Source organism: Arachis hypogaea, chromosome 1 (genome assembly GCF_003086295.3).
Source record: "Arachis hypogaea cultivar Tifrunner chromosome 1, arahy.Tifrunner.gnm2.J5K5, whole genome shotgun sequence".
In the NCBI taxonomy this organism is placed as follows: domain Eukaryota; kingdom Viridiplantae; phylum Streptophyta; class Magnoliopsida; order Fabales; family Fabaceae; genus Arachis; species Arachis hypogaea.
In genome coordinates this window covers 54,787,746-54,859,834 of record NC_092036.1, presented here as the reverse complement: position 1 = coordinate 54,859,834, position 72,089 = coordinate 54,787,746, and the positions used below count along the sequence as shown (strand labels likewise).

The 72,089-nt window shown below is 35.9% G+C and overlaps 3 protein-coding genes across 20 annotated transcripts; 1 reads left to right on the top strand and 2 right to left on the bottom strand.

Moving 5' to 3' along the window:
- Positions 1–3,778: 3,778 nt before the first annotated feature.
- LOC112804447 (uncharacterized) lies at positions 3,779–7,985 on the bottom strand. Of its 6 annotated transcripts, none has more exons than XM_025847552.3 (10): positions 7,705–7,985; positions 7,415–7,443; positions 7,126–7,210; positions 6,804–7,013; positions 5,505–5,627; positions 5,362–5,419; positions 5,154–5,227; positions 4,694–4,782; positions 4,532–4,611; positions 3,779–4,289 (listed from the first exon to the last, which is right to left on the bottom strand). In XM_025847552.3, exons 1-9 carry the CDS (start codon positions 7,807–7,809, stop codon positions 4,542–4,544), a joined length of 843 nt encoding a protein of 280 aa, XP_025703337.1. In that variant the 5' UTR covers positions 7,810–7,985; the 3' UTR covers positions 3,779–4,289; positions 4,532–4,541. The 6 variants fall into 6 exon arrangements, with proteins under 6 accessions (XP_025703337.1, XP_072054651.1, XP_025703335.1 ...); XM_072198550.1 differs by having other exon boundaries at positions 5,362–5,386; XM_025847550.3 differs by having other exon boundaries at positions 5,362–5,430; positions 5,510–5,627.
- Positions 7,986–40,662: 32,677 nt separating this feature from the next.
- LOC112804391 (D-xylose-proton symporter-like 2) lies at positions 40,663–45,439 on the bottom strand. Of its 13 annotated transcripts, none has more exons than XM_072198538.1 (13): positions 45,107–45,439; positions 44,901–45,012; positions 44,673–44,778; positions 44,343–44,381; positions 44,057–44,169; positions 43,926–43,973; positions 42,988–43,054; positions 42,787–42,911; positions 41,790–41,960; positions 41,587–41,644; positions 41,473–41,505; positions 41,145–41,201; positions 40,663–40,916 (listed from the first exon to the last, which is right to left on the bottom strand). In XM_072198538.1, exons 4-9 carry the CDS (start codon positions 44,350–44,352, stop codon positions 41,940–41,942), a joined length of 384 nt encoding a protein of 127 aa, XP_072054639.1. In that variant the 5' UTR covers positions 44,353–44,381; positions 44,673–44,778; positions 44,901–45,012; positions 45,107–45,439; the 3' UTR covers positions 40,663–40,916; positions 41,145–41,201; positions 41,473–41,505; positions 41,587–41,644; positions 41,790–41,939. The 13 variants fall into 13 exon arrangements, with proteins under 13 accessions (XP_072054639.1, XP_072054643.1, XP_072054640.1 ...); XM_072198542.1 differs by having other exon boundaries at positions 44,057–44,160; XM_072198539.1 differs by having other exon boundaries at positions 44,673–44,755.
- An 18,936-nt stretch (positions 45,440–64,375) lies between these two features.
- LOC112727408 (uncharacterized) lies at positions 64,376–66,213 on the top strand. The gene is made up of 3 exons (XM_025777170.1): positions 64,376–65,063; positions 65,119–65,187; positions 65,810–66,213. Exons 1-3 carry the CDS (start codon positions 64,376–64,378, stop codon positions 66,211–66,213), a joined length of 1,161 nt encoding a protein of 386 aa, XP_025632955.1.
- The last annotated feature ends 5,876 nt before the right edge of the window (positions 66,214–72,089 follow it).

The window sequence follows — 72,089 nt, the reverse complement described above, 5'->3', positions numbered from 1 at the left end:
AACAAGATTCTGCCAAATTCACCTAAAAATCACCTAAAATTATAGAAATAATACAAAAACTCAAAGTAGCATCCAAAAGGTGAATTTTACACTAAAACATACTAAAACTTAATAAAATATAACAAAAAATACTATAAAAATTCTATGAAAAAGGGTACAAAATGCTCACGCATAAGCTTTCTCTACCACTAGGTCCATTACCACCTCTATTACCGTTTATAGCTCTTGTCTCAGCCTGTCAGCAATAGCCTGTGCAACAGCTCTATCGTCAACCATCTCACCTCACTCGCGCCCACGAGACACCCTTTGGATCTTGTCCACACCAAACAATCGATATTAAGGTGATCAGTTTTAATATCTCAAGTCTAGTGTTTCGAATATCCAAAGTAATGCTCATGAACATTTATGCTATATATGTCAAGCAGACATCCTAAATAGCATATGCACAAAGCCAGAGTATGCTCAGAAGCATAGTCAATCTATTTCCGAGACTATACAGGAATGAAATGCTCTGATACTATAATGTAACACCCTACCACACAGACCTTTACACCTAGGATGTAAAATAGAGTTGGCGAGACGTTACGATTTCTAAAAGTAAAATATATACACATATATAATATAGTTGAAAAAAATTATACCTAGGAGCCTTTGCAGAAAAGTTTATAACAAAAGTCGTAAAGCTCACGTGAACGATAAACGTAAACCAGATAGGATAAGAGTAAAGCGACAAAGGTATTTATACATACTAGAATATTTCCAAGGATACAGATAACAAAGCTCCTTACTCGGCTTGCGAAGTTAAAACCGGCCAAAACATATAAACATATATACAAAATAACCTAAAAGACCCAAAAGACAGCTTATATAACCTGTTTCTCCAAATCAACCTCTAAGAGGGATAAAACATAATATAGATATATAATGGAGATAGAAGAGTATCTATATATATACATCAGAAACCAAAATAGAATCCCAAAGCATAAAACTCCTTCACTTTCAGAAGCTCCCAGTATGCCTCAGCGAGGTGTCTCACGTCTTGTATCTGAAAACCACAAAATATGTATGGGGTGAGAACCAAAGGTTCTCAGCATGGTAATGGTGCCTGCATAATTAACATATAATGTCCCAGAAAAGCCAGAGGTGATCCTAGAATTCTAATAATAGATTCAAACTTAAAACTATTCTTTACAACCACAAATAAGCCATAAACAAGGTGGGGTAGCTAGGGGTTCACAATTCTAACTCAAACCTAACTTAATCTTTTAACTTCTCACCTTCCTTCGTTTCTCTAGAACTCCATAGCACAGACAAACAAGATACAGACAAAACAAACACAAGTAGGATACAATTACAGCAAGTAGCAAATTTAGCAAGTAGGTATAATAATCATATAGGCAAGTCCAATTAATGCACAATCAAACAAAACACACATATGCATATGATGTATGCCTGCCCTAAGGCTGATGATATCATCTGTCAGTTATATAGCCAACCCGATACGTCCTGGTAGCTAACTATGGACTGAAACACCCCTTGCTACTACCCGCTTAACCCAGAGCCAGTAGAGTAATCACTACTGCGGCTACTACCCAGGTGGGTGTTTAAAGCTCAACCTGGAGCAAGTGGAATAATCCACTACTGCTGCTACTATCCAAGCGTCACAAACATTTACCAGTAGCAAGCGGGACGAACCATAATTCTTGCTACTGCCCAGATATCTCAAACATCCATTCATTCTTAATCAATTATCATTATCATCACATCTCCGACATTGACCCAGAGCAAGCGGGACGAACCACAATTCTTGCTACTACCTAGGTATCTCAATCAAGAATTTATTCAATCTCAATTCAATCATCAATCATCATATCCTTATGCATAATGAATTTAGCCACCACTCACAACATATATAACATCACAGTACTTCCTTATTCATCATCATCTAGTTCACCTCCTTCTTCACCAACAAATTATCTTCCTTCCATAATCCTATTCATACTCCACTACCCAAAAATCACTAATCATGATTTAAACAGAGTTTTCTAGGAGTTTGAAAAAAATTAGAATAATGGTTAACAGTATAGAAATAGTAAATTTTATTTAGAATAGTAGTTTCGGATGGTAACAGACTTGTTGGAAAATCAAATAGTGAAAAACAGAATTTTTGAAAAAACAAGGTAGTGTGCATACGCACCGTAGTGTGCGTGCGCACACTTGCCAAAATCCCAAGGTGTATGTGTGCACACCCCTCGGGCGTACGCACAATCCAAAACTCAAGCACTGCCTGTCGCGTGCGCACAATGTGCGTACACGCACCAGCATTTTTCAAAATCCTGTAACTTAACAAAAATCAGTTTTCTACACATGTTTTTCGACGTCCATAACGTTTTCTACAAAATTTCGTTTTTCTCAAATTTTATACCATTTTAAAGCTACTGAAAATATCTTTAATTTGAGATAGATTTCATTCAAATACAAAAAGCGAGGCTCAAATTATGAACCGCCGAAATTTGTTAAAATTACGTTTTTACCAAAAGCTAAATTCTCAATTTTTCCCAAACTTTTCCAATCCAAAACCTTTTTAACTTACCTAACCTTACTACATCAACACCAAACCAGCCAATCTATGTTTCCAACATACTAAAGCACTCCACAACACTCCAAATTTACAATTATACTCAATTCACAAATTAATTCATAAACAACATCATACATAATTATCAACATATATCATTAATCACTCAAAAATCATTATTTCAATAACAACAACCTCATCCATATTACTAATTATCAACCTCATAAATACCAACAAGTATCAATCTCAACAACACCAACATTTCAATCCTATATTACGGTTATCTAACCTAAGTTTTCACGACACATTATATTTTAATTATGAGAAATCGAAATCATACCTTAGCTGATTCCTCGTTAATCCCAAAACATCTCAAGCATTCATCGTACTACAAGCTCCTCAACTTCGGCTCCTCACCAATGAAACCATGCCTATAAAACTTGATGTCAAACTTTCAAATTCTCAAATTGACTCCATCCAATAATCAATTTTAATCTATTATCATAATTACCACTATAATCAAAATATGATTAAGGAAGGGGAAGGGTCAATCAACATCAAATTCAAATTCCTATAAAACATGGTCTCCTCCTCACTGTACTGAATGAGTGGGCCTCACTTGGGCTTTAGTATGACAGTGTTTTACTTTACCATAATCCGAACTTTCCATTACTTGGGCTTTAGTATGACAGTGTTTTACTTTACCATAATCCGAACTTTCCATTTCATTCCAACCTATCATACAACCAACAAATTTTCATTTCCTGACAAAAAAAAAGCAAATTTTCCATTAAAAATAAAATTCTTAGGATATATTTGATTTGTATTTTTATTTTTAATCTTGTATTATCTATTTTCTGAATTTTATAAAAAAAATAAACACAATAAATCTTGTTTTTTATTTTTATCTTCTATTTTTGTCATAATTTTAAAATAAAAAATTAAAAAAACGAAATAAAAACACAAACTAAATACATCTTTAATTTCTTATATTTTCATACTAATTTTATTATTTATAGCCTATTTTTTTTTTCACAAATTTAGAATCTTGACGTTGATTGTAATCCAGTGTTGTTTAAAAATCTCATTTTCTACTATTTTGCTGTTTGTAATGAAACAAAAAATTTGAAATTTCACAAAACAACTTCTATTACCCCGCCTTTTCTTGAGTTTCTGCAATACCAAATTACCATTCCCAGGGAAACAAGAAAATCTATTTAGCTTTCTCATTTGATTATTGGATGACAAATACAAAAGGTGGCGGTGGTGGTGGTGGTGGCACTGAATGTGTAAACAAATTTTGCCTTTTCACAGCAGCTTCTTGGTTGGTACATTGAGGTTTTCAATGCAATACAACATACAAACAGGAACAATTACACAAATTTTGAGCAAAATTTGGAAAACGGATTAGTTAACTGTTCTTCTTATAACGAAGTTCTTTGCTTAAGCGAAAAAAGTCGAAAGATGTATGATCATCAATTAACACTTGATACTTCCCAGTCACTGGCAGGGAAGGTTTTTGACGACCGTGAAGCTTGATTTCCTTCATGCACTCCATAAGAGTTCTCTAGATTTCTTTGATTGACATGGACGTCCATGGTGAATCTTCTTGGAGGAAAGCCTAAAATCAACATTAAGCAGTACATCTTTGGATCTTCCCATCTATGTCAAACCATTCACCCTAGATGATGATAGTGGACAAGAGGCACACCTGCATTAATAACATCTTAGGGTGTTTTGTTGATAAGTAAAGATATAGCCAAAGCATATTCACTTCAGAAAGAACAAATTGAAGGAAAGGGATTTGATAAATGTAGAATTGTCGATGAAGGACACAACAAGCGGGAAGTTAAAGTGTACAATTCATTATGATATTGAATTTTATCAGTATACAGCCCATTCTGTCTTACGATAACTCGATAAGCTATCTTTATAAGGGATATAAACATTTACCATTCATGACTCATGATGGTTTGACTTTCCATCCTGCTTTTGAGATGCGACGAAGCTCCTGAGTTCGACCCTTCATATCACTGCAACTTCCCCCAATAATGTTAGGAACTAACAGTGCAAAACCTTGATTAACTAGATAAAGATATAGAAATGTAAAGGTACCTTTGAACAAGATAAAGAAAAAGATAGAACACAGGAAGTAGCACCAAGATCAATGCTCCAGCAGCCAGGCGGAAGAAACTACTTTGCTCCTGCAGAGAAAAATACCAGGTTTAATAAACAGCAGGCATGTCCTATATGATATGTGTTCACTCATCACTGATGATAAATTGGCTATATAAAATCTTCAGAAATTGTTGCATGATGAACTGAAAATGGGAAAAAGGGAATGCCTAAACCTTCCCAGCAAAAAGGAAGATAATGTGATTGCAAGTTTAATCTTAGATGCTGATTTGAGCTAACCTTTTGCATGGAATTTTTTTAATGACATGACCCATAGCCCAATGTAGATCATCTACCCGACGAATTTTATAGATATCCCTTTATTGCTAAAAGTCAGCAATGACAAGTTTTTAACAAAAGATAAGCTAATTATACATTAACATTTTGAATTGGCCCATACCTTGCCTCCTCTAGAGAAGGGCTTCTGTTTCCCTGAGCAGGTGTGAGCATCACAAAACTGGTGTATAAACAATTCTGCCATCAAACCAAAAGAGCACTATAAGAAACGCCAGCTCAAATTTATTTTTGGGGAAATGGGTTAGAATAAACACCATAATGGTATAACAAGAGTAAACTAGGGGAACTAAAATTAAAAAACACAAGTATACCATGAAGACAGCTTGCTGATGGCCCCTGGCTTATGGAAAAGCAACTGTCAGCAAGACTCTGGACAAAATCTGGATATGAATTAGGTAGAACTAGGCCAAAACGACAAATAAATATAAAAAATAATAAAAAAAATGAAAGCAACCTCACATAGGTGACGGTTTTTTGCAGCAGCTGCTGGATAACACTTAGTTCTAGAGAACTTGGAATTCATAACAGCATCACAATGCAATGCTCCACATAAATCAGCCAAGCAATTATCATGACTCTGTATTTAAATAAATCCAGAAGAGAGTATAAAAACATTTTCCAAGTAAAACTTCGATTAAATAGCAATGCAAGTAAGCCAAATGTCAACTCCACAAGCATGTATTGAATCTATTGAAATAACATGAGTTTTCTTTAAAATAACCAAAATACTCAGAGACAGCAAGGACAGAGACACAAAATGTCTCTGTCTTGTGTTTGGTTATAGTAGGCAAAACTCAAAAAACAAGAGACAGAGACATGTACGAAATACCAAAACTACTCTCTCTAATTAAAGAAGAAAAAAAAAATTCCTCCAACCTACACTTCCTCTCTTTCTCCCAGAAGCAACAACACTCGCACACACCATCAGATCTCAACCTCCTACATAGCCTCCATAACCTCTCCTCCTGCTGCCACTACTGCCACTCTCTCCTCTCTCTGCCTTCATCCCTTCTTTCCCAAACCCAAACCATTCCTCCAAAGTTCAAACATGTCACTCTTAAACCATGCTTTTTTAATTTCATCACCTCCATTTCCAATGTTCTCTTCAAAACTGTAATAGAGAAAGAAGAGAGATGGAGGAGAGGAAGAGTGGCGGTGGAGGAACAGTGAAAGAAGGTCAGGTGGAGGAGGAGGAGTAGGGAGTTGAGGAGTGGAGAAAGGGTAAATTCAGAATTATGAAAATAATAGTGAAGGCATATTGGTCCAAAACATTTTATTAAGTTTGTGTCTCAGTTCCTGTCTCTCCTGTCCTTCCCCCATCCCAAGGACACAAATTTTTGTCCTTCCATAGAGGGGAAACTCTGAATAATTCAAACTCAGACAGCATCATGTTCATTCATAGATTATTAAAAACTACAAATAAGTTAAAGTATAAATAATAACAAAATAGAAACAGTTAATCAGGGTTTAAAAGTATGTGCTTAATATTGAGATTTAACATAGAGACATTAACAGCGATGCTGTAACATTGATTCAAAATGAGCAATCAAGAACATAAAGTGATCAAGAGAATAGAATGTTATGATTTGAAGTGTCAGAATGATGAGCATATAGAGGCTCTACATACACAAAAGTGGGAGAGGCAATGGGTGTAAGAAAAAGTTATCAGACAATTGATGAAAGTAAAGATGAAAGCATGACTGCACATTGTGTGAACCAAACCCAATGAAGAAAGAAATAAGAATCAACGTACTACATTCAGAAGATTGGAGTGCCTGTTATCAAAATGCTGATCAAGAAATTTTTCTTCACGGAAAACTTTTCTACAATATCCACACCGCCAATCATGCCTGTCTACGAAAATTTTATGCTCCTCCTGATCCCTGAATATATCATTTTCAGGGTGAAGTCTACAGTTTCTTGAAAAATGATAGTTTTCTCGCTCAACAAACGGTGTCAAGTACTACAAAAAATACACAAGAGCCACAATCTTCGATGGCATTCAAAGTTTACACCACTTAATACAACAGGACATCATAATTTTATCATGATTTTGAAAAGGCACGTTTTGCTACCTGTTCTATCACTTTCCGAGCTGCCCTACTTCTTTCCCTAGAGCAATGCACTTCACCAGCATGCTTTTGATCCTGTTCAAGATTTCTACAATAATAAAACATGCATGAATAGGTAGAAGCCATATAGAAGAACACTACTGAAAAGCCTATTCACTAAATTTTTTATGTGCTATAAGCTAAGGATCAAACTTCAAATGCATCCATTTGAGAATAAAGTTATATTTCAATGGAACTATCTATGGAAGCCACTGACAACGAACAAAAAAAGGATTTGAATCGATAACCATACCTTACAGTAGAAGATTTCTCTTCGTGAACCTGGAGCAAACGTCCCAAAAAGAACAAATGAAAGAAAAGAAACGTGTCAACTTTACAAATACTGGCAACGTAATTCAAGCTAAAATTAAAATTCTGGTCTTCAGGATTAGCATGTCATAAAGATTAGAAATAAATAGAATACGTAAGAATCGTAATCTATAACAGAAGAAGAACCCTAGAAAATTTAAACCACTCCATTTTTCAAAATCCCCAGGCATCAATTCTCAGAGTTGAGCTATTTGTTTATATCAAATTTCTTACCTGTTTTGCGTGGTGTAAGAGAGGAGATGAAGAAACATACGCAATTTCATGAAAAGAGAATGTTAAGATCACGAAAATGGAAACAATTGCAGTGAGCTTCTTCATATCTCACTCGGTCACTCTATGTTCAAACTTGTTCTGTTTATTACAGCAAAAATGGTGAACGAATTTTTTTTTTTTTTTTGGTTTCCAAGTATCTTCCAACCCGGCGGATAGGGTTGGGCATAGTTATGGATAGTCTAAAAATCAAATTTGTTTCTGAGTAATCAAATATTTAGGTTAGATTAATTAATCAAATTAATTTTACATTATTAACCGGTTAAAAAAATTAAAAATCGATTTTTAACTAATAAATAAAATAAAAACTAATTTTAAAAACATAACCAATTTTTATATAAAAATTAATTTTAAAATTAAAAAATTAGTTTTTTCATTAAAACATTAGTTTTTTACATTAAAACCTAAGCTTTTATTCTTTTTTAAATTGAATTTTTAATCTAATTTTTTTTAAATAATATGAATAGCATTTGTAAATAATAAAATTTTTTTTATTGTATAAACTAAACACTTTTATTTTTTTTAATACCATTTCTATTTAAACAATGCATAGTCCACTCCACAATCTCTTTCACAAGATTAACTTTAAAAAAACAAGTTTAATCTCTTTAACTATTATATATGTACTTTTCCTCTCATTAGACCATAAAACCTCCATTAACCTTTTTTTTTTTGTAAAATCATCACATTTTTATCATCTCTCTTTATCTGGCGCCACATTTGAGTCTAGACTTTCTAGTTATTTTCAAGCGTAATTGAACCTAAACCTACTGAATAAGTAATATCCTCTAATAAAATCAAATCTGCACAAAAAAAATTTATATATATCACGCTAATTAACAGAGAAAAACTATAAAATAGATATTGGAATCGATAAATTATCATATGAATTATCAAGCTAACTGACAAAGAAAAATTATATATATACCAAGAACAAGGAGGAGGCTTACCTCAATTGATGAGCTCCAGCGAGCCACCAACAAAAGAAGAAGAGAACCGAAAAAGAGAGATACTCCGGCAGTTAAGAATGGAAGGTCGAGGTAGAGAGACAGAGTCGCGAGTTAAAGTGAAGACTCGAAGAGGCAGAGATCTGACAAACCATCGACAATTCTGGTGAGGGGCAGAGGAGAAGAACTATTGACGACGGCGTATAGAGAAGAACTGAAGAAGGGACGAAGACTCGAAGAGTTTTTGAAATTAGGTTTTTCTTTTAATTTGGTTTTGGTTAACCGGTTAAAAACTGATTTTTTTACTTTGGTTTTGGTTAACTAAATTTAAAAAATATGGATGTGTTTTTTAAAATTATTTTGTTAAATTGGTTAATCAAAATATGGTTATGATTTTTAACCGGTTAACTACATTTTAGTTTTTTTTTTATGTACACTCCTACCGACGTGAGCTTCTTATCTCGGCCAATGAGTTGTTACATATACAAGATAAGATTCGAATTCTCGAGACTTTTTTTTCCAAAGTTAGTAGTGAGATTCAAACCTGAGACCTCTATGTGAGGATGGGGAGACTATGCCATTTGAGGTATAACTCATTAGTAACCCCCCGACATTTACTTAAACAGAAATGGTAAACGAAATTAAAAACTAAAAAAATAAAATTTACAGTGTAGAATTTTTATTTTATTTTATTTTATTTTATTTTATTTTATTTTTTTGATGGATACCCATCTTGGTTTTAATAATTTTTTTGAAGAACTACGAGATCCTTAATAAAAAATACCCTTTTTAATCCTTGATATTTAACTTTGTGAGACTGGATTAACTCTTCTGTCAATTATCTTTCTCCGAATTATGTTTATCTGATATGTTAATCACTAATATATCATACATTTAATTTTTATAAGTAAAAATAATTTAAAAATCACTAATATTTCTCAGTTTTACACAATAAATTTAATCAATGTATTTGAAAAAGATAATAAAAAATAAAAAAAACTAAACAGTTCTGATAATTATCTCAACAAAAATGAAATTCTCAATAAAAAAGAATATGTTAATCCTAATTGACTCTTAAGTCTTAACAAATAAATCAATAATTTAACTTATCATATAAGTTTATTCCGTTAATACAAAGAGAAAATATTAACAGACAGGTTAACCAGTCTCATAGAAATAAATATCAAGAGTTAAAAAGTGTATTTCTTTTATTGAAAGTCTTGTTATCTTTTAAAGTAATTATCAGGAGCCGTTAGGAAATTTTTTTAATAAGTCTCAGCCTAGGAAAAATATAAACACCAAGTCCGGTCTAATTTGGTAAATATATTTAGATAGGCACTTTTGTCTTTGTGATATTGAAAAGTATGATCATTCTTGTACTGAAAAAATTAATAAAGTAATAAAAATAAAAAATTAATCATTATTAAATTTATAATATTTATCATATATAAATTTTATTATCTTAATCCAAGAGTAATTAACTACTTTTATTTTAGAGAATCTTTACGGGTCTCTATGGGCCACGAGATCCCTCCCACACCCTGTCTTTATTTTGTAAAATGTCCTGTCTCTATTTCATCTCATCACGGATTTCCGTTTATTTTTTCTCGTGGAAAAAGACAGATGCCCGCAAATATTCATGGATAATTGGATATTATTAAGTGTTGGGTATATGAAGATGGTAAGATGACAAAATCTTATATTTGTGTAGTGGTTTCAAGGCACGATTAGATCGCTTTCTTTAGAGAGATATTTGTCCCCACACTTAGTTGTTATAGGGTTGATGACAATACTCTCCCAGGATACAATGAAACCTAAGAATTTCTTAATTAGCAATAGTAAGAAATTCTCAACCCTCTTGAACAAAGAAAATCTCTTAATAGTAGTGTAAATTGTACGCTTAGTACTTCATATCTGAAATGGTGGATAAGGACTTATTTATACATATTGCACGTAGCAATTATGATTAGTTACGTATACAAATAGTTGTGTCATTTCTATTGCCAATAGATACAATGTTTTGAATATATACAACTCTTAAAGAGTTGTGTCCCTTTAGCCAATAGACACAATGTTTTGAACATACACAATCCTTAAAAGGTTGTGTCCCTTCAACCAAATGGTACAAAACGGTTAGTAACCGTTTATTAATATTAATAATATTAATAATAATATTAATAATTAATAATATTAATTAATCAAATTTGTAAATACCCTTCAATCCCCCACTATTTACAAAATTTAAATGTCATACAAGTATATGCATAAAGAATGTGTCACTAAGATTAAACATTCTTTTAGTGTAAATTTTAAAGTTCTAACGAAGTAATAGGTGTCTAATCGATTAAACCTATACTCCATATGCTAGTACCAAAAATCACACACATTACTTATACCCTCCAAGTTCAAGAGTTTACAATTTTAAGCACTTATATGTCCTTGTGCTCATCTTGGTTTCATGAATATTTACGAGAATAAAACCTCTATAATTCTCGATTAGAGCGGCACCACTCTTATATTCATATAGGTGGAATCTTTTGATAGATAATATTATCATTCCATTAAGAGTTTAAACTCACCCTCCTAATTTATTGTAAATAGCACTAAATCCTATACCTTAGTGCTCCAATTGCTAAATAACTTGTTATTACCCATTAAACCTTGAAACTAGTGGTTTACTAGAATAAGGTTGGGTTCCCATCATTTAGCAATAATAGGTTTTAATCCCATTTTAGCAGTAGTTTTTTTGATTTTATCCCTTGACAAACCTTTAGTCAAAGGGTCTGCTAAATTTTCTTGAGATCTTACATAAGTGATGGTAATTACACCATCATCTATTAGTTGCCTCACAAATTCATGTCTCAAACTTATATGTCTAGACTTTCCATTATAAACCTTGTTATATGCTCGAGACATGGTTGATTCACTATCACAGAAGATTGAAATGGCTGTCGTCTACTATGGCCACAGCTTTATATCATATAACAAATTTCTTAACCATTCCGCTTCTTTACCTGCGGCTGATAAAGCTACAAACTCAGCCTCCATAGTAGAATGTGTAATACATGTTTGTTTCTTTGAGGCCCAACTTATTGCTCCACCACCTATGGTGAAAATCCACCCTGAAGTGGATTTGTTATCACTAAGATTTGTAATCCAACTTGCATCGGAATAACCTTCTAAAACTGCGGGATAATCACTATAATGTAATCCCAAGTTTATGGTTTTCTTGAGATAACCAAGAACTCTTGTTATAGCTTTCCAATTTTGATTGCTAGGCTTTCCTGTAAACCTTGATAATTTGCACACAGCAAATGCTATATCAGGTCTAGTACAATGCATTGCATACATTAAACTTCCTATAGCACTAGCATATTCTAATTGTGCTATAGATCTTCCCATGTTTCCTTCTAATTTAAGATTAGGATCATACGGCATATTGGATTCTTTAATTGTGAGATGATCAAACTTTTCCAATACCTTTTTAATATAATGAGATTGACTTAAAGTAAAGCCAACTTCATTCTTATGTACCTTTATGCCTAATATTGTATCAACTTCATTCAAATCCTTCATCTTGAATTTAGAAGTTAGATACTCCTTCGTCATACGAATTCCTTCTAAATTTGTTCCGATGATTAACATATCATCAACATATAAACAAATAATTACTCCATAATCTTTAGTAAATTTTGAGTAAATACATTTATCCGCACTATTATGTGAGAAGCCATTTGATAACACCACTGAATCAAACTTCTCATGCCATTGTTTAGGCGCTTGTTTTAGCCCATACAAAGACTTAATTAATTTGCAAACTTTCTTTTCATTTCTGGGTAGCACATAGCCTTTTGGTTGCTCCATATAAATTTCTTCATTAAGATCTCCATTTAGAAAAGCCGTTTTAACATCCATTTGATGTATATGAAGCTTATGTATGGATGCTAATGCTATAAGAGCCCTAATAGAAGTCATTCTTGCCACAGGTGCGTAGGTATCAAAATAGTCTAGACCTTCTTGTTGTCTAAACCCCTTGGCCACTAACCTTGCTTTAAAGGTTTGTAATGAACTATCAGTATTATACTTTTTTTAAATACCTACTTACATCCTATAGGCTTTGATCCTGGAGGCAAATCAACCAAGACCCAAGTATTGTTAGATAATATTGAGTCCATTTCATCATTTATTGCTTCTTTCCAAAAAGCAGAATCCCTTGAAGCCATAGCCTCTTTGAATGTTTGAGGATCACCCTCTATGTTCATAACAATAGGAATCTTGTTTGTTACAGAATTCCTAGTTCCTTCTACCAAAAAGGTAATAGCCTGAGAAGAAATAAAATCTGGACCCAAGTCCTTTTCTTTTCTTAGTCTCAAGCTCTTCCTTGGTTCAATAAACTCTTTGTCGCTTAGACGTTTATTATTTTGATTATTTATTTCTTGTGAAATATTAGTATCATTTTGGGGATACTCTGAATTAGAAGTTGAATCATTGATAAATTTATTTTCAATAAATTCTACTTCTCTTGATTCAACAACTAATTATACACTAAGTCTAATATTCTATATGCTTTAGAATTTTGAGCATATCCTATAAAAGTGCCTTTTATGGCTCTTGGCCCCAATTTGTTCTCTTTTGATCAGGAACTCAATAAAAGCTTCCCACACTTTAAGATAATTTAAATTAGGTTTCCTTTCCAAATTTCATAAGGAGAAACCTTTCTATGTCTTGATGGTATCCTATTATGGATATGACATGATGTCAATAATGTTTCACCCCACAAATTGTAAGGCAATTTTGCATTTAGTAACATTGAATTAATCATATCCACTAAGGTACGGTTCTTTCTTTCTGCCAAACCATTTTGTTGCGGAGTATATGGAGCGGAAGATTCATGCACAATACCATGTAATTCACAAAAGTGATCAAATTCATTAGAAAAATATTCTCCACCTCGATCACTATGAAGAACTTTTATTTTCTTATCATGAATATTTTCTACTTCCATTTTATATTTCTTAAACATTTCAAAAGTTTCATCTTTATTTCTAAGCAAAATACACATAAGTAAATCTAGAACAATCATCAATGAAGGTTATAAAGTATCTTTTTCCTCCTCTAGTACTATTGCCATTTAGCTCACAAATATCACTATGAATCAATTCTAATAAATGTGTATTTCTTTCAACCTTAGGAAAAGGTTCTCTTAGTAATTTTAGATTGTATGCAAATATCACATTTCTTACTAAAATCCTTGTTACTAAGATCAATATAGTTATTCTTTTGCATATATTCAATTGATTTGTAATTTAAGTGTGCTAATCTACTATGCCATAAATCACAAGAATCAACAACATACAAGGAAACATTCACTTTATTAATACTAAGTTTAAACATGCCTTCAATACAATATCCTTTTCCTATGAATACATCATTCTTAAGCAATATCACTTTATCGGATTCCATAACAACTTTGAATCCTTTCTTATACAAGAGACTAACAGAAACTAAATTTTTTCTCAAATCTGGAATATGAAGTACATTTATTAAACTTAATTTCTTTCCAGATGTAAAATTTAATTCCACACTTCCTTGACCACAAACTTTGGCTGAGTTGTCATTGCCCATCAAGACTTCTCTATTGTTCACTTCTTCATATGTTTTGAATTGGTTGCGATCAATTGCAAACGTGAACAGTAGCCCCAGAATCTAACCACCACTCAAGTGATTTTCCTTGTGTTGCTATGTTGACTTCTGTAACCATGCCAATATGCATGTTTTGTACTTTTTCTACAACCATAGCAATTAGATCCTTCTCTTCCACTAAGTTGGTCTTTGGTGCTTCCCTTTTCAGAAGTCTACATTCTTTGATATAGTGTCCTTTCTTGTGACAATGATAACACTCTCTTTGTCTCTTCTTATCTTGCTTTGAATCTTTAGAGGACTTTCTTTTCTTCTTATTGGTGTTGTTTTCACCAATATGATTCACTTTAGAACTTTGAGAAAGATACACAGCATCACGTTTTTGAGTTTTCTCCTCTATACGTATATGCCTTAGTAATTTCTCAATTATGAAGTCCTCACCAAGATGTAAAGGTTTCTTCCTATAACCATTCCAAGATGAAGGCAATTTTGAAATAATTGGTCCAACTTGTAATGATTCAGGGATCACCACTTGTAGATCACGAAGTCTACTTACAAGGATTTGTAATTCATGAATTTGATCCATGACAGGCATAGTATCATTCATAATAAATTCAAAATATTTCATCATAATAAACTTATATGTTCCTTGTCGTTCGGTATTGTACTTTTCTTCCAAAGATTTCCAAATCTCTAATGGTGATTGAATTGACATGTAGAGATCATAGAGTCGGTCGGATAAAGTATTGAGAATATGACCTCGACATGCAAAAGTATCTTCATCACGTTTCTTTTTCAATTGAACAATCTTTTCTTTCTCTTCCGGTGTGGAATTTTCAGCGGCATCGGCAATTGGTGTAGTCTTTGGGTCAATCACATATGCAAGATTGAGAACTGAAAGAAGAAACATCATCTTGTCTTTCCAACGGTTGAAGTTCGTTCCATCAAAGCGATCTAATTTGACAAACTCTTGATTCATGACCTTGAACGTAGTGTTTTGATCTTGTGCCATCTTCAAGAAATATCTCTCTAAAATTGTTGGGTATATGAAGATGGTAAGATGACAAAATCTTATATTTGTGTAGTGGTTTCAAGGCACGATTAGATCGCTTTCTTTAGAGAGATATTTGTCCCAACACTTAGTTGCTATAGGGTTGATGACAATACTCTCTGAAACCTAAGAATTTCTTAATTAGCAATAGTAAGAAATTCTCAACTCTCTTGAACAAAGAAAATCTCTTAATAGTAGTGTAAATTGTACGCTTGGTACTTCATATCTGAAATAGTGGACAAGGACTTATTTATACATATTACACATAGCAATTATGATTAGTTACGTATACAAATGGTTGTGTCATTTCTATTGCCAATAGATACAATGTTTTGAACATATACAACTCTTAAAGAGTTGTGTCCCTTTAGCCAATAGACACAATGTTTTGAACATATACAATCCTTAAAAGGTTGTGTCCCTTCAACCAAATGGTACAAAATGGTTAGTAACTGTTTATTAATATTAATAATAATATTAATAATATTAATAATATTAATTAATCAAATTTGTAAATACCATTCATCAAGTTTTAAATTTGTTGTTAAAAACATTAACACAACCATAATAAAATTCTATACAATTCAACCAAATATATCAAATCAAACATAATTCAAACACAAATTTAACTTAATAACATACATATAAAATTTTTAACATATAAATTAAAATAATAGTATAACTATGTATCTTTTAAATATTGTCTTTTATTCAGTTTTTTTAACATTAATTTAAAAAAAAAAACTAAAACACACATCATAATAGATTTATTATCTTTTTTATTTAAAAACAAATCTAAAAAAACAGAATAACCAAATCAAAATTCAAAATTTTAAATTTAAATCTTCTCAACACTAATACATCCTAAATAAAACCCTAAATATTCATTTAAACACAAATTTTAACTAGTTACCTCTCCTCTGCAGTAATCAAAGAAAACATTTTCTTTGTTAAAACTAAAATTCTAGAGCTGCAGCGCCTCCCTCCTTGCCGCTTTCATCTTCTCCTGTGCCATCCACCTCTCTCCGCAACGAGCTCCCCCTCCCCTCGGAAGAATTTCTCCATCCACGACGCACAGCTCCATCGGCGACCCGTAGCTCCCCCACGCTCTGTCCATGCGTGCCTCTTTCGTTCTGGGTCTCCTCCACCGTCGCGATCCTTCTCTATCTAAGGTAATTATGCTTGCACAACTATGTATGATTGGGAGATTTTGTAATATGAATGTAATTTAGATGTGGTAAACCCTAATTTTTACTCTTCCATTGATTTCGGGTTTGGAATATTAGTGTAATTTGGATGTGTAATGATCTAATTTTAGATGTGTTCATGTTATTCATGTTAATATTGAATGTGTTTGTGAGGATTTGTACGTTTTTGTTAGTAATGTTTGCTGCCTATCAATTATTTGGTGTACAATCTTGTGATTTTAGTTGTGTAATCTTATAATTTTGGAATTATAAACAAATCATATGGATATGAGTTTCGGATGTGTTGATGAAATAATTAATGTGCATTATTATTATGTTGGATGTGTATTTTTTTGTGACTTAAAAGAAAATAAACAACAACTAAAAAAATAAACAAGAAACTGCTTAAGAAAGGCAGTCTCGCTGAATACTACGCTCAAACTCCTTCTAAGGCAACGGAAGTTCCACTTGGGGAGAAAGAGTCCTCATTGCAGTTTTTGCCATGATGTCTGCTATTGTATTTGTATCTCTCAAGATCAACCGGAGATCAGCATGCCATTTCCAAGACATGATATCTCGGATTTTTAACACCAAAAGATCAATAAACCCAGAGCAATCTTGTAAATTATTTGACAATAGTAAAAGTCTCCACACAGTCTGTCTCACATATAATGTCTCTTTGTCTCGAGTCCCATGCTAAAAGAAAACCTCTCCAAATAGCAAACAACTCTCCTTGCAAAATGCAAACAACTCTCAATTATTTGGTGTACAATGCTACGACTCTCAAAATGCTACGACTCCTTGCAAAATGCCACCTTCCCTTCCAATCTCAGCTAGCACAAGCAAAATCAACTCGAGCACCATTGTCAAGATAGCTAGCATCACAATTAATCTTAAAGGTACCCACTTGGGGGAATCCAAGAGCCACTAATGGTGGAGGGGATAGACAGTAGTTGCAACTCAAAAATATTTCGGAGCTCCTTTTCTACGGACAAAACCATACCAATCACCTTGTCTATGGTCCAATGCTCGTGAGGATGAAAGATCTCGTTATTCCTCGAATGCCAAATCCACCAGAGACCAGAAAAGAATCTAAAGGGGTGCTGTTTACTATTATGTAAGAACCAACTTATCAAATCCACTGGTTGATCGGAGATCCCTAAAGCTTGCCAAACTAGTTAGGCTTTTGAACAATCCCGAATACAATGTAAAATCGATTCCTGACCTGAAAAACATCGTGGACAACTATCTGTGTGTGGAATCCCCCTCCTAAAACGAAATGTAGCAGTAAGAAGAGTCTCCCGAAAACATAGCCAAGCCAAAAATTTGTGCTTTTAGCTTTAGTTTTCTGTATCTAACATGCAGTCGACATCCAAAAATGCTAATAAAAAAATTATTTGTGCTGGTTTAAAAAATAATAGTGTTCAAAGACATAGTGAAAGTCAACTAATAATAAAATAAAGTATTATATTTTATTTTTAAATTTTAAATTTTTTTGTAGTATTTTAGATATATGCAGAAAATATTTTGTGTGTAATTATATAATTTTAGATGTATTATGATCGAAAGAATAAAAAATTATAAGTTGTATCCAAATTCGGTATACACTATACTATGTAGCTCTTGAATTGAAAATTTAAAATGCGTGATATTTCAATTTGCACGTGTTTACAATATTACAACGTCTATGTAAATTAATTAAAATATTTTTTTATCCATAATGGAAGAATTGAATTTAATTAAATAAAAACGTAATATGAAACATCAATACTAGCTAAAAACCACAACAACAAACATACAAGCTAATACTAACAATAGAAATAAAGAATTAGAATAATAAAATAAATGGAAAATGCATCGTAAATACAAGAGCGTTTGGATACTTTTTGGGGTGTTTAAATTTAAGCCGATTCAAATTAAATCGTTCATTCAATCTAATTCAAACAAAAAATTGATTAAAACCGCACTAAATCGGATTTGATTGGATTTTATTTTTCGCAAACTGTTGGATTAGATCGCAAAAGTGGGAGTTAAATGCCCAAACTGGCACAAAAGCTGTCGTTTAACTCCAAGAAAAGTCTCTACACATGGAAGCTTCAATGCTCAGCCCAAGCACACACCAAGTGGGCTCGGAAGTGGATTTTTACGTCATTTACTCATTTCTGTAAACCCTAGGCTACTAGTTCTCTATAAATAGGACCTTTTGCTATTGTATTTGAAGAATCTTTCAATCTTCGGATCATCTTTTGATCATGTTTTTATGATTGAACCCTCTTTGGGAGGTTGGCCATTCGGCCATGCCTAGACCTTGTTCTTAGGTATTTTCAACGGTAGAGTTTCTACACACCATAGATTAAGGTGTGGAGCTCTGCTGTACCTCAAGTATTAATGCAATTACTATTGTTCTTCTATTCAATTCAGCTTATTCTTATTCTAAGATATCACTTGTTCCTCAACTTGATGAATGTGATGATCCGTGACACTCATCATCATTCTCACCTATGAACGTGTGCCTGACAACCACCTCCGTTCTACCTTAGATTGAGTGGATATCTCTTGGATTCCTTAATCAGAATCTTCGTGGTATAAACTAGAATCCATTGGCGGCCATTCTTGAGAACCTGGAAGGTCTAAACCTTGTCTGTGGTATTCTGAGTAGGATTCAGGGATTGAATGACTGTGACGAGCTTCAAACTCGCAATTGTGGGGCGTTAGTGACAGATGCAAAAAAATTACTGGATTCTATTCCGACATGATCGAGAACCGACAGATGAATAGCCATGCTGTGATAGAGCGCATTGAGCATTTTCACTGAGAGGACGGGTTTGTAGCCATTGACAACGGTGATGCCCAACATACAGCTTGCCATGGAAAGAAGTAAGAAGGATTGGATGAAGACAGTAGGAAAGCAGAGAGACGGAAGGGACAAAGCATCTCCATACGCTTATCTGAAATTCTCACCAATGAATTACATAAGTATCTCTATCTTTATTTTATGTTTTATTTATCTTTTAATCATTAATCCTCCATAACCATTTGAATCTGCCTGACTGAGATTTACAAGATGACCATAGCTTGCTTCATACCAACAATCTCCGAGGGATCGACCCTTACTCGTGTAAGGTTTATTACTTGGACGACCCAGTGCACTTGCTGGTTAGTTGTGCGAAGTTGTGATAAAGGGTTAAGATTGCAATTGAGCGTACCATGTTGATGGCGCCATTGATGATCACAATTTCGTGCACCATGATACCTGGGTAGTAGTAAGGGTCGTGGTTCGTCCCGCTTGCTCCGGGTCATCATTTGAGAATTAGTAATAATGAAGAGTGATTCTGAATGAATGTGTATTTGTGATACCTGGGTACTAGAAAGGGTCATGGTTCGTCTCGTTTGCTCTGGGTCATCGTTTGAGAAGTGGTAATAATGAAGAGTGATTCTGAATGAATGTGTATTTGTGATACCTAGGTAGTAGCAAGGGTCGTGGTTCGTCCCGCTTGCTCTGGGTCATCGTTTGAGAATCGGTAATAATGAAGAGTGATTATGAATGAATGTGGTAAATGAATAATGATGGAAAATGTTGAATGTGAGTTGATGAGCGAATATTTTATACGCTTTTTGGGGGTAATTTCCTGTAGTTTTTAGTATGTTTTAGTTAGTTTTTAGTATATTTTATTATTTTTTAGGAAAAATTCATATTTCTGGACTTTACTATGAGTTTGTGTGTTTTTCTATGATTTCAGGTATTTTCTGGCTAAAATTGAAGGATCTGAGCAAAAATCTGATTCAGGCTGAAAAAGGACTACTGATGCTGTTGGATTTTGACCTCCCTGCACTCGGAATGAATTTTCTGAAGCTATAGGAGTCCAATTGGCGCGCGCTCAATTGCATTGGAAAGTAGACATCCAGGACTTTCCAGAAATATATAATAGTTCATACTTTTCTCTATGATAAGTGATGTAAACTGGCGTTTGACGCTAATTACATGTTCCATTCTGGCGTTAAACACCAGAAACAGGTTGCAAGTTGGAGTTAAACGCCAGAAATAGGTTACTACCTGGCGTTTAACTCTAAAAATAGCCTATGCATGAGTAAAGCTCAAAGCTCAGCCCCAGCACACACTAAGTGGGCCCCAGAAGTGGATTTCTGCACTATCTATCTCAGTTTACTCATTTTCTGTAAACCTAGGTTACTAGTTTAGTATTTAAACAACTTTTAGAGATTTATTTTGTACCTCATGACATTTTAGATCTAAACTTTTTATCTTTGACGACATGAGTCTCTAAAACTCCATTGTTGGGGGTGAGGAGCTCTGCTGTGTCTCGATGAATTAATGCAATTATTTCTGTTTTCTATTCAAACACGCTTGTTTCTATCTAAGATATTCATTCGCACTTCAATATGAAAAAGGTGATGATCCGTGACACACATTACCATTCTCAACCTATGAACGCGTGCCTGACAACCACCTCCGTTCTACCTTCGATTGAATGAGTATCTCTTGGATTCCTTAATCAGAATCTTCGTGGTATAAGCTAGAATCCATTGGCAGCATTCTTGAGAATCCGGAAAGTCTAAACCTTGTCTGTGGTATTTTGAGTAGGATTCAGGGATTGAATGACTGTGACGAGCTTCAAACTCACAAGGATTGGGTGTAGTGACAGATGCAAAAGGATCAATGGATCCTATTCCAACATGAGTGAGAACCGATGGATGATTAGCCGTGCGGTGACAGCGCACCTGGACCATTTTCACTGAGAGGACGAATGGTAGCCATTGACAACGGTGATCCACCAACACACAGCTTGCCATAGAAGGAACCTTGCATGCGTGAAGACGAAGACAGGAAGAAAGCAGAGATTCAGAAGACAAAGCATCTCCAAAACTCCAACATATTCTCCATTACTGCATAACAAGTATTATTTAATCCATGCTTTTTATTTACTATCAATCAAAAATGAGAATTATTATTATCTTGACTAAGAGTTACAAGATAACCATAGCTTGCTTCAAGCTAACAATCTCCGTGGGATTCGACCCTTACTCACATAAGGTATTACTTGGACGACCCAGTGCACTTGCTGGTTAGTGGTACGAGTTGTGAAAAGTGTGATTTACAATTTCGTGCACCAAGTTTTTGGTGCCGTTGCCAGGAATTGTTCGAGTTTGGACAACTGACGGTTTATTTTGTTACTTAGATTAGGAATAATTTATTTTGTTGTGTTTAGAGTCACTAGGTTCGAGTCTTTTTATTTTTAATTTTTAATTTTTTCTTTGAGTCCAATTTCTTGATTTAAGTTTGGTGTCAATTGCATGCTTTGTGTTCCTTCAATTTTTCAAAAATAGTCTCTCGGTTTAGTTCCTGCATTTTTTGAATGTGTCTATGTTCTTGTAAATGAGTGCTCCTTTGAGTCTTTCTTTATAAAATCTTTTCGAAAATAATTTTTCTTTATTCAATTCTTGTTCCAATTTTTAAGTTTAGTGTTTTTTTATTTTCCTTGTGATTTTCGAAAATTTGTTTTGGTTTTTGATGAGCGGATAATTTGTACGCTTTTTGGCATTGTTTTTAGTATGTTTTTAGTATGATCTAGTTAGTTTTTAGTATATTTTTATTAGTTTTTAGTTAAAATTCACTTTTCTGGACTTTACTATGAGTTTGTGTGTTTTTCTGTGATTTCAGGTATTTTCTGGCTGAAATTGAGGGACCTGAGCAAAAATCTGATTCAGAGACTAAAAAGGACTGCAGATGCTGTTGGATTCTGACCTCCCTGCACTTGAAGTAGATTTTCTGGAGCTACAGAAGCCCAATTGGCGCGCTCTCAACGGTGTTGGAAAGTAGACATCCTGGGCTTTCCAGCAATATATGATAGTCCATACTTTGCCCAAGATTTGATGGCCCAAACCGGCGTTCGAAGTCACACTCAGAATTTCCAGCGTTAAACGCCGGAACTGGCACAAGAATGGGAGTTAAACGCCCAAACTGGCACAAAAGCTGGCGTTTAACTCCAAGAAGAGTCTCTACACGAAAATGCTTCAATGCTAAGCCCAAGCACACACCAAGTGGGCCCGGAAGTGGATTTTTATGTCATTTACTCATCTCTGTAAACCCTAGGCTACTAGTTCTCTATAAGTAGGACCTTTTACTATTGTATTTAGGGCTTTTGATCATGTTTTTATGATTGAACCCTCTTTGGGAGGCTGGCCATTCGGCCATGCCTAGACCTTGTTCTTATGTATTTTCAACGGTGGAGTTTCTACACACCATAGATTAAGGTGTGGAGCTCTGCTGTACCTCGAGTATTAATGCAATTACTATTGTTCTTCTATTCAATTCCGCTTGTTCTTGTTCTAAGATATCACTTGTTCTTCAATTTGATGAATGTGATGATCCGTGACACTCATCATCATTCTCACCTATGAACGTGTGACTGACAACCACCTCCGTTCTACCTTAGATTGGGTGAATATCTCTTGGATTCCTGATACACGATGCATGGTTGATCGCCTGACAACCGAGCGCTCGCCTGACAACCGAGCCAGCCATTCCGTGAGATCAGAGTCTTCGTGGTATAGGCTAGAACTGATGGCGGCATTCAAGAGAATCCGGAAGGTCTAACCTTGTCTGTGGTATTCTGAGTAGGATTCAATGATTGAATGACTGTGACGTGCTTTAAACTCCTGAAGGCGGGGCGTTAGTGACAGACGCAAAAGAATCACTGGATTCTATTCCGGCCTGATTGAGAACCGACAGATGGATAGCCGTGCCGTGACAGGGTGCGTTGAACATTTCCACTGAGAGGATGGGAGGTTGCCACTGACAACGGTGAAACCCTTGCATAAGCTTGCCATGGAAAGGAGTAAGAAGGATTGGATGAAGACAGTAGAAAAGCAGAGAGACGGAAGGAACACAGCATCTCCATACGCTTATCTGAAATTCCCACCAATGAATTACATAAGTATCTCTATCTTTATCTTTATGTTTTATTCGTATATCATTCATATCCATTTGAGTTTGCCTGACTAAGATTTACAAGGTGACCATAGCTTGCTTCATACCAACAATCTCTGTGGGATCGACCCTTACTCGCGTAAGGTTTATTACTTGGACGACCCAGTACACTTGCTGGTTAGTTGTGCGAAGTTGTGTTTATGCCATGGTATTGAACACCAAGTTTTTGGATTCATTACCGGGGATTATTTGATTTGTGAAAAGTATTGATCACAATTTCGCGCTATCAAGTTTTTGGCGCCGTTGCCGGGGATTGTTCGAGTATGGACAACTGACGGTTCATCTTGTTGCTTAGATTAGGTATTTTTTTTTTCTTCAGAGTTCTTAAGAATGAATTCTAGAGTTTCATGATGATCTGTTGAAATCTGGCTGGCTGTGAAGCCATGTCTAATTTCATTGGACCGAGGTTTCAACTTATCATCACAAGAGCTTGTTGATTTCTATCAATCTTGCTGTTGGAGCAGTGATCTGCTAAGGCTTGGCTGGCCATTGGCCATGTCTAGTGTTTTGGACCGAAGCTTTCTTTGAAAGCTTGGCTGGCTGTGAAGCCATGTCTAATTCCTGGACCGGAGTCTTAGACTAAACATTGCATGATTCCTGGAATTCTCATTAAGAATTTTGATACCTTTATTTTCTTTTTCCACTTAATTTTCGAAAAAGCACAAAAAAAAGTACAAAATCATAAAATCCAAAAATATATATGTTTCTTGTTGAGTCTAGTGTCTCATTTTAAGTTTGGTGTCAATTGCATGTTTCTGTTCTTTTTGCATTCATGCATTTGTCTTCATTTAATCTTCAAGTTGTTCTTGATGATTTCTTACTCTGATCTTTGGATTCTCTTGACTTGAGTGTTTATGTGTCTCATATGCATTCTCATTAGTGTCAGTAGTATACAAACTGCTAAGTTTGGTGTCTTGCATGCATTGTTATTTGATTTTAGTTGCATCTTGATTATTCCTTACTATTAAAAATCCAAAAAAAATTTTAATTTGTGTCTTCTCAAGTCAATAATACAGAGAATTGAAGATTCAGAACATTCAGCAGAGGAATTGCACAGAAAAAGCTGGGCGTTCAAAACGCCCAGTGAGGAAGACAGACTGGCGTTTAAACGCCAGCCAGGGTGCCTGGCTGGGCGTTTAACGCCCAAAAGGGTAGAGTTTTGGGCGTTAAACGCCAGAATGTGCACCATTCTGGGCGTTTAACGCCAGGATGGCACAAGAGGGAAGATTTTGTTTTCAATGCCAATTTTTTTCAAGTTTTCAAAATTTTTCAAAATCAAATCTTTTTCAAATCAAATCTTTTCAATCAAATGTTTTCAAAATCAATTTCTTTCTATTTTCAAAGATACTTGCTACCAATTAATGATTTGATTCAACATTTCAAGTATGTTGCCTTTTCTGTTGAGAAAGGTTTAATGTTTGAATCATATCTTTTCTTGATAGCCAAGTCATTAATTTTCAAAGTCAAATCTTTTTAGAATATTTTTCAAATCATATCTTCTCAATCACATCTTTTTAAAATCAATCATATCTTCTTAACCACATCTTTTTCAAAATAGCTTTCAATCAAATCTTTTTTATTTCTAATTTCAAATTTTTTTTCAAAAATCACTTTACTTCTTTCTCAATCATGGTTTTCGAAAATTCTTAAAGTTTTTCAAAATGTTTTCAAAATCTTTTACTTAATTTTCGAAAATTACTTCCCCCCCTTTTCACATCCTTCTATTTATGGACTAACACTATTCCTTAATGCACAATTCGAACTCCATCTTCTTTGATAAGTTCGAATTTTCTACTTCTGCCTTCTATTTTTCTTTTCCTCTGACACCTCAAGGAATCTCTATACTGTGACATAGAGGATTCCATATTTCCTTGTTTTCTTATCTTTCATATGAGCAGGAGCAAAGACAAAAGCATTCTTGTTGAGGCTGATCCTGAACCTGAAAGGACCTTGAAGCGAAAGCTAAGAGAAGCTAAGGCACAACTCTCTGTAGAGAACCTAACCGAATTCTTCAAAGAAGAAGAACACATGGCAGCCGAAAACAACAACAATGCCAACAATGCAAGGAAGGTGCTGGGTGACTTTACTGCACCTACTCCCGACTTCTATGGGAGAAGCATCTCTATCCCTGCCATTGGAGCAAACAACTTTAAGCTTAAGCCTCAATTAGTTTCTCTAATGCAACAGAATTGCAAGTTCCATGGACTTCCATTGGAAGATCCTCATCAGTTCTTAGCTGAATTCTTGCAAATCTGTGACACTGTCAAGACTAATGGGGTTGACCCTGAGGTCTACAGACTTATGCTATTCCCTTTTGCTGTAAGAGACAGAGCTAGGACATGGTTGGACTCACAACCTAAAGAAAGCCTGAACTCCTGGGAAAAGCTAGTCAATGCCTTCTTGGCAAAGTTCTTTCCACCTCAAAAATTGAGTAAGCTTAGAGTGGAAGTCCAAACCTTCAGACAGAAGGAAGGAGAATCCCTCTATGAAGCTTGGGAAAGATATAAACAATTAATCAGAAAGTGTCCCACTGATATGCTTTCTGAATGGAGCATCATAGGAATTTTCTATGATGGTCTCTCTGAACTATCCAAGATGTCTTTGGATAGCTCTGCTGGAGGATCTCTTCATCTGAAGAAGACGCCTACAGAAGCTCAAGAGCTGATTGAAATGGTTGCAAATAACCAATTCATGTACACTTCTGAAAGGAATCCTGTGAACAATGGGACTAATCAGAAGAAAGGAGTTCTTGAGATTGACACTCTGAATGCCATACTGGCTCAGAACAAAATATTGACTCAGCAAGTCAATATGATTTCTCAAAGTCTGTCTGGAATGCAAAATGCACCAAGCAGTACTAAGGAAGCTTCATCTGAAGAAGAAGCTTATGATCCTGAGAACCCTTCAATGGAAGAGGTGAATTACATGGGAGAACCCTATGGAAACACCTATAATCCTTCATGGAGAAATCATCCAAATCTCTCATGGAAGGATCAACAGAGACCTCAACAAGGTTTCAACAATAGTAATGGTGGAAGAAACAGGTTTAGCAATGGCAAGCCTTTTCCATCATCTTCTCAGCAACAGACAGAGAGTTCTAAGCAGAACACCTCTGACTTAGCAACCATGGTCTCTGATCTAATCAAAACCACTCAAAGTTTCATGACTGAAACAAGGTCCTCCATTAGAAACTTGGAGGCACAAGTGGGTCAGCTGAGCAAGAAAATTACTGAACTCCCTCCTAGTACTCTTCCAAGCAATACAGAAGAAAATCCAAAAGGAGAGTGCAAAGCCATCAACATGGCCGAATTTGGAGAGGAGGAAGAGGCAGTGAATGCCACTGAGGAAGACCTCAATGGACGTCCACTGGCCTCCAATAAGTTCCCTAATGAGGAACCATGGGAATCTGAGGCCCAAAATGAGACCATAGAGATTCCATTGAACTTACTTCTGCCATTCATGAGCTCTGATGAGTATTCTTCCTCTGAAGAGGATGAGTATGTCACTGAAGAGCAAGTTGCTAAATACCTTGGAGCAATCATGAAGCTAAATGACAAGTTATTTGGAAATGAGACTTGGGATGATGAACCCCCTTTGCTCACCAAAGAACTGGATGACTTGTCTAGGCAGAAATTACCTTAAAAGAGACAAGATCCTGGGAAGTTTTCAATACCTTGTACCATAGGCACCATGACCTTCAAGAAGGCCTTGTGTGACCTAGGGTCAAGTGTAAACCTCATGCCTCTCTCTGTAATGGAGAAGCTAGGGATCTTTGAGGTGCAAGCTGCAAAAATCTCACTAGAGATGGCATACAACTCAAGAAAACAAGCTTATGGACTTGTAGAGGATGTTCTGGTAAAAGTTGAAGACCATTACATCCCTGCTGATTTCATAATCCTAGAGACTGGGAAGTGCATGGATGAATCCATCATCCTTGGCAGACCCTTCCTAGCCACGGCAAAGGCTGTGATTGATGTTGATAGAGGAGAATTGATCATTCAAGTGAATGAAGAATCCTTGGTGTTTAAGGCTCAAGGATATCCCTCTGTCATCATGGAGAGGAAGCATGAAGAGCTTATCTCAAAACAGAGCCAAACAGAGCCCCCACAGTCAAATTCTAAGTTTGGTGTTGGGAGGCCACAACCAACTTCTAAATTTGGTGTTGAACCCCCACATTCAAACTCTAAGTTTGGTGTTGGGAGGTTCCAACATTGCTCTGAGCACCTGTGAGGCTCCATGAGAGCCCACTGTCAAGCTACTGACATTAAAGAAGCGCTTGTTGGGAGGCAACCCAATGTTATATTTTATCTATTCTCTTTTGTTATTTTATGTTTTTTTTTGTAGGTTGATGATCATGAGAAGTCACAAAATCAATGGAAAAAGCAAAAACAGAATGAAAAATAGAAAGAAAAACAGCACACCCTGGAGGAAGAACCCACTGGCATTTAAACGCCAGTGAGGCTAGCAGATGGGCGTTTAACGCCCAGTCTGGCACCATTCTGGGTGTTTAACGCCAGAAAGGGGCACCAGACTGGCGTTAAACGCCAGAAAAGGGCAAGTACTTGGCGTTAAACGCCAGAAATGGGCACCAGCCCGGCGTTTAACGCCAGAATTGGCTCAAAACGCATTTTTGCATGCCATTTGGTGCAGGGATGACTTTTCCTTGACACCTCAGGATCTGTGGACCCCACCTACCCCACCACTCTCTCTCTTCTTCACCCATTCACCAATCACCTCAACTCCTCTTCCCCAAAAACCCTTCACCTATCAAATCCCATCTTTCTCTTCACCACTCACATCCATCCTTCATAAAACCCCACCTACCTCACCATTCAAATTCAAACCACTTTCCCACCCAAACCCTCCCATACATGACCGAAACATCACCATCCCCCCACTTCTATACAAACCCATCTTCACCCCTTCATTTTCACACAACCTAAACACTACTTCTCTCCCCTTGGCCGAACACAAAGCCATTCCCTTCTTTCTCATTTCTTCTTCTTCTACTCTCTTCTTTCTTCTTTTGCTCGAGGACGAGCAAACCTTTTAAGTTTGGTGTGGTAAAAGCATTGCTTTTTGTTTTTCCATAACCATTTATGGCATCCAAGGCCGGAGAAACCTCTAGAAAGAGGAAAGGGAAGGCAAAAGCTTCCACCTCCGAGTCATGGGAGATGGAGAGATTCATCTCAAGGGTGCATCAAGACCACTTCTATGAAGTTGTGGCCTTGAAGAAGGTGATCCCCGAGGTCCCTTTTTCACTCAAAAAGAGTGAATATCCGGAGATCCGACATGAGATCCGAAGAAGAGGTTGGGAAGTTCTTACCAACCCCATTCAACAAGTCGGAATCTTAATGGTTCAAGAGTTCTATGCCAATGCATGGATCACCAAGAACCATGATCAAAGTGTGAACCCGGATCCAAAGAATTGGCTTACTATGGTTCAGGGGAAATACTTGGTTTTTAGTCCGGAAAATGTAAGGTTGGCATTCAACTTGCCCATGATGCAAGGAGATGAACATCCTTACACTAGAAGGGTCAACTTTGATCAAAGGTTGGACCAAGTCCTCACAGTCATATGTGAAGAGGGCGCCCAATGGAAGAGAGATTCAAGAGGGAAGCCGGTTCAATTGAGAAGGCATGACCTCAAACCCGTGGCTAGAGGATGGTTGGAGTTTATCCAACGCTCAATCATTCCCACTAGCAACCGGTCCGAAGTTACTATAGATCGGGCTATCATGATTCATAGCATCATGATTGGAGAAGAAATAGAAGTTCATGAGGTGATATCCCAAGAACTCTATAAGGTGGCGGACAAGTCCTCTACCTTGGCAAGGTTAGCCTTTCCTCATCTCATTTGTCACCTTTGTTATTCGGTTGGAGTTGACATAGAGGGAGACATACCCATTGATGAGGACAAGCCCATCACTAAGAAAAGGATGGAGCAAACAAGAGACCCCTCTCATCATGAGATCCCTGAGATGCCTCAAGGGATGCACTTTCCTCCACAAAACTATTGGGAGCAACTAAACACCTCCCTAGGAGAATTGAGTTCCAACATGGGACAACTAAGGGTGGAGCACCAAGAACATTCCATTCTCCTCCATGAAATTAGAGAAGATCAAAGAATCATGAGAGAGGAGCAACAAAGACAAGGAAGAGAAATTGAGGAGCTCAAGCACTCCATAGGATCTTCAAGAGGAAGAACAAGCCGCCATCACTAAGGTGGACCCGTTCTTTAATTTCCTTGTTCTTTATTTTCCTGTTTTTCGAAAATTATGCTTGTGTTTATCTATGTTTGTGTCTTGTGATCATTAGTGTCTTATTGTCTATGCCTTAAAGTTATGAATGTCCTATGAATCCATCACCTTTCTTGAATAAAAAAATGTTCTTAATTGAAAAAGAAAAGAATTGCATGAATTTTGAATTTTATAACAGTTTAATTATTTTGATGTGGTGGCAATGCTTTTGTTTTCTGAATGTATGCTTAAACAGTGCATATGTCTTTTGAATTTGTGGTTCATGAATGTTGGCTCTTGAAAGAATGATGAAAAAGGAGAAATGTTACTGAGGATCTGAAAAATCATAAAAATGATTCTTGAAGCAAGAAAAAGCAGTGAATACAAAAAAAAATTTCGAAAAAAAAGAAAAAAAACCGAAAAAAAAGGGGAGAAAAAGAAAAAGAAAGAAATAAAGTTGTGATCTAAGGCAAAAAGAGTGTGCTTAAGAACCCTGGACACCTCTAATTGGGGACTCTAGCAAAGCTGAGTCACAATCTGAAAAGGTTCACCCAATTATGTGTCTGTGGCATGTATGTATCCGGTGGTAATACTGGAAGACAGAGTGCTTTGGGCCACGGCCAAGACTCAATAAATAGCTGTGTTCAAGAATCATCATACTTAACTAGGAGAATCAATGACACTATCTGGATTCTGAGTTCCTAAAGAAGCCAATCATTCTGAATTTCAAAGGATAGAGTGAGATGCCAAAACTATTCAGAGGCAAAAAGCTAAAAGCCCCGCTCATCTAATTAATACTGATCTTCATAGATGTTTTTGGAATTCATTGCATATTCTCTTCTTCTTATCTTATTTGATTTTCAGTTGCTTGAGGACAAGCAACAATTTAAGTTTGGTGTTGTGATGAGCGGATAATTTGTACGCTTTTTGGCATTGTTTTTAGCATGTTTTTAGTATGATCTAGTTAGTTTTTAGTATATTTTTATTAGTTTTTAGTTAAAATTCACTTTTCTGGAATTTACTATGAGTTTGTGTGTTTTTCTATGATTTCAGGTATTTTCTGGCTGAAATTGAGGGACCTGAGCAAAAATCTGATTCAGAGACTAAAAAGGACTGCAGATGCTGTTAGATTCTGACCTCCCTGCACTCGAAGTGGATTTTCTGGAGCTACAGAAGCCCAATTGGCACGCTCTTAACGGCGTTGGAAAGTAGACATCCTGGGCTTTCCAGCAATATATGATAGTCCATACTTTGCCCAAGATTTGATAGCCCAAACCGGCGTTCAAAGTCACCCTCAGAATTTCCAGCGTTAAACGCCGGAACTGGCACAAGAATGGGAGTTAAACGCCCAAACTGGCACAAAAGCTGGCGTTTAACTCCAAGAAGAGTCTCTACACGAAAATGCTTCAATGCTCAGCCCAAGCACACACCAAGTGGGCCCGGAAGTGGATTTTTATGTCATTTACTCATCTCTGTAAACCCTAGGCTACTAGTTCTCTATAAGTAGGACCTTTTACTATTGTATCTAGGGCTTTTGATCATGTTTTTATGATTGAACCCTCTTTGGGAGGCTGGCCATTCGGCCATGCCTAGACCTTGTTCTTATGTATTTTCAACGGTGGAGTTTCTACACACCATAGATTAAGGTGTGGAGCTCTGCTGTACCTTGAGTATTAATGCAATTACTATTGTTCTTCTATTCAATTCCGCTTGTTCTTGTTCTAAGATATCACTTGTTCTTCAATTTGATGAATGTGATGATCCGTGACACTCATCATCATTCTCACCTATGAACGTGTGACTGACAACCACCTCCGTTCTACCTTAGATTGGGTGAATATCTCTTGGATTCCTGATACACGATGCATGGTTGATCGCCTGACAACCGAGCGCTCGCCTGACAACCGAGCCAGCCATTCCGTGAGATCAGAGTCTTCGTGGTATAGGCTAGAACTGATGGCGGCATTCAAGAGAATCCGGAAGGTCTAACCTTGTCTGTGGTATTCTGAGTAGGATTCAATGATTGAATGACTGTGACGTGCTTCAAACTCCTGAAGGCGGGGCGTTAGTGACAGACGCAAAAGAGTCACTGGATTCTATTCCGGCCTGATTGAGAACCGACAGATGGATAGCCGTGCCGTGACAGGGTGCGTTGAACATTTCCACTGAGAGGATGGGAGGTAGCCACTGACAACGGTGAAACCCTTGCATAAGCTTGCCATGGAAAGGAGTAAGAAGGATTGGATGAAGACAGTAGGAAAGCAGAGAGACGGAAGGAACACAGCATCTCCATACGCTTATATGAAATTCCCACCAATGAATTACATAAGTATCTCTATCTTTATCTTTATGTTTTATTCGTATATCATTCATATCCATTTGAGTTTGCCTGACTAAGATTTACAAGGTGACCATAGCTTGCTTCATACCAACAATCTCTGTGGGATCGACCCTTACTCGCGTAAGGTTTATTACTTGGACGACCCAGTACACTTGCTGGTTAGTTGTGCGAAGTTGTGTTTATGCCATGGTATTGAACACCAAGTTTTTGGATTCATTACCGGGGATTATTTGATTTGTGAAAAGTATTGATCACAATTTCGCGCTATCAAGTTTTTGGCGCCGTTGCCGGGGATTGTTCGAGTTGGCATTAAACGCCCAAGAGAAGCTTAGTTCTGGCATTCAAATGCCAGAAACAGGTAAGGAGTTGGCGTCCAATGCCAATCCAGCTTCCAACCCTAGCATTCAAATGCCAGTGAGGGATCAGACACATACAAGTGCTGATAGCAACCCCTCTAAAAAGGTTTCTCCAACCACATCTGTACGAAATAAACCTGCAGCAACTAATATTGAGGAATACAAAGCCAAAATGCCTTATCCTCAGAAACTCTGCTAAGCGGAACAGGATAAGCAATTTGCCCGCTTTGTAGACTATCTTAGGACTCTTGAAATAAAGATTCCGTTTGCAGAGGCACTTGAGCAAATACCCTCTTATGCTAAGTTCATGAAAGAGATCTTAAGTCATAAGAAGGATTGGAGAGAAACTGAAAAAGTTTACCTCACTAAAGAATGCAGTGCAGTCATTCTGAAAAGCTTACCAGAGAAGCTTAAGGATCCTAGAAGCTTTATGATACCATGCACATTAGAGGGCACTTGTACCAAGACAGCTCTATGTGATCTTGGGGCAAGTATCAACCTAGTACCTGAATCCACTATCAGAAAGCTTGGCTTGGCAGAAGAAATCAAACTAACCAGGATCTGTCTTTAACTTGCTTATGACTCCATTAAATACCCATTAGGCATAATTGAAGATGTGATTGTCACAGTTGGGCCATTTGCATTTCCCACTGATTTTGTAGTGCTGGAGTTGGAGGAGCACAATAATGCAACTCTCATCCTAGGAAGACCTTTCCTAGCAACTGGACGAACCCTCATTGATGTCGAAAAAGGGGAAGTGACCCTGAGAGTCAATGAGGATGTGTTCAGGCTGAATGCTATTGAAGCAATGAAGTATCCAAACACATCAAATGACTGCATGAGCGTTGATGTTATTGACTCCCTGGTAGAGGAGATCAATATGGCTGAGAGTCTCGAGTCAGAGCTAGAGAATATCTTTAAAGATGTTCAGCCTGATCTTGAGGAATCAGAGAGAATAATAGAACCTCTGAAAACCCCTCAGGAAGAGGAGAAACCTCCTAAACCCGAGTTCAAACCATTGCCACCATCCCTAAAATATGCATTTTTTGGAGAAGGTGACACTTTTTCTGTAATCATAAGCTCTGCCTTAGAGCCACAGGAAGAGGAAGCACTAATTTGAGTGCTAAGGACACACAAGACAGCTCTTGGGTGGTCCATCAGTAATCTTAAGGGCATTAGCCCAGCCAGATACATACACAAGATCCTATTGGAGGATGATGCTAAGCTAGTGGTTCAACCACAGAGGCGGCTGAATCCAACTATGAAGGATGTGGTGCAAAAGGAGGTCACTAAATTACTAGAGGCTGTGATTATTTATCCTATTTCTGATAGCCTCTGGGTGAGCCCTGTCCAAGTTATCCCCCAAGAAGGGAGGCATGATAGTAGTTCATAATGAAAAGAATGAACTGGTTCCTACAAGAACAGTTACAGGTTGGCGCATGTGTATTGACTACAGAAGACTCAATACAGCCACCAGAAAGGATTATTTTCCTTTACCATTCATAGACCATATGCTAGAAAGACTAGCAGGTCATAATTACTACTACTTTCTGGATGGCTACTCAGGTTACAACCAGATTGCAGTAGATCCCCAGGATCAAGAGAAAACAGCATTCACATGTCCATCTGGAGTGTTTGCTTATAGAAGGATTCCATTTGGTCTGTGTAATGCACCTGCAACCTTTCAGAGGTGCATGCTCTCTATTTTCTCTGATATGGTGGAAAAGTTTCTGGAAGTCTTCATGGACGACTTTTCAGTATTTGGAGACTCATTCAGCTCTTGTCTTGACCATCTAACACTTGTTCTGAAAAGGTGCCAATAGACTAACCTGGTTTTAAACTGGGAAAAATGTCACTTTATGGTGACTGAAGGAATTGTCCTTAAGCATAAAATTTCGAACAAAGGAATAGAGGTGGATCAAGCTAAGGTAGAGGTAATTGAAAAATTACCACTACCTACCAATATTAAAGCAATCAGAAGCTTTCTGGGGCATGCAGGATTCTATAGGAGGTTTATAAAAGATTTTTTAAAAATTGCAAAACCTCTGAGTAATCTGTTAGCTGCTGACACGCCATTTATCTTTGATAAGGAGTGTCTACAGGTGTTTGAGACTCTGAAAGCTAAGCTGGTCACAGCACCAGTCATCTCTGCACCAGACTAGACATTACCATTTGAACTAATGTGTGATGCCAATGACCATGCCATTGGTGCAGTGTTGGGACAAAGGCATGACAAGCTTCTACACGTCATTTATTATGCCAGTCGTGTTTTAAATGACGCACAAAAGAACTACACGACCACAGAAAAAGAGTTACTTGCAGTGGTTTACGCCATTGACAAGTTCAGATCTTATTTAGTAGGATCAAAAGTGATTGTGTACACTGACCATGCTGCTCTTAAATATCTACTCACAAAGCAAGATTCAAAACCCAGACTCATAAGATGGGTGTTACTTCTGCAAGAGTTTGATATAGAAATAAGAGACAGAAAAGGAACAGAGAATCATGTAGCAGATCACCTGTCCCAAATAGAACCAGTAGAAGGGGCGTCCCTCCCTCTTACTGAGATCTCTGAAACCTTTTCGGATGAGCAACTCTTTGCCATCTAGGAAGTACCATGGTTTGCAGACATTGCAAACTACAAGGCTGTGAGATTCATACCCAAAGAGTATAGTAGGCAGCAATCAAAGAGTGATCTCGGATGCAAAGTACTATCTGTGGGATGAACCATATCTCTTCAAGAGATGTACAGACAGAATGATCCGTAGATGTGTGCCTAAAGAAGAAGCACAGAAGATCCTCTGCATTGCCATGGATCACAGTATGGAGGACATTTTAGAAGTGAGCGAACAGTCACAAGAGTCCTCTAATGTGGCTTCTATTGGCCTACTCTCTATAAAAACTCCCGAGAATTTGTACGTAATTGTGACAGTTGCCAAAGATCTGGCAATTTGCCTCATGGTTATGCCATGCCTTAACAAAGGATCTTGGAGATTGAGTTGTTTGATGTATGGGGTATTGACTTCATGGGGCCTTTCCCACCATCATACTCAAACACTTATATTTTGGTGACAGTGGATTATGTATCCAAATGGGTGGAGGCTATTGCAACACCCACTAATGATACTAAGACAGTGCTAAAATTCCTCCAGAAATATATTTTCAGCAGATTTGGTGTCTCTAGAGTACTAATCAGTGATGGGGCGCTCATTTCTGCAATAAACAGCTTTACTCTGTTATTGTTTGATATGGAGTTAGCCACAGGGTGGTAACTCCATATCATCCACAGACAAATGGGCAAGCTGAAGTCTCTAATAGAGAACTTAAAAGAATAATGGAACGGACTGTGATTAACCGTAGAAGGGATTGGGCAAGAAGCTTGGATGATGCTCTGTGGGCATACAGAACAGCATTCAAGACTCCTATAGGGACCTCTCCATACCAGCTTGTGTATGGAAAATCCTGTCACTTGCCAGTGGAACTGGAACACAAGGCCTACTGGGCAACCAGATTCCTAAACCTTGATGCCAAGTTAGCTGGAGAAAAACGATTGCTCCAGTTAAATGAGCTAGAGGAATTCAAACTCAATGCTTTCGAAAATGCAAAAATTTACAAAGAGAAAGCAAAATGATGGCAAGATAAGAAGCTGTCATCCAGAGTCTTTGAGCCAGGGAAGAGAGTTCTGCTGTTTAACTCTAGGCTCAAATTATTCCCCGAAAAGTTGAAATCCCGGTGGAGAGGACCATATGTGATTATAGGTGTGTCACCATATGGATATGTAGAGCTTCAGGATAATGTCTCTAACAAAAAATTCATTGTTAATAGACAGAGAGTCAAACATTATCTTGAAAGCAATTTTGAGCAAGAATGCTCAAAACTGAGACTTGATTAGAGCTCAGTAATAGTCCAGCTAAAGACAATAAAGAAGCGCTTGCTGGGAGGCAACCCAGACATTAACAAAGCTTATTTGTTGATTAAATGAAAATTTTACGGGTTCATATTAATTATCTTCAAGGTAAAGCATCAATTGCATGAGTTCACAGAGTTACAGAAGGATTCAGAGGATAAAACAGCAAAAAGAAGCTCATTGGTGCGAAAATGCCAGTAAAAGCTGTTTTGGGCGTTAAACGCCCAAAAGAAGCATCTACTGGGCGTTTAACACCAGTAGGGATAGCCATTTGGGCGTTAAACGCCAGAATGGATACAATTCTGGGCGTTTAACGCCAGATTTGCAGCATCCTGGGTATTCAGAAAAACGTCCAGTGATAAAAGATTTTCTGGCATTTAACGCCAGCCAGAAGCTATAGCTGGGTGTTAAAAGCCCAGGAAAAGCTACAGATGGGTGTTAAACGCCCAGAACATGCAGCAGTTGGGCGTTTAACGCCAGGATTGTGGGGAGAAGGTAACTTTGTTTACACTTCAAATTTTTTCCATTTTTCATGTTTCAATTCATGATTTCTTGCATAAACATGTTACAAACTCTTATCTTTCAACTTCAATTTCGAAAAATTTTTAATCCTAAACATATTTCTTAATTTTTCTTCAATATCTTTTCAAACCTTTTTCAAAACTCATTTATCTTTTTGAATTCTTTTCAAATCTTTTTAAATTCTTCTCAAATCTTTTTAAACTCATCATATCTTCTTTTCAAAATTCAGATTTATCTTTTTCAAATATCTTTCATATCTTTTCAATTTTAAATTATATCTTTTTCCTATCATACTTATCTTTTTTACAAATCATATCTTCTATCCTATCTTTTTCAAAAATTTTCGAAAACCCACCCCCTTCCCTTTAAATCCGCGTTCGGCCTCCCTTCTCTTCTCCACAATTCAAACTTGGCTCTCCCTCTATTCCTCTCATTTCCTTTCTTTTGCTTGAGGACAAGCAAACCTCTAAGTTTGGTGTGTTTATCCGTGATCACTAAGCCAATACCCACTAAGATCATGGCTCCTAAAGGAAAACAAACCACTCCAAGAGGCAAGAAAGAGAATATTCCAAAACCACTTTAGAATCAAGGGAAGTTTTTAACCAAAGATCATTCAGACCATTACTACAAAATAATGGGTCTAAGGTTAGTGATCCTGGAAGTTAAATTCGATATGAAAGAAGACGAATATCCGGAGATCCAAGAGCAAATTCGAAACAGGAGCTGGGAAATCCTAGCTAATCCTGAAATAAAGGTGGGAAGAAACATGGTTCAGGAATTCTACTCTAATCTATGGCAAACAGACAGGTAGAGAATAGCTAGAACCACCTTCTATGACTTTCGAACTCTGGTCAGAGGGAAGATTGTTCACTTCTACCCTGACAAAATAAGAGAGATCTTCAAGCTGCCTCAACTGCAAGATGACCCAGACTCCTTTAGTAGTAGAATGATGAGAACAAATAAGAGCTTGGACAAAATTCTAGAGGACATATGCCTCCCTGGAACAAAGTGGACAACCAACACAAAGGGTGTCCCAAACCAACTCAAGAGAGGAGATCTCAAACCAGTCGCCAAAGGCTGGCTGGACTTCATTGGGCGTTCTATATTGCCCACTAGCAACCACTCTGAAGTCACTATCAAAAGAGCAGTAATGATCCATTGCATTATGTTGGGAAAAGAAGTGAAAGTTCATTAGCTGATTTCTTGTGAACTTTACACAATTGCAAACAAGAACTCCAAAGATGCCAAATTGGCTTATCCAAGCTTAATCTCTATGCTATGTAAAGATGATGGGGTAAAGATGGGAATAAATGAGTATATCTCAGTTGAGTAACCAATCACCAAAAAGTCAATCGAAGGACAACAAGTGCAGGACGACCCCATCAAGAGGAAAGCACAGGAGTTCCTCCCGGAAATCCCTCAAATTGAATACTGGGAGCGTCTTGAAGCATCTGTTACCAAGTTGCAAGAAGCTATGGACCAACTAAAGGAAGAACAGCAAAATCAAAATAGCATGCTTTGCAAACTGCTTGGGAAACAAGAAGAGCAAGGGCGTGAACTGAAGGAACTGAAGCGTTAGAAGCTATCTCTTGAAAGGCCAAGCACCCTACAGACTAAAGGAGCATCCACCTCCTAAAATAAAAGTTGTTGAGTCCTAATCTTAGCCTTAACTCTATGATAATTGTTCTTATTAGGAATTTACCTTAGAAGTTATATATGAGTAGTAGTAATTAGTATCTTTATTTTGATTTTATCTCTAATTAAGCTATAATTTATTTTTCTCATCATCATCAAACATGAATAAAATAGTAGATTTTTAGAATAAGGAGGCAATATTTTTTCGAGTTTTTAATAAGGAAAATTCAAATTATTTATATGTGGTGGCAATACATTTTGTCTTCTGAATGAATGCCTGAACAGTGCATAATTTTGATAGTGGAGTTTATGAATGTTAAATCTGTTGGCTCTTGAAGGAATGATGAACAAGAGAAATATTATTGATGATCTGAAAAATCATGAAATTGATTCTTGAAGCAAGAAAAAGCAGTGAAAAACAAAGCTTGCAAAAAAAAAAAGCAAGTAGAAAAAGGCAATATCCCCTTAAACCAAAAGGCAAGGGCAAAAAGGATCCAAAATTTTGAGCATCAATAGAAAGGAGGGCCTAAAGGAATAAAATCCTGGCCTAAGCGGCTAAATCAAGCTGTCCCTAACCATGTGCTTATGTCATGAAGGTCCAGGTGAAGAGCTTGAGACTGAGTGGTTAAAGTCGTGATCCAAAGCAAAAGAGTGTGTCTAAGAACTCTGGACACCTCTAACTGGGGACTTTAGCAAAGCTAAGTCACAATCTGAAAAGGTTCACCCAGTTATGTGTCTGTGGCATTTATGTATCTAGTGGTAATACTGGAAAACAAAATACTTAGGTAGCGTTTGTTTTGAGGTACTGAAACAGAGACTGAGAGACTGAGACTCAGTATCGTGTTTGTTAGTTCAGAGACTGGTACTAAAATTTCTGTTTTTGTCTCTAAAATTTCAGTATTTTAGTACCTCCAAAAAGTAGGGACACAGGGGACTGAAATTTTTAAAGATGGAGACTGAAACTTTAATAACATTTTATACCTAAAATACTTTCATTTCAATTAATTAATTTTAATTTTATCTTTTGTGAAAATTAAATTAGAGTTTCATTCTTGTTTTAATTCCTGTCTCCCATTTTACACCAAACAGAATACTGAGATTTATTTCAATCCCTGTCTCTTAGTCTCTATCTCTCAGTATCAGTCTTTCCGTCTCTGTCTCTCCACCAAACGCTACCTTAGGGTCACAGCCAAGACTCATAAGTAACTGTATTCAAGAATCAACATACTGAAATAGGAGAACCAATAACATTATCTGAATTCTGAGTTCCTATGGATGCCAATCATTCTGAATTTCAAAGGATAAAGTGAGATGCCAAAACTGTTCGGAAGCAAAAAGCTACTAGTCCCGCTCATCTAATTAGAATCTGAGCTTCACATAAAACTCTAAGATATTATTGCTTCTTGATTTCTCTTTATCCTATTTTATTTATCTAGTTGCTTGGGGAAAAGAAACAGTTTAAGTTTGGTGTTGTGATGAGCGGATATTTTATACGCTTTTTGGGGGTAATTTCATGTAGTTTCACAACTAGAAAATGAATTAATACAGACAGATTTACAGACGGATTTAGTCTTCATTACAGACGAATTTTTGGTTACCAACGAAATTACCGACGGATTTTGTCCCTCTGTAAAAGCCCCGTCAGAAATTATTTACCGACGGATTTTTTCCGTCGGAAAATTACAGACGGATTTTTAGCAGTTAACGATGGATTTTCCCTCTGTAAATTTTCTATCCATTTCCCAAAGGCGACGAACTTTCCGATGGATTTTCCGTCTGTAATTACAGATGGATTTTCAGACAGATTTTCTGTCTGTAATTACAGATGAATTTTCCGACAGATTTTTCGTCTGTAATTAAAGACATTTTCCGATAGATTTTCCGTCTCTAATTTGAACTTTGGAAAATCATCCCACGTTCTGATTATAGACAGAAAATCCGTCTGTAAATCCGTCAGTAAGATAAAATAGAATTTTTTTTTAGATTTTTCCATTGCAAAATGAATACTTTAGATTTGTTTTTTAAATTTACTTCATCAAACACTATAAATTGAAAAAAGAAAGCCAAAAATCACATAAATAAACATAATATTCATTGCATGATACCTATAAAATTGGATGTTATTTTTCAACATCATTGGCTAATATCTCATTGTCTTAATAAAAAGATACCCAAAAAGAATAAGATGATCATCCCAATGTTACATGAATGTCACAAATTACACTTAGCACTTAAAGATAGACTAATCTAAAATATTAATAGATAATTAAGTTGCATTGGCAGCATCAAGCTCCATATTAAAAGTTAATTTTGACATCTCCTGACTGAAATAGAATTAAAATCCAAATTAGAATTGGAGTGAATTGGAATGCTTGAATAAAAATAAAGCATATTATTTAAAGCATTTTGCACTCAGGAAGTAGTTTGCATGAACAATTTTCTATAAAAGAATCGGTATATAGAGAATCACATCTCTTCTTAGAAAGCAAGAACCATGAGCTTCTTAAAGGAGGGTAAAGGAGGAACTGTAGTAAAATTTGGAGACATAATACCTCCACATAGTAGCTAAATGCTTGCTAAGTAGTAGCATTATCCAAAATAAAGTATACCTGCCATAACAAAGTACAATCATATACTTTAATACCAAAATATACGAAGAGCTAAACAAAAACTCTCAATTGAACCATTATCAAATAGTGGTTGTATACTTTAATGCCCCATTATCACCGCCAACTTCACTTCTCTATATTAAATGTACACATGACAAATTTTGCTTCACTCATAAAGGTACCTCTAGAACAATCTATGCCAAATAATCAAAACAGAAAAAACAGAGAGAACAACAAAAATAAACAGAGATCAAAACAACTTAATTGGTACCTCTCTCCTTTCCATTCCCAGTTTCAATTGGTACTGCATAAGCCAAAATAATTGAAACATTTAAAGGGTTCTTAACTGAGTGCGGAATGAAAAAGAACATTTGAAAGAACTCACATGGGCTAGGCAAAGTCAAACCAGCAAGAAGCCTAGGCACAACAATAGCAGGATGATTCTGCACATGCGCCAGAAAACCCTCAGACAGTTCAGAAAATACAATATCATCGTAAGATTCAACTAGGAATATCTAAATAACTAATATTCAACCAGTCACCATCATGATAACACAAAAGCACCAAAAGGCAACAATTAAAACTCACAGGTGGTAGGAGCTGCTCATTTAATCACCTCCATTGGTGACTGGATATGGTACAAGTCTCATGCCTTTACACCCATGTCAGATTAACAAGGTCTTGCATTGCAGGTGCATTTTCATTCCATGAACACATTTTTAATAAGGATCGTTAGCCTCAAACTAGTTGTGCTTGTACCTGAAAAAGAATTTGAATGAGATATTGAAAGCAAGTATAAATCAGGATGCAAAAAAACTACCAACGTTAGAAAGAAGTTAATACTTTATGTCGCTTATCTCATCCCTCTCTCAATACAACATACAAATAAGAGTCTTTTTATCGGTATATTGATACCGAAACTAAAGTCTGAGATAAGAAGGGAGTCTTTTTATCGGTATATGAATAGACGAACATGGCTCTTTCATTTGACAAAATGCAATCAATTGAAAAAGAAAATACCGAAGGGAGTGCCAATCTAATATTTTAAAACTTCAAATCTATAAAAAATTATCTCTCCGTTTTAACAAAAGAAGCAACATTAAGACACAAACTTATGGATACAGCATGGAGATACAGTTAGCTCATTGTACAGTAACAGAGCAAGAGAAGAGTTACAGAAAAATTTAATGATTCAAACCAAATCTTTTTTTTAAAAAAAAGGTTTAATACATTCCTATAGAATATTACACTTTAATTATGATAGAATAAGATATATGACTGAATATGTTTAGTGTACTATCACGATTTCGCTTGAAAATGTAGAAGTGTACCTATTCCTATTGCAGTATATATATATAGTGCTCAATGCTAAAAGGCTTCTATCCTAAAGCAAGTATTGAAGCTAAGTTCTAAGCAACGTGTCTCATAGATATAGTTTCTCCGAGATTATATTCTTCCAATGAATTCAGTATATGACAATAGTAAATCCTACACCTCAAATTGCCTAGATGGTTTTGCTACCCTGATAAAGCAGAAATTAATAGATATAAACTTAGATGTATCAGTTTGGTAAAAAAGAACATACCAATCCAATTCCTATACCATAAACAAATCTCCCTATCACCAATATAGAAAGATTTGGAGCTAGTGCTATTACGAGTGCTCCGACAAGATATAACAATGCCGTTGAAACCAACTCCCTTCTTCTACCTAAAATTGAAGTTTGTCATAAACTTCCCCAGGAAAGGGGATATATAAAATGATAAGCAGTTAGAGGGATAATTACCTAAGTAGTCAGCAACATTGAAGGCCAAAACAGAACCAATTAAGGCACCATATAATGATCTACTAGTCTGCAAAAGACATCAAAATCAAATACCTAATGTTATGTTCAAGATAAATAATAATAAAAATGTACCAAAAACAAGGATCAAATTATAATTATAATAGAAACAAATTATAGCCATAACCTAAGAAACAAGTTAAAGAGTTAGACTAAACAAGCAATAATAGATACTATCTTTAATTTCTTCTATAAAATGACAAATTACACCAACAGTTGATAGCTTGATTTAGTTGCAATTTAATTTCTACCAAAAACAATGTATACATATAACAAAATTAGATCAAGCTAGCCATATATATTTTAGGCCCTAGTTAAGCTAATGATTGGTTTCAATTAGCTTTATGGTTTCAGAAAGGTTCATCAACTCATTGCACATGCAATTAATATTCCTTTTAACCACCCTACTAATTTGGATTGCTAGCAAAAACAACAACTAGTATTGGCAACGTAAGTGACTTGTAGCCATGTGTTAGAATTTGAAAAGAAGTAAATAAAGAGGTAATCTTGTCTTTATCTGCATCAAAATTGACTAAGTTCTTTGAAGCACGGTGGCATCCATCAAAATTGATTTGTTCATGCTGTTCAAAGACTTGGAGGACAAGAGAGTAAGTTACTTTATTCATTAACATAGATCTATTTTCTTTTCCAATTTTATTTAATCTTGCTCGGGTAATGATTAATTAAATCCATAGTTTAGTTAATTTGTATGTTATTATTACATATATTTGTTTCACTAGTATTTCTAGAAAAGCATATTAGACAGTAAGGTAAGAAAACAAAAATGTCGAAAGACTGAAAATAGTCACAAAGCTAAGCACATAGAACTAAATAACAGATGCAGTTATATAGCACAAAGAATTTCTTTGAAGCATACTTACATGGATTATAAGAACAGGACAATTAACTAATGGAATTTTGTCGATATTCTGCAGAACACAACTCAAAGAGCTCAAATTAGATCAAGGAGTATGAATGAGGAAATGATTAGAAATAGAAAAATGTATACTACCTTATATATGTCGAACCAGCATGTGTGCTTGACCGGATACATGACCCTTAAGCCAGAAAGTATGGGACTATGCAGAACAACGGCTCTTAATTGAGGCAACCTAGCTGCAAACTCTGACAAGCTTAATTTTCAATGTATGTTTCAAATTATTCAGTATCACTAGAAAGAGTTTTATCCAACTAATATTATTAACTAAAGTTTGTCTGGACAATTCATAGAAATAAAAAATAAAAAGAGAATATTAATAGTTAAAAGAAGAAGAGATGAATGAAAGAGTTAGAAGTACCTTCCAACATCACCAGGCTTGACCAAACCAGAATTAACCCTAAGACATGGAACAGAAGCAGCAGTCTTGATCAAAAGTCTTAATCTTTACTTTATTTATAATTGGAACACATTAAAAAGGGAAAAATAATAATCCAATATTTTAGAGAAATCTAGTGCAAGGTTGTCCTAACTTACAGGGAGGATCCCAATAGTATGATGTATAAATAAATGATAAGAGAAATATCTGAGAAATTCAAATTATAACCATATTTTCATGTTACTGTCTTGACTGAAAAAGATTCTGAAAGAACAGTTGTAACACTGTCATGACATAAACATATTTAACTACCTGGGTTCTTGAAGGAACTAAATAATCCCAGGCACCTTCTGGCGTGGATTTAGACAGTATTGGAGTTTCAATCTACCTTATGACTAGAAAAGGGTAAAGATCAACACTGGAATACCAACCGCCAAGTATCAACAACCGAAGTAAAGTAGCAAGGGAAGGTGGAAACATGATAAATCATCAAAGAGAGAAAATAGCCGAAATGATGAACTAACAATCAGAGAACAGTACCTCAACAAAACCGTGGATGTTTTCTAGATATCTCCGAATGAGTTTAACAACTTTATGTCGCAGCAATATGTTGAGGCTCATTTGTTGCCGCCGTAGATCAAGGCATCGATACCTTCCAACAAGTAATCATAAACAATAGATCTCCAACAAGTAATAAGAAAAATAGAAAATACGAACGAATAGAAAAGTTAGGGTTTGCGATCTACCAGCTGCGCGAAGGGAATCTGACAAAGAAAGCATTGATCTGGAACGAAAAGAAGCTCAGAATCCGATGGCAACGGATCTTCTACGATGGCAGTGGAGGCTGTGTCTGTGTAGGGTCTGCGGTGGCTGCGCCGCTTAGGGGCTGCGAGACTGTGGGGGTTACGGGGAGCTGCGAGGACTGATGCGGGGGCTGCGTGGCTGCAGTGGTGGCAGAGACTGCGGTGGCTGTGGGCGGCGGGGTGCAGGGCGAAGAGTTGGAGGGATGAGCCTTCTACAGCATTCGAAAACTAGGTGTGAATGGAGTGTGAATGGAGCGTGATAAAACTAGGGTTTTCAATATTTCCGACGGATTTCATTTAAATTATAGACGAATTTTTTGTCTGTAATAATTTAATAAAATGCGCGTTTTCTCTACTTAATTACAGACGGATTTTTCATCTGTAATCATTCTACGGAAAAAAAAATTAATTTTTTCGACGAAATTATTGACGGATTCTCTTTTCAGTCTGTAATTTATGCTTATCCATTTTTTTTGTTTTTCGACAAAAAATCCCTCTGAAATTCTCTCTGTATTTCCGTGGGATAAAATCCATCGGAAATATCCGTCTGTAATAACTAGTTTTCTAGTAGTGTTTTTAGTATGTTTTAGTTAGTTTTTAGTATATTTTTATTAGTTTTTAGGAAAAATTCATATTTCTGGACTTTACTATGAGTTTGTGTGTTTTTCTGTGATTTCAGGTATTTTCTAGTTGAAATTGAAGGATCTAAGCAAAAATCTGATTCAGGCTGAAAAAGGACTGCTGATGTTGTTGGATTCTGACCTCCCTGCACTTAGAATGAATTTTCTGAAGCTACTAGAGTCCAATTGGCGCGCTCTTAATTGCGTTGGAAAGTAGACATCCAGGGCTTTCTAGCAATATATAATAATCCATACTTTGCTTGAAGATAAACTACGTAAATTGGCGTTTGACGCCAATTCCATGTTCCATTCTGGCGTTAAATGCCAGAAACAGGTTGCAAGTTGGAGTTAAACGCCAGAAATAGGTTACAACCTGGCGTTCAACTCCAAAAAAAGCCTATGCACATGTAAAGCTCAAAGCTCAGCCCCAGCACACACCAAGTGGGCCCCAGAAGTGGATTTCTGCACTATCTATCTCAGTTTACTCATTTTCTATAAACCTAGGTCACTAGTTTAGTATTTAAACAACTTTTAGAGATTTATTTTGTACCTCATGACATTTTAGATCTGAACTTTTTATCTTTGACGGCATGAGTCTCTAAAACTCCATTGTTGGGGTGAGGAGCTCTTCTGTGTCTCGATGAATTAATGCAATTATTTCTGTTTTCTATTCGAACATGCTTGTTTCTATCTAAGATATTCTTTCGCACTTCAATATGAAGAAGGTGATGATCCGTGACACTCATCACCATTCTCAACCTATGAACGCGTGCCTGACAACCACATCCGTTCTACCTTCGATTGAATGAGTATCTCTTGGATTCCTTAATCAGAATTTTTGTGGTATAAGCTAGAATCCATTGGCAGCATTCTTGAGAATCCGAAAAGTCTAAACCTTGTCTGTGGTATTCTGAGTAGGATTCAGGGATTGAATGACTGTGACGAGTTTCAAACTCATAAAGGTTGGGCGTAGTGACAGACACAAAAGGATCAATGGATCCTATTCCAACATGAGTGAGAACCGACAGATGATTAGCCGTGCGGTGACAGCGCACCTGGACCATTTTCACTGAGAGGATGGATGGTAGCCATTGACAACGGTGATCCACCAACACACAGCTTGCCATAGAAGGAACCTTGCGTGCGTGAAGACGAAGACAGGAAGAAAGCAAAGATTCAGAAGACAAAACATCTCCAAAACACCAACATATTCTCCATTACTGCATAACAAGTATTATTTAATCCATGCTTTTTATTTACTATCAATCAAAACTGAGAATTATTATTATCCTGACTAAGAGTTACAAGATAACCATAGCTTGCTTCAAGCCAACAATCTCCGTGGGATTCGACCCTTACTCACGTAAGGTATTACTTGGATGACCCAGTGCACTTGCTGGTTAGTGGTACGAGTTGTGAAAAGTGTGATTTACAATTTCGTGCACCATGAGTATGCTTGTATTTTCTCTCTGGTTGTAAGGGTGACAGGGCACCGATACCCTCTAATGGTGATAGGGCACAGATACCCTCTAATGGTGACAAGACATGGATATCCTCTAATGATAATAAGGCACAACAGAGAGACTGTGCCCGAGTTAGCTACCAAACACGTCGGGTTGGCTTGATAACCAACAGATGATATCATCAGCCAGAAGGCAGGCATACAATCATTTACATATGCTTGAATTGTTTGGGTTTGCCTATTTGTTTTGGATTGCTATATCATATATGCTATGTTACTTGATTATGTGCTACTTGTGCTACTTGTACCTCATTGTGTATTACTTGCCTGTATTGCTTGTGTTTGTACAACTGAGAAATCCCTCATACTGGTGTGGTTGACGTTGAGGGCTGTTTTTGTTGAAATGGAATGATGATATGATTAATTTAAAATGATGATTATTGAATGAGATAATTTTGAGCTCTCTAGGTAGATGTAGTGAAGTGATTTCCCTTGCTCCAGGTGAGGATATGAAATATTGATATAAAATTATTGAGATAGAATAACTGGTGATGGTTTGGCTTATGATCCTGATTCTGATTTGTTGGAGAGTTAGAAAGTTGGGAAGCATGAGGAAGAGGAATTAGGTTTAGCGTTCCCTTATGACAATTGCCTATTTATGGATTAGCGAGAATATAGGATGAATATTGGGTGAAAGGAAGTTTAGGATGCTTAATGAGTTTTTATTACAATGCATTGTATTTATTTGGCACTTTTATCGTACTGGGAACCCATGGGTCGGGGGTTCTCATTCCATATATATCTCTTATTTTTCAGATACAGGTCCAGGTACTCAGAAGTGAGCTGCGGTTCATCTGAGAGATGGCGAAGTTCTTTATATTCTCTACTTTATATTTTGCTTAGAATCTCTCCACCTTCAGTTTGAAATTCTTATATTATGTATTAAACTTTTTGAACTTGCCTATAGAGGCCCTTGTGTATCATTTGGGAGAGATTAGGAAATATAGTTGTCAAACTGCTTTTATACTGTACCCTACCCGACCTAAACTCCGCGGGTCGCGACTAGTGGCTATTTACTTATGTTATATATCTATATAATGCCCTTCTCTTATTCTCCTTAAGGCCTTTTCTGTATATCGCTTTCGACTTCATACTTTATTTTTTAGTTGTCGATGCGTGAGTGATACGACTTCGCGATTTTATTTTTATTCTTTTCAGACTTCTCGATTAATACTCCTTTCAATTTTGTAATTATATATAAAAAATCCCCCTTGAGAATCGTACCACCTTCTTATCATTGACTTAAGACTCGAGTATAAAAATTTGAATATTAGGGTGTACTGTCCCTCCTGTACAACCTCCGTCCCTGAATCTTCTTCTTCTTCTTATTATTATTATTATTATTATTATTATTATTATTATTATTATTATTGCTAGATGTCACTTTTATTATTATTTTTGTTATTATTACGCTTATTATTATTATTATTATTATTATTATTATTATTATTATTATTATTATTATTATTATAGGAACTTTTTAATTTAATTTTTCAAAAAAATATAATTAGGTCTTCTTTCTGTTATTTATTATTATTATTATTACTAGATATCACCCTCGTTATTTTTTTGTTATTATTATTACCCTTATTATTATTATTATTATCATTATTATTATTCGAGCTTTTTAATTTAATTTTTTAGAAAAATATAATTGGGTCTTTTTACTATTATTATTATTATACGAACAAAAATAATTTAATTTTTAAATCAATCTCTAGCTTTCTTAGATTTTATGCATATGAAAAAGTAGAAGATAAAATTGTAGAGAACATGGGTAATATTATTAGATAATGAATAATAATTGAGCTTGAACATTCTGTTTGGGTAGATTGTGGGTGTGGTCTATGTGACAAAATTTAAAAAAAAATTATTCATCAATTTGTTCCAAAAAAATTGGTCATTACAGGATTGGTCTAAGCAGACCATGTTGAGGTCGATCTGCAAATACATTTAATTTTGGATAAAAATTAGTATTTCTAACAAGTTCAATATAGATGTAATCTAAGCCATTCATTTGAAATATTTTTGCATAATCCTTTAAGGATTAGATTATTCTTTTTCCGCCAAAAACATTTCCTTTACAGAGATGTGTTGAAAGAAAAAGAATTTGAGAAAGATTCGTACTTATGGTGTGATGGTGGTGCATTAGAAAAGAGAAAAAATAAAAAAATATTTTTTTTTATTTTTTAAATAATTAATATCATAAAAGTGAGTATTTAAATGACTTAAATAATAATAAATTTTTAAAAATAGGAAATCTAATTAATTAAAAGAATTAAAATAATATATTATTAAATTTAAAGACTGAATAAAGACGGAATTTTAAAGGACAAGTAACATTTAAAATAAAATGAATTAGAATTATTTATATAACTTACATATATAAGGACATTTACCTAAATTTTCTTTTGCAAAGATTTCACAAGTCTCCGTATAGCAGGTATGATGAATCCATACTTTACGATAATTTTTTGTTTGATTTGAGTGGATTTTATCACATAAACTTGCACTTATTTCCTTAAATAGCATGCTTTTGAGTTTTCCTCTGGAATTGTGCTGAATTATGAAAACATGCTCTTTTGTGCCTAAATTAGCCTATTTTATTCTATTTTCCTTCCATTCGATACCTTGATGTTGTTTGTGACTGATTTCAGATGTATAAGGTAGGGATGGCTTGGTGAAAATGGAAGAGGAGCATGCAAAGAGGAAAATTCATGAAGAAATGAGCATTTGGAGTTTTTCTGCAAGTGTGCGCACGCACAAGGAAGATTTGCAAGTGACGCGTACGCGTGGGAGTGAATTTTGTCAGCGACGCACACGCGTCGCCCACGCGTATGCGTGACGAGCGTCACGTGACCTCATTAATGCAAATTGCTGGGGGCGATTTTTGGTCCTCTAGGACCTAAATCCTGCTTGTTTCTGAGTCTATTTCATGTTGAATTGAAGCTTGGAGAAGGGGGGGAGCAAATTAGGGTTAATTTAGCATCATGTAGGTCATTTTCTAGAGAGAGAAGCTCCCCCTTCTCTCTAGAAATTAGGGTTCTTAGTTTACTTTTCTTGTAATTTTCCTTTTTAATTTTTGTTTTAATCTAGTTTCTTCTACCTGTCCTTGTTTTCTTGTCTTAATTTCCTTAGCTTATCTTGTCATTTTCTCCATTTTTGTCACTTTTATGTATTTGCACTCTTGTTACTTTAATTTACATTTAATGCAATTTTATGTATCATGCCTTTTTATTGTTTAATTGAGTTGTTATCTTACTTTCTTTGCTTTTGGTAGTTACAGAATTTATATTCTTTGTTATTTTACCATGCTTTATTTTCTTGCCTCCCAAATGTTTGATAAAATGCTTGGATTGGTTTCAGCCTAGTTTATCTCACTATTGGTTGGGATATTGGGTGTTTGGGTGAACTTGAGTGGTGGATGTCCATTCCACATTGTGTGAGGATGGTTAATTAATTTGGTTTCCCTTGACTCTAAGTGACCCATAAATAGTGTTGACTTAGGACTTAGGGATTGAGATTAATTATGCCTAGTTGACTTATCCTCGCTGTAGAGTTGACTAATTGGGATTAATTCACACACAATTACCATGTTTGTGGTCCACAATTAGGATAGCAAGCCCTAATTCACCCAATTCTCACCAAGAGCTCTTTTTAGTATTTAATTTCCATTTTTATTACTTTTACTTGCTTTGCATTTAATTCATTGCATGCATTTTTATTTTATTGTTATTTACATTTTCTTGCCATCATCCAACCCCCATTTTTCCTAATAGCCGATAAATGAGCATTTTTATTACAACTCCTAGGGAGAACAACCCGAGAGTCTAAATACTCTCGGTTATAATTGGTTTGAATTGTGACTATCTTTTGGATTTAACATTTGATTATGAGAATTAGTTGTTGATCTATACTATACTTTTAACGAATGATTTCTATTTTGAAAAAAATTCTAGATCGACGATAAATTCTCATTGTCAAATTTGGTGCCATTGTCGGAGAGTTGCAATGGTTTATGTTGTTGGCTATTGTGCATATGTAAATATTGTGAATAGCTTATTTTTGGTTGATGTACGTATGTTGTTTACTTGTTTTTGCTATTGTAAATATGTGAATATGTAAATAGCTTGTTTTGATTGATTGCCTGTTTTTGCTAGTTTTAGGAGTTCATTTTATTTGTTCTTATTACCTTTAGTTTTTATTTTCTTTTTATCCTATGAATTCTCACCCATTGCATTGTGAGTTTTTTGCTATTGTACTATAGGAATTGAGAATTTCAATTGCTTGTTACCTACATAGAATGAAAGGAACTCACAACAAGATTTGGGTGCACAAGCTTTGGAGTCTCAAAAGCTTTGGAGAATACAAGCTTGGGTGGGATTTCAAAGAGGTTTGATGAGAGCTCTCCATAAGTCCAACTTAAGGACAATAAACCAAGGTGCTAGGTGGGAGACACCCCACCATGGTAACATTGTTCTTACCCTTTTTCTTGTATATAATTTTGGTTTATTGCATTTTTTTCTTATTTTGGTTTGCTTAGAATTAGTTTAATTTTGAGTTTAGTAGGTTAATTTGCATGAAGGTCATGAAATTTTAAATGTTTGAATGTTTTGGGGGTTGAGCTTTCATTGAACTAAGGCTTGGTACCTTAGAATTTTGAGAAAATTTTTTGGGAAACAGGGTATCTGTGCGTGCGCACACAACTTGTATTTTCTGCGTCCTGTGCGTGCGCACCGACCTGTACTCACGCACACTAAGGGTTATGCCCTCTGCTCGCAGCGCCAGCACAGCTTGTGCGTGGGTGCTCCCGTATTATTCCTTGACCTGTGCGTGCACACCAACTTGTGCGTACGCACACACCACTTTTCTCGCGCTTTCTGTGCGTCATCGCGCCAACTTGCATCCCCTCTGGTGGGAACGTTGGCACCGCCTGTGCGCGTGAACCCCTTCTCTTTTCACTTTTGTGTGTGCGCACGGACCTGTGTGCGCACGCACACATGACCCTACCCTTAAAATTTTTTTTGGCCTTTTTGTGCATGGGCACAGAGCAAAACAAGGCCTCTGTTTGTGGCATTTGCACGCATAGTGCGAACGCACAACCCTTTTCAGTTTTTTCCATCGACGCGTACGCGTCACCTTGCATTTTCGCCGCACCACGCGCACGCGTCCCTCACGCGTAGGCGTGACCCCTTGTGCATGCGCACAGCTCCTTGTGCATACGCACGCCCTTGTTTTCTCACCACTATACTTCTCTTCTTCTCCTCTTTTCTCTTCGTCTCTCTTCTCCCTCTTTCACCCTATTTTCTACTTGTTCTTGCTCATTTTGTTTTCATTTCATTTTTATTGTGATAATTATATTAATTTTAGTTTAGTTGATTGTTAATTAAATAAGTTGCAAGTGTTTGGTCGATGTCGATTGGGTTGCTTGTTGCTTGAAATTTTATACCAATGTACTTATACTTGGCCTTTATTTACTAGTACCTAGTAGGTTTGAATACTCATGTTTTGATTGTACCACTAGAATAAATTATATAAGTGCATTGAATTAAGGGATTTGAGTTGAAATTACTTGTTCATCATGATTTTCATATCAAACTCATCACATGTCTAGTACTTGTTCCTTGTTAATGCTTTACATTTGTTTGAGTGACTTAACTTGATTTTTATCAAACTTATCACTTTTTGTAACAAGTACCTTTCCATGTGATTTTTTCATTATGTTTCATGATGAATAAGGAGTGTCCGTTCATTATTGAATTGGTTATTGTTAATTGTGCCATTTTCTATTAATTTTGCGCTTTTACTTGCACAATTTTAATATCCAATATCAAATACTCAATTCACTTTTGTGGTTACCTAGGGTTGCTTGTGCCTTAAGTTTACTTATTCTTCACTTAAAACCTAGGCTACTTAATTGAGGACCGTCCTATTTCTTTTGATTATGCAGTTTATATTTTTACCGGGCCAATGTGTGTGTTCTAAACCACGCGCACTTAGAATACACACATGGTTTTCTATCATACCACACTCACATCTAACTTTTCCTCAATTGTTGTTTATTTGTTTACAAAGCAACTGGAGCCCCCAGAGCCCGCCAGCTGAAGGTGGAGCCTTACATCTCTTCATACCCCGGATCATGTGTATGCACGGAGGACCGTGCATTAATTAAGTGTGGGAAAGGATCGCCAACTTCGAGGGGGATAAAATTCTTTTCTTAGACAATTTGCAATATTCTTTTAGTTCATTTTCTTCAATTTTTGTAATTTTATTCTTATTTGCACTTTGTTTGGTTTGGTTTGTTTGTATATATTTCTTTAATGCTTATAGTATATGGTAGTAAATACTTGCATGTGCATGTTAGATTGAATAAGTTTGGTAAAATAATAAGAAATTTTCATGAAATCATTCCTAGGGCATGCCATTGAATTGAATTGAAAGTTTTCTTTTCAACTTGCTTGGAGTACTTTTTTTTTGTAGAACATAGAAAAAAGAGCTAGAACAACATACCTTGTGAGATTTGAGTTTTAATTGTATGGTTGCATATTCTCAACCATAAAGTTAGTTCTGGTGTGGTTAAGCTCCTTTTATGATTATAATCTTTGATTTTCTTGATTTTATATGTCTATTATTTTGTGTATGAATGCATGTAATGATTGAGGCCATTGTTTCAAAAAATTCACTTACCCAAATAGCTTACTTTTTGTCTTCCATTGTTAACCAACTTTTAGCACATTACAAGGCTTAAAGTGAAAAACAATAAATGTCCCTTGTTTGGATCTTTGATTAGCTTAGACTAGTGAGTATGTTTATCATTCAAGTTTGGGAAGTTTGGGAATATTGGGTGAGATAAAAGTGTATTTGAGTATTTTTGTTGAAAATTTTGGTAATTGGCTACATACTCATGCATCAAACACTTAGACCATATGCATTGACAATCTTGTGTATATATTTTAGTTTAAAAAAAAAAGAGAACCAATAAAAAGGGACAAAATGCCCCCAAAGTGAAGTTCAATAAGAATCAATGCATATGTATGGTGGTCAAAAAGAGAATACATGAGTGTGTGAAAAAGTGAAGAATATGTAGTTAGGTTAGTTTTGAATTGTATAGGTTGTCATAGGTTAGGTAGGAAGCTTAGGTTAATCAAAGATTCAAATTTTAGTCCACTTAATCATATGCATCCTACCTTGACTCTAGCCCCATTACAACCCATGGTTAAGTCCTCTTGATATTTATATGCATGCACTAAATAATTGTTGATTGTTAGATGACTTGAAAATCTTTGAGAAACATGATTAAAGGAGAATTGAGTGATTAAGCCCTAAACACTGAGCGAATTGAGTGAATACACATTCGGTGAGGGGTTCGATCGCTCAATTCTATGTTCTTGTGCCTTATATTATATCTTCTTGCAAGTTGTTTATTGGTTAGTTGTGAAAATCTCAATTCAATTCTTCGGACTTTGATCATAGTGCATTGACTCTTTGCCTTGGCCCTAAGGCTTGTTTTGGATTGATTGGAATCTCTTGTTTGTTTTTGCCAAACTCCATAGGAAATCATATTGTACATAGAGATAGATAGCATTTTGCATAGTTGCATGCATATAGTTAGGACATTAAATAAGTTGCTTACCCTTTACCCTCCTCCTTTGATTGTGATTAGCATGAGGACATGCTAGTGTTTAAGTGTGAAAAAATTGATGAATCCATATTTTACGATAATTTTTGGTTTGATTTGAGTGGATTTCGTTACATAAACTTGTATTTATTCCCTTAAATAGCATGCTTTTGAGTTTTCTTTTGGAATTGTGCTTAATTATGAAAACATGCTCTTTTGTACCTAAATTACCCTATTTTATTCCATTTACCTTCCATTCGATACCTTGATATTATTTGTGAGTAATTTCAGATGTATAAGGTAGGGATGGCTTGGTGAAAATAGAAGAAGAGCATGCAAAGAGAAAATTCATGAAAAAATGAGCATTTGGAGCTTTTTTGTAATGTGCACACGCATAAGTATGCGTGTGTACGCACAAAGAAGATTTGCAAGCGACGCATACGCGTGGGAGTGAATTTTGCCAGCGACGCGCACGTGTCGCCCACGTGCATGCGTTGCCCACGCGCACACGTAATGAGCGTCACGTGACCTCATTAATGCAAATCGCTAGGGGCGATTTCTGAGCCTCCAAGACCCAAATCCAGCTTGTTTCTGAGGCTATTTCATGCTGAATTGAGGCTTGGAGAAGGGGGAGCAAATTAGGATTAATTTAGCATCATGTAGGTCATTTCCTAGAGAGAGAAGCTCCTCCTTCTCTCTAGAAATTAGGATTCTTAGTTTACTTTCCTTGTAATTTTCCTTTTTAATTCTTATTTTAATCTAGTTTCTTCTACCTTTTCTTATTTTCTTTTCTTAATTTCCTTAGCTTATCTTGTCATTTTCTCTATTTTTGCCACTTTTATGTATTTGCACTTTTGTTACTTTAATTTACATTTAATGCAATTTTATTTTTCATGCCTCTTTATTGTTTAATTGATTTGTTATCTTACTTTTTTTACTTTTGGTAGTTGTAGAATTTATATTCCTTGTTATTTTATCATGCTTTATTTTCATGCCTCCCAAGTGTTTGATAAAATACTTGGGTTAGTTTTAGCCTAGTTTATCCCACTCTTGGTTGGAAAATTGGGTGTTTGGGTGAACTTGAGTGGTGGATGTCCATTCCATATTGTGTGACGATTGTTAATTAATTTGGTTTTTCTTGACTCTAAGTGACCCATAAATAGTGTTGACTTAGGACTTAAGGATTGAGATTAATTATGCCTAGTTGACTTATCCTCGATGTAGGGTTGACTAATTGGGATTAATTCACACACAATTACCATGCTTGTGGTCCACAACTAGGATAGCAAGCCCTAATTCACCCAATTCTCACCAAGAGCTCTTTTTAGTATTTAATTTCTATTTTTATTGCTTTTACTTGCTTTGCATTTAATTCATTGCATGCATTTTTATTTTATTGTCATTTACATTTTTTTGCCATCATCCAACCCTCATTTTCCCTAATAGCCGATAAATGAGCATTTTTATTGCAACTCCTAAAGAGAACGACTTGAGAGTCTAAATACTCTCGGTTATAATTGGTTTGAATTGTGACTATCTTTTGGATTTAACATTTGATTATGAGAATTAGTTGTTGATCTAGACTATACTTGCAACAAATGATTTCTATTTTGGGAAAAATTCTAGATCGGCGATAAATTCTCATTGTCAAGGTACCTCAATTCCTGCCCCCATCTTCATTTATTTGTGGGGACGAATTTCTCTCCGTAAAAATTTTACAGATCTCCATTAGCCTTCCGTCATAGATAATCCCGTGGGTGTGAGTTTTTTTTGTTATTCTTAATCTCGATCCTAGCAAAATATTTTATTTTGTGTTGATTAAATTAAAAAATATTATGTATTTATATTTTGGTGAATACTACCCAACTCTCTCATGTAATTTACCCTTTATGATGTGTTAATTTTTTATTAGTTGATATTTTAATTTAATTACTAATTATATTAGTAATTTAAATTACTTAAATTTAACTAAAATTAATATTTTAACTATAATAAAGACTATTTATGATTAAATTATTATTTAAAATAGATCATGATATAATTTTTAAAATATTAATAAAGAAACTCTTCCATAAATTTTTTTCGCCGAAGAAAAAAACTGTTGGAATAATATTGATAAAAGAAATTATTGAAGAACTATTACAAATTTATTAACTTAAACATTTTTCTAATTAACAATTAATTATGCTTTATAGCTAGAACAAATTAAAGCATAGGAAACCCATCTCAGCATGAAGGTATTTAGGTACAGTTTCAGAGACTTTTCAAGGTTTCAATTTGATAAAAAAAAAAACAGTGGCCAAATAAAAAAAGAAAGATCATTCTTAAGAAAAGAAATCATTCATCCTTCATATGTATAAAAATTATTATTATAATAACATTTGGTACAATATCATATTTAAAAGTACATCTCCTTTTAATTTGATAATCTTATAACAGTAAGTGTAAGCTCTAATATTTTTGCAACAATAAAAATTTATTACTGCAAATGATGTTAAAATGGAGTGAAACTCATGAGAGAGAGATAAATTTTTAGTTATTAGTATAATAAATTAAAATATCAACCAATAAAAAATTAGCATATCAGAAAGGATAAATTACATGTTATTTTAGAGAGGATCGGATAAAATTCACCTTATATTTTTAATTTTAAAAAGTTAAAGTAATTTTATTATAAAAATATTTTTGAAACTAATTTAGGTTTTTTCAAATTAAAATTTTATAATTTTATATATTAATTAATATCTATATTATTTTTATTTTTATTTTTATTATATTATATCTATTATTTTTATTTTAATTTACTAAATAAGATAAGACTGTTAAAAAGGCAAAATCTTGGTTTTATTATTTCCAATAATACACACAAGTGGACACACTTGAATATGAAAGAGTTATAATTTTCAATACCTTCATAATGTTATAATGTTGGGTAAATTAATTTGTTAATTTTTTAAAGTTTGAGTTAAATTTTAATTTTGCCTTTAATATTAAAATATTTTATTTTTATTTCAAACGTTTTATTTTATTTTATTTTAATTTTTAATAAAAATTAAATTTTTTTATCAAAAATACTTTTTTCTCTTTATTATTATTTTCTTATTCTTTTTTATTATTCTATTATGTTTACTCTTAAATTACTATAATCATTGCTGTGACTATAGTAATTATGATTTTTGTCATTACTTAAAATAAAATCATAACAAAAAATTTTTTTCGAAAAAATAAATATTTTAGTCAAAGATTAAGACGAAATAAGATATTTAAAATAAAAGTAAAATATTTTAAATATTAAGTGTAAGATCAAAAAAAAAAATAAAAAAATTAATTGAATAATTAATTATTAAATTGAGATAGTTAAAACACATTCTAACGGATCGAAATTAAGACTTATGAATTTAAAAATTTAACTATGATAATTGAATTTAATAGATTTTTTCGAGTGAGATATTGTAATTTTACACAGAAAAATGTATAAAAACGCATGTTAGTAAATTAACTGGCAGTACCAATTTAAGTCTGTCCAGCACTTCGAGTGAGACAATTAATTATGGGTGAAGAAGGTTAAGAAATTAAAAATTATAATTTGGAAAAAGTAAAAATAATTAGAATACGAATTAAAACACTAATCTTAAAGATTTTGGCAAAAAATTAGACTAACAGACTAAATCGAGTGAATCAGATCCAAGTTGGGCCCAAACCCACACTATATAAGTCTACACTTGTGTATTCAGCAACCAAATTCCCCTTCATTTGTGTTTCACGCTGAAAATAGAGAAGAGAGGAAAAAAGAGAGCAAATCCTAAGTCTTTGATCTTCAATACTCTTTAACTTCATCTCCAAAGCTCCAATTGACGAGTCGTTTGCGGCCACACATTGCTCTCCTCATCCTCTTTGATTCTATCTAGGTATTGTGGGGAGTACCTCAAAATTCTCTGTCCAATTTTATTTTTTCTTTTCAATTTGTGTTTTAGTTTGGGTTTTGAGAAAATTTTGTAATTTTGATAGTTTAGAGGTATTCTAGTATGAGCTATTGGTGTGTTCTATCCCAACTTTCCACTGGATAAGGTAAGAAATCACTAAACCTTTATGATTTATCAAAATTTTATGAACCCTAGGTTGATATATGTGTGAAATTGGTTACATTAGAGTTATTAGGTGATTTTGGTACACATTGGGAGCTTGATTTTGGCTTGCAAAGCTTTTGGGTGAACCTTGGTGGCTTGTTTGGAGCTTAGGTGTCGTTGGAAAGAAAATTTAAGTATTGGATGTGAACTGCCATCATTGAGGTACGATTTGAGTTTCATTTAAATATCATGTAATGTGACATGAAGTCCTAGGCTAGGTACCCTTAAGAATAAGATTGAATTGTGTGGTTGGATGAGAATTAAATATGGTAATTGATGAATTGATATATGACTACTTGTATAAGAATGTGGTATGAATTAATGATTGAAATTATGAATTGATGAATTGTTGAAGGAAAAGTATACAAGATATAAATCTGCCAACTGTTACCAACAATAATTAAAAATATTTTTTTTATATCAATTAGGAATTTAGTAAAAAATCAGAATTTGAATAATCCCATTCAAAATTTATCCTAATTCTATTTTGCTTCCACCCACCCGTTACTCTCTCTACATTGTGCCTCTTTCTTCTCCTTCTCTCCTTGGCGCCGATGTTGCATCTTTGAGAATGCCACCTTACTCGCCGTTCTTCAGATTTATTCATCGAGCCGCACCCCACCCCCACTCAAACTACTCTCGCCGCCGTCGTCCCTTCAGAGTGCCTTCTTCCCTAACGTTTTGCACTGTCTCCAACCACTGGTGCCTCCCTAGCGATTCGTAGTGTCGTCCACCATCACAGAGCCCTTCTCATCGGGATTCGAAGCACTGCCGACCACCACGACATCATCCTCGTTGCAATTCCCAACCCCGCCAGCACATCATCACCATGCTTGTTGGGATTCGCAGCGCCACAGCCATCCTCCCTTCGTGGTTTGTAGATTACCGCTACAACCCTTCTCCCCACCCACTATTGCAGCCCACCTTTTCCTCCCCTCAAACGAAACAAGAAGAAAGTGTTGGTTTATTGTTAAAGCATGATTTTAATCATATATTGTTTATAGCATTTTTTTTCTCCAGGTTATCTTGTCTCAATTGATTTCTATACGAATTTGTAGGTACATGTTCTAAATCATTCTCTATTTGTTTGCTATTGTATAGTTTACTTATGTTAGGATTCTTAGTTCTTAGCTACTAACATTATTTTTTATGTGGATGGATCTTTTTGTAGCTTGTTAACACTGAAAAATATATTGAGAGATAATTTACAGAAAATTTGGGAAAAATATTAGTCAGGTATGTACTATCCAAATTTTGTATCTGTGATGCATTTACTTGTTTTGCTATAGCACATATATATTAATTTATTTGAGATTATGAACTGTGACTTTGTATATTAATGTTTACATTAATATACAAATTGTGGGTCTTTGTGGAATTTGCAGTGTTTGTTGATTTTAGGGGTTTTTGTTCTTTTGTTACTAATGAAGATTATTCTTGTTTTGTTAATTTAGTGATTTTCTGCATTTACTGTGATAATACTTGTAACATCCTATGTTTTCTTATGATCTCAAGGTTTTAAAGCTGAAAGTTAAGAATGATTTTGAGGATATGTAATCACAATAATGATTTTATGCATTTACTATGATAATATTTATAACATCTTTTGTTGCTGATGAAGATTATTCTTGTTCTGTTGATTTATGGAATTTTGTGGTCTGATTGTTGCTGATGGTTTTGATAATGTTGTGGATGAAGCTTTTGGAGATGGTGCTGTTGCTGAATTGGTGCAAGATAGAAGGTAGCAAACATGAGTAGAAAGAGGGACAAGGACAATTGAATATACTTCATTTTTTGTATAGTTGGTAGTCAAAAGATAAAAGTGAATCACTTTAGTTTGATTCTTATGAATGAAAGATAGTTAATTTAGGATATAACTCATCTATCATGGAGTGTTGATCGAAAATATTTTCGATACAAATAAATTAAATTGAAACAAGTTGTGTGACCTTTTCGAGAAGGTCTAGGTTCAAGATGAAGCTTGAAAGTAATCGATTCTATTTTTAGGCTTCGATTGAGGTGCTAATCGGACAAAGCCAAATTGAGTAGGAGTCTCGATTCGAAGAATCTTGAAGAGTTTTTGAAAGAGCCGTTCAAATGTTGATGGAAGCGGGAAAGTTCGTGGCTTTTATCACACGAGGAAAATATTGGAAATATCTACAATCACACAATAGGAGCGGTTACCAAGAGTGATTGCAGTTTAAATTTATGATTTTTCGTTTAATTGTAATTAAGTTAACCGTTATGTAAGATAGTCTATAAATACTGTGAAGCATTAGGGGATAGTGGTTGGAACTTTCACTCAGAAAAACACTCTAAGCATTCTCACATCTCAGCGATTCCCTGAGTTCGCAATCGAGTTATACTTTCTGTAGGGATCCTTCCACCTTCTTTTTCAATTCATTTTCTTTTCTGTAAAATTTAACATTTCAATTAAGTTTATTCTTCCAATGTATGGTACTTCCTTGGTTTATTTAATCTTTATGCACTTCATTCTGTTTAATTAGCCTTTTCAATTTAATTTTAGTCATTGTTATTGCTTTCTTTTAATTTTCAAGAAACTTTTCTTTTCCATAATTTAGTTAGTTTTTTCAAGAATTTCAATTTCTAAACTGCATTTATTAATCAAATTTATTCTTTTTCTTATTGTCAAAACTTGTCTAATCGAAGGTGCTTTGATGCACTTCTAGAAAACTGGTACTCGCACAGAAGAGTTGGTTTCGCTCCCAGACCATTAGAATCGAACCACCATCGATTTGCTAAAAATCGAAAAACAAATTGGCACGCCTAGTGGGATAGTTTGAAATCAAAGTATGTTAAAATAACTGCTTTCTTTCTTAGTGTATGCGATTACGAAGTGGAAAGATCATTCACATGGCTGATGAATTATCAAATGTGAATGGTGGTTCGTCCACTAATGATAGCATACCAGTATCCACGCAACAAGCCGAAGTGTCTTCACGTTCAGAAGGTGCAATCGAAACTGAAAAACATAGTCGTCACGACTACTCAGACTTAAAATGTTGGACGTAATACTGGCCCACGTGGCCCTGCGCCACCGTATCAACCTCTATTAACCGCTAGTTGGCCCCCTTATGGTCTTCCTGCTGGATATACCCCGCCGGTGGGTGGATTTATGCCACCTACCCGCTTTGGGAATACCAATGGAGTGAATAATATGCAAAACCCATAACAACACTCTGAATATTCTTATGATTATCATCTGGGCTCCACTTCGAATGCTACTAATTCCATGTCAGTATATCGACAACAAGTGGAGGAGAGTCATCATGATTTGGTTAGTTTATTGAATCACCAAATGACTACAATCCTGAACCCTATGATGGTCGATCATGAATCGAGATTTGAGTGTCTTGCTAGACAAGTCGAGAGGATTGCTCAAATTGTCGATTATGATGATGGCGTGAGGCATAATGCTCGAGGAACTAATGAGGGGATGGAAAATATTTTTCAAAATAAAAATCATATTCCAAATTGAGAAAATCCTCGCATAGTTCATCGACATGAGAATGCTGATAATGTTTTACATGGATTGTGTGGTGAACGCTATCAGGTCACCCAAATTGTAGAAGAAGTTTTAAATCGGGTTGGATTAAATATTGGTTTTATGAATCAGCCATAATTTGTGTCTGCTTTTTTCCAAGTAGTTCAAATGGCCGAAGTGCTAAGAGGGGTGAAAAATCCGAAAATAACTACAAAATTTGCTGGAGAAGTTGGAGAATCGACAACTGAACATGTTGCTCGTTATTTGGTCGAGATTGGGAACCTAGCTAATGATAAAAATTTGAAGATGAAATTTTTTCCTTCGTCATTGACGAAAAATGCATTTATGTGGTTTTCAAATCTTAGACCGAATTCGATCACAACATGGAATCAGTTAGAAACTACTTTTTACGCTCAGTTTTATCGAGGAGAAATGAACGTAGCAGTTACCGATTTAGTCGCTTTAAAACATGAAGATGGCGAAACCATCGATGACTATTTAATACGTTTCAAAAATACTAGAAGTATGTGCTATGTGACATTACTTGAAAATGAGATAGTGAAAATAGCAACTATGTGGTTGGAATTTTATATGTGCAGGAAATTGTTTAATGTGCATATTCCTGACTTGGCTCACTTAGCTGAGAAAGTTCGACAGACTGAGCTTATGAAAAAGGAGAAAGAAAAACATAGAACTGAATAGAGGTCGAAGAGTAAACTGTTTACTCGAAAGGAGAAGGTTGCTTATGTAACCATGGAATCCTCGGAAGAGGAAATCAATTTTGAAACAGAAGTCGATTTGGCTGAACTTAAAAAAGGACCTCCATATGTTTGTTCTTTATTGAAAAACTCCCTGGTAGTGAAAGGTCGAATGATTCAAAACTTAGAAGTGGAAAGAAATATAGTTTTGATATCTCGAAATCTAATCAGATTTTTGATGTGTTGCTTCAAGATAAACAATTCATTTTACCTGAGGGTAGAACTTTGCTTTCCGTAAAAGATTTGAAAGGGAAGCCTTACTGTAAATTTCATCAAGCAACAAGTCATTCGACTAACAGTTGTGTCCATTTCAGGGATTTGATTCAAGAAGCAATCATGGAAGGACGTTTGAAATTCGATGATGGCAAGAAGGAGATGAAGGTTGATGTAGATCCCTTTGAAACTGATGCTAGTTATGTGGAACCCTGCTTTGGAGTGAATATGGTGGGGATGTCTTATGACTTTGATGTGGCTCTTGATGATTTCGAATCACAAGTGAGATATGTGTATCCTCGAACAGGGGATGGTTTGTTGGACTTCTTGGTTCAGCAAAAGATCAAAGACCAGGATGTATCTTTGTGTCCACGGTGTAATGCTATTTTCAATGCTGAAGCAGCAGGAATCTTCGAAAAGGAGAGAATGAAAAAAGATTTGGCTCACAGGGAGGAACAAGCAAGTCAAAGACAGCCAATTCGACGTGTCAAGGGTTCAAGTTCCAAAAATCCTCAACATGATGTGACTACACCTTTAAGTCGATCCCAGGCTATTGGTGTTCAATAGATAAAAAATTGTCAAGAGTTTTAAAGGCCTGATCATTTGTATCGACGCAACCCTCAATGGGGACACTGAACACTGTCTCAGAATCAGTATGCTGCTTATCAAGGGCGAGCTAGAGGATTCCCAAGAGAAAGAGGTGGAAGAAGAAGTTTTAATCAGAATAAGAAACTTCAAATTAATGCAGGAAAAGAAACAAGCAAGGAGGTAACTCCTTCTGTGCATTCCCGAATTGTTTTTCCTTCTGATGGGGAAACTTATCCGAAGAAAATTCCATCACCAGCAAAGATGGAAAAAGGGAAGGCAATTGCTCAGTCCTCTAGGATATATAAACATAAGGACGCTGATGTTGATGAGGAATATTTCGACGAAGGTGATGATGATATGGTAGGGACGATTTCAATAATTCCTACTGAGTATCTTGGAGAGTGCAAAGGTAATCCGGAGGAGGATTATGATCAGGAGGATGAAGAGGCTTTCTCTTTTATTCGCATAGAAGATGAACCAGGGTTTTTTCTTCGCCCTACTGAGAGACAAATATCTCATTTGCGTCCCTTTCACATTGTTGCTGTTGTGAATGGGTTCAAAATAAACAAAGTATTGATTGATGGTGGGTCAGTGATAAGTCTCTTGCCTGAGAGGATGCTAGGGAAATTAGGGAAGCATTTTGGAGAGTTGGTCCCTACAAACATTGCTGTGACTGATTTTAGTGGTAATTCTACGCCAGCTAAAGGGTTGGTCACATTGACGGTGAAAGTGGGGTCTCCGAAAAGACATTCTGTATTTGTGGTAGTGCCATCAAAGGCTAGTTATAACGCCTTACGTGGGAGAGATTGGATCCATGAAGTAGGTGCTGTACCATCTACAGTGCATCAGAGTGTGCTTCTATGGACTAAAGAAGGCAAGCCTGAAATCGTCAAAGCAGATTCGAGTCTTTATGCCGAACAGATGCATGTCGATTTTAGGATATATAATCGTAAATTGAAGCCTTTAAATGTTGATCGATCTCTAACTTTCTTATAATTGTGAAGGGTGCTACTTGACTTCAGAAGGACTGTCGGTGAAGTTGCGCAATCCAGATATACCCTTCGAGCCGACGGGTTGGGATTGTTCTTCTTGAAGACTCCGAAAGGCTAGCTCATGGACCAGGTTGAGAAAGTTTCCGATTACCTGGTAACTTTGCATAATTATTTAAATAATTTCCACGTTTTAGAAAATAAAGATGATTCTTCTGATAAGTTGAATCAAATAGGATTAGTAAATCTACTAGTTGTAGTATGTCTGTTTCGACACCTATAGTCGAATGTAGTTATGGTTCTGCTATTATTTGTAATGAAGTTAATGATATGAGTCGGACTGCCGATTTGATAGCAGAGGCTCATTGTGTAGAAAATAAATATAGTAATGAATTAATCAATGATCAAGTTTCTTCTATCTCTGATTCCATTAATTTTACTTTCGATTGTATTTATGATTCGGAGCCTTTGGAATTTGAAAAGTATTCAATCGAAGATGATCATTATAAAGGGTTTGAATCTCAAGATCCTTTAGAAGAAATTATGGGAACTCATGATGATGTTTGAATTACATATATTTATAATAATCTTGTTGATCATTTTCGAACTGAACTTTTCGATCTGTTATATGAGTTTAAAGATTGTTTCGTATGAGATTATCATGAAATGCCTGGTCTTGATCGTTCATTAGAAGAACATTGATTAGCATTGAAACCTAATGCTCGACCTGTGAAACAAACCCCAAGACGTTTTGCTCCTGAAATCAATGTAAAAATTAAAGAAGAGATAGAACGCTTAGCTAAAGCAAAATTTATTCAAAAGGCTCGTTATGTGGAGTGGGTGTCGAATATTGTTCCAGTGATGAAGGAAAATGGAAAATTGAGGGTATATAACGATTTTCGAGATTTGTATAATGCTACTCCAAAGGATGAATATTTCATACCAATTGCGGATATGCTAATCGATTCTGCAGCAGGAAATGAAATCCTTAGTTTCATGGACGGTTATTCGGGATATAACCAAATTTTTATTGCGGAAGATGATGTGGCTAAAACTGCTTTCCGTTGTCCTGGAGCGTTGGGGACGTATGAGTGGGTGGTTGGTGCATGAAATTGTGATCATCAATGGCGCCATCAACATGGTACACTCAATTGCAATCTCAACTCTTTATCACAACTTCACACAACTAACCAGCAAGTGCACTGGGTCGTCCAAGTAATAAACCTTACGCGAGTAAAGGTCGATCCCACGAAGATTGTTGGTAAGAAGCAAGCTATGGTCATCTTGTAAATCTCAGTCAGGCGGATTCAAATAGTTATGGAGGATTAATGATTAAAAGATAAATAAAACATGAAGTAAAGATAGAGATACTTATGTAATTCATTGGTGAGAATTTTAGATAAGCGTATGGAGATGCTTTGTCCCTTCCGTCTCTTTGCTTTCCTACTGTCTTCATCCAATCCTTCTTACTCCTTTCCATGGCAAGCTGTATGTTGGGCATCACCGTTGTCAATGGCTACAGTCCCGTCCTCTCAGTGAAAATGTTCAACGCGCTCTATCACAGTACGGCTATTCATCTGTCGGTTCTCGATCATGTCGGAATAGAATCCAGTGATTCTTTTGCGTCTGTCACTAACGCCCCACAATCGCGAGTTTGAAGCTCGTCACCGTCATTCAATCCTTGAATCCTACTCAGAATACCACAGACAAGGTTTAGACCTTCCAGATTCTCAAGAATGCTGCCATCAATTCTAGCTTATACCACGAAGATTCTGATTAAGGAATCCAAGAGACATCCACTCAAGCCTTGTTTGCATGTAGAACGGAAGTGGTTGTCAGGCACGCGTTCATAAGTGAGAATGATGATGAGCGTCACATAATCATCACATTCATCATGTTCTTTGGTGAAAATGAATATCTTAGAACAAGAATAAGCTGAATTGAATAGAAGAACAATAGTAATTGCATTAATACTCGAGGTACAGTAGAGCTCCACACCTTAATATATGGTGTGTAGAAACTCCACCGTTGAAAATACATAAGAACAATGTCTAGGCATGGCCGAGAGGCCAGCCTCCCATAATCTAAGAACTAGACATCCAAAGATGATCCTAAGATCTAAAGTGATCAAAAGATTTCTAATACAATAGCAAAAGGTCCTATTTGTAGAGAAGTAGTAGCTTAGGGTTTACAAAGATGAGTAAATGACATAAAAATCCACTTTCGGGCCCACTTGGTGTGTGCTTGGGCTGAGAATTGAAGCTTTCATGTGTAGAGACTTTTCTTGGAGTTAAACGCCAGCTTTTGTGCCAGTTTGGGCGTTTAACTCCCATTCTTGTGCCAGTTCCAGCGTTAAACGCCAGAATTCTTGAGCTGATTTGAAACGCCGATTTGGGCCATCAAATCTGGGGCAAAGTATGAACTATTATACATTGCTGGAAAGCTAAAGATGTCTACTTTCCAACGCAATTGAGAGCGTGCCAATTGGGCTTCTGTAGCTCCAGAAAATCTACTTCGAGTGCAGGGAAGTCAAAATCCAACAACATCTGCAGTCCTTTTTAGCCTCTGAATCAGATTTTTGCTCAGGTCCCTCAATTTCAGCCAGAAAATACCTGAAATCACAGAAAAATACACAAACTCATAGTAAAGTCCAGAAAAGTGAATTTTAAATAAAAACTAATAAAAATATAATAAAAACTAACTAAAATATACTAAAAATATACTAAAAATAATGCCAAAAAGCGTATAAATTATCCGCTCATCACAACACCAAACTTAAATTGTTGCTTGTCCCCAAGCAAATGAAAATCAAATAAGATAAAAAGAAGAGAATATGCAATGAATTTCAAAAAAATCTATGAAGATCAGTATTAATTAGATGAGCGGGGCTTTTAGCTTTTTGCCTCTAAACAGTTTTAGCATCTCACTCTATCCTTTGAAATTCAGAATGATTGGCTTCTATAGGAACTCAGAATCCAGATAGTGTTATTGATTCTCCTAGTTAAGTATGATGATTCTTGAACATAGCTACTTTATGAGTCTTGGCCGTGGCCCAAAGCAGTCTGTCTTCCAGTATTACCACCGGATACATACATGCCACAGACACATAACTGGGTGAACCTTTTCAGATTGTGACTCAGCTTTGCTAGAGTCCTCAATTAGAGGTGTCCAGGGTTCTTAAGCACACTCTTTTTGCCTTGGATCACGACTTTATTTTTACCCTTGCCTTTTGGTTTAAAGGGCTATTGGCTTTTTCTGCTTGCTTTCTCTCTCTCTTTTTTTTTCGCACATAATCTATCTCTTTTTTTTCGCACATAATCTCTCTCTTTTTTTTGAATTCACTTCTTTTTCTTGTTTCAAGAATCATTTTTATGATTTTTCAGATCCTCTGTAACATGTCTCCTTTTTTTATCATTCTTTCAAGAGCCAACATTCATGAACAACAAATTCAAAAGACATATGCACTGTTCAAGCATACATTCAGAAGTCAAAGTATTTCCACCACATCAAAATAATTAATCTGTTATAAAATTCAAAATTCATGCAATTCTTCTCTTTTTCAATTAAGAACATTTTTCATTTAAGAAAGGTGATGGATTCATAGGACACTCATAACTTTAAGGCATAGACACTAAGACATTAATGATCATAAGACACAAACATAGATAAACATAAGCATAAAAATTCGAAAAACAGAGAAATAAAGGACAAGAAGATTAAAAAACAGGTCCACCTTAGTGATGGCTGCTTGTTCTTCCTCTTGAAGATCTTATGGAGTGCTTGAGCTCCTCAATGTCTCTTCCTTGCCTTTGTTGCTCCTCTCTCATGATTCTTTGATCTTCTCTAATTTCATGGAGGAGGATGGAATGTTCTTGGTGCTCCACCCTTAGTTGTCCCATGTTGGAACTCAATTCTCCTAGGGAGGTGTTGATTTGCTCCCAAAAATTTTGTTGATTTGCTCCATCCTCTTCTTAGTGATGGGCTTGTCCTCATCAATGAGGATGTCTCCCTCTATGTTAGCTCCAACTGAATTACAGAGGTGACAAATGAGATGAGGGAAGGCTAACTTGCCAAGGTAGAGGACTTGTCCGCCACCTTATAAAGTTCTTGGGATATAACCTCATGAACTTCTACTTCCTCTCCAATCATGATGCTATGAATCATGGTAGCCCGGTCTATAGTAACTTCGGACCGGTTGCTAGTGGGAATGATTGAGCGTTGGATAAACTCCAACCATCCCCTAGCCACGGGCTTGAGGTCATGCTTTCTCAGTTGAACCGGCTTCCCTCTTGAATCTCTCTTCCATTGAGCGCCCTCTTCACAAATGTCTATGAGGACTTGGTCCAACCTTTGATCAAAGTTGACCCTTCTAGTGTAGGGGTGTTCATCTCCTTGCATCATGGGCAAGTTGAATGCCAACCTTACATTTTCCGGACTAAAATCTAAGCATTTCCCCCGAACCATTGTAAGCCAATTCTTTGGGTCCGGGTTCACACTTTGATCATGGTTCTTGGTGATCCATGCATTGGCATAGAACTCTTGAACCATTAAGATTCCAACTTGTTGAATGGGGTTGGTAAGAACTTCCCAACCTCTTCTTCAGATCTCATGTCAGATCTCCGGATATTCACTCTTTTTGAGTTTGAAAGGGACCTCGGGGACCACCTTCTTCATGGCCACAACTTCATAGAAGTGGTCTTGATGCACCCTTGAGATGAATCTTTCCATCTCCCATGACTCGGAGGTGGAAGCTTTTGCCTTCCCTTTCCTCTTTCTAGAGGTTTCTCCGGCCTTAGATGCCATAAATGGTTATAGAAAAACAAAAAGCAATGCTTTTACCACACCAAACTTAGAAGGTTTGCTCGCCATTGAGCAAAAGAAGAAAGAAGAGAGTAGAAGAAGAAGAAAAAGAGGAGATGGAGGTGGCTTTGTTTTTCGGCCAAGGGGGAGAAGTAGTGTGTAGGTTGTGTGAAAATGAAGGAGTGAAGATGGGTTTATATAAGGGTGGAGAGAGGTGTAGGGTTCGGCCAATATGGGTGGGTTTGGGAGGGAAAGTGGTTTGAATTTGAATGGTGAGGTAGGTGGGGTTTTATGAAGGATGGATGTGAGTGGTGAAGAGAATGATGGGATTTGATAGGTGAGGGATTTTTGGGAAAGAGGTGTTGAGGTGATTGGTGAATGGGTGAAGAAGAGAGAGAGTGGTGGGGTAGATGGGGATCCTGTGGGGTCCACAGATCCTGAGGTGTCAAGGATAATTCATCGCTGCACCAAGAGGCGAGCAAAAATTCTCCTTCTGCCAATCCTGGCGTTAAACACCGGGCTGGTGCCCATTTCTGGCGTTTAACACCAGCTTCTTGCCCATTCCTAGTGTTAAATGCCAATCTGGTGCCCCTTTCTGGCGTTAAATGCCCAGAATGGTGCCATACTGGGCGTTAAATGCCCATTTTGCTATCTTCACTGGCGTTTAAACGCCAGCAAATTTTCCTCCAGGGTGTGCTATTTTTTTCTATTTTTCATTCTGTTTTTGCTTTTTCAATTGATTTTGTGACTTCCCATGATCATCAACCTATAGAAAACATAAAATAACAATGGAAAATAGATAAATATAACATTGGGTTGCCTCCCAACAAGCGCTTCTTTAATATCAGTAGCTTGACAGTGGGCTCTCAAGGAGCCTCACAGATGTTCAGAGCAATGTTGGAACCTCCCAACACCAAACTTAGAGTTTGAATGTGAGGGTTCAACACCAAACTTAGAAGTTGGTTGTGGCCTCCCAACACCAAACTTAAAGTTTGACTGTGGAGTCTCTATTTGACTCTGTTTTGAGAGAAGCTCTTCATGCTTCCTCTCCATGGTTACAGAGGGATATCCTTGAGCTTTAAACATAAAGGATTCTTCATTCACTTGAATGATCAATTCTCCTCTGTCAACATCAATCACAGCCTTTGTTGTGGCTAGGAAGGGTCTGCCAAGGATGATGGATTCATCCATGCACTTCCCAGTCTCTAGGACTATGAAATCAGCAGGGATGTAATGGTCTTCAATCTTTACCAGAACATCCTCTACAAGTCCATAAGCCTATTTTCTTGAATTGTCTGTCATCTCTAGTGAGATTCTTGCAGCTTGTACCTCAAAAATTCCTAGCTTCTTCATTACAGAGAGAGGCATAAGGTTTATGCTTGACCCTAGGTCACACAGGGCCTTCTCAAAGGTCATGGTGCCTATGGTACAAGGTATTGAGAACTTCCCAGGATCTTGCCTCTTTTGTGGTAATCTCTGCCTAGTCAAGTCATCCAGTTCTTTGGTGAGCAAAGGGGGTTCATCCTCCCAAGTCTCATTACCAAATAACTTGTCATTTAGCTTCATGATTGCTCCAAGGTACTTAGCAACTTGCTCTTCAGTGACATCTTTGTTCTCTTCAGAGGAAGAATACTCATCAGAGCTCATGAATGGCAGAAGTAAATCCAATGGAATCTCTATGGTCTCAGTGTGAGCCTCAGATTCCCATGGTTCCTCATTCGGGAACTCATTGGAGGCCAGCGGACGTCCATTGAGGTCTTCCTCAGTGGCGATCACTGCCTCTTCCTCCTCTCTAATTTCGGCCATGTTGATGGCCTTACACTATCCTTTTGGATTCTCTTCTGTATTACTTGGAAGAGTACTAGGAGGGAGTTCAGTAACTTTCTTACTCAGCTGACCCACTTGTGCCTCCAAGTTTCTAATGGAGGACCTTGTTTCCGTCATGAAACTTTGAGTGGTTTTGATTAGATCAGAGACCATGGTTGCTAAGTCAGAGTGGCTCTGCTTAGAATTCTCTGTCTGTTGCTGAGAAGATGATGGAAAAGGCTTGCCATTGCTAAACCTATTTCTTCCACCATTATTGTTTTTGAAACCTTGTTGAGGTCTCTGTTGATCCTTCCATGAGAGATTTGGATGATTTCTCCATGAAGGATTATAGGTGTTTCCATAGGGTTCTCCCATGTAAT

Bases quoted from the DNA above. Each gene is read 5' to 3' on its own strand.
- LOC112804447 (XM_025847550.3), bottom strand. From the start codon at position 7,809: ATGAAGAAGCTCACTGCAATTGTTTCCATTTTCGTGATCTTAACATTC. The intron at 5,228-5,361 runs GTATACTTGTGT...GTTTGATGGCAG, and splicing joins ATCAGCAAGCTGTCTTCATG to AATTGTTTATACACCAGTTT. The intron at 4,612-4,693 runs GTACCTTTACAT...GGGAAGTTGCAG, and splicing joins TTTCTTTATCTTGTTCAAAG to TGATATGAAGGGTCGAACTC.
- LOC112804391 (XM_072198538.1), bottom strand. The intron at 42,912-42,987 runs GTAATTATCCCT...CTTCAATTTTAG, and splicing joins CAATGTTGCTGACTACTTAG to GTAGAAGAAGGGAGTTGGTT. The intron at 41,961-42,786 runs GTATGTTCTTTT...ATTCTTTTTCAG, and splicing joins ATGGTATAGGAATTGGATTG to GTACAAGCACAACTAGTTTG.
- LOC112727408 (XM_025777170.1), top strand. From the start codon at position 64,376: ATGGAAAAAGGGAAGGCAATTGCTCAGTCCTCTAGGATATATAAACAT. The intron at 65,064-65,118 runs GTAAATTGAAGC...ATAATTGTGAAG, and splicing joins CGATTTTAGGATATATAATC to GGTGCTACTTGACTTCAGAA. The intron at 65,188-65,809 runs GTTGGGATTGTT...AACATTGATTAG, and splicing joins TATACCCTTCGAGCCGACGG to CATTGAAACCTAATGCTCGA.